The sequence below is a fragment of the Gouania willdenowi genome, chromosome 5, assembly GCF_900634775.1.
Source record: "Gouania willdenowi chromosome 5, fGouWil2.1, whole genome shotgun sequence".
Lineage (NCBI taxonomy): Eukaryota > Metazoa > Chordata > Actinopteri > Blenniiformes > Gobiesocidae > Gouania > Gouania willdenowi.
The window spans coordinates 12,189,758-12,261,846 of record NC_041048.1 but is presented as its reverse complement, the minus strand read 5'-3'; the positions used below and the strand labels follow the sequence as shown (position 1 = coordinate 12,261,846).

The 72,089-nt window shown below is 37.5% G+C and overlaps 1 protein-coding gene across 1 annotated transcript; it reads left to right on the top strand.

The window, feature by feature from the left end:
* The first annotated feature begins 13,409 nt into the window (after positions 1–13,409).
* nxph4 (neurexophilin 4) lies at positions 13,410–71,564 on the top strand. The gene is made up of 2 exons (XM_028446988.1): positions 13,410–13,822; positions 70,178–71,564. Exons 1-2 carry the CDS (start codon positions 13,769–13,771, stop codon positions 70,982–70,984), a joined length of 861 nt encoding a protein of 286 aa, XP_028302789.1. The 5' UTR covers positions 13,410–13,768; the 3' UTR covers positions 70,985–71,564.
* The last annotated feature ends 525 nt before the right edge of the window (positions 71,565–72,089 follow it).

The following is a 72,089-nucleotide window of genomic DNA, read 5'->3' as shown; positions in this document are numbered from 1 at the left end:
TTTTAATGCTGAAGTTTGACTCCAGATAAAACCTCTCCAGGATTCACGGACACTGTGGAAAATATGTCTGGTTGCATATTATGTACATTCCTGATTTGATAGACAGATGTGAACAAATCCAATTATAGCACTACTCCCAATGCCCCCACATTACTGCTCATCTCCCGTTTTCCTCTCCCATTCCCTTCGTGCAACAAAACATTTAAATAACAATGGCATCGTCCTTACACCCACAACATGCACAGTGTTCAAGCTTTTACCCTCTGCTTCTCTCACCCTCTCCACACATTCTGCTTTCTGAATCATCGTAAAAGGATAGACAAAATGACTGACTTTTAAATCCCTGCTGTGAGAACGTATAACCTACACGGGGAAATGACTATTTCCACGCACAAAAAGCTCCATTAATGACAGGTGACCTCGTGTCATTGTCTTCCGTGACCTGCTAGTTAGAAACCCTAGGATCTACAGTGTCTGTGTTAGCAGGAGTGAAGTATTGTGTGTGTGCGTGTGTGTGTGTGTGCGTGTGTGTGCGTGTGCGGGGAGCTGCAGAGCAGTGTAATTATGTTGCAAAACTAGTTAGAAATGTATCCTGTCATTCACTTTCCTGCTTTTTTTCCTCACATTTCTTCAGCTGTCGCATTTGCTACGACTGCCTGGTTCTTCTATTTTAGGCTTAAAGCTCATAGAATTTAAAACCTCAGCCTTTCCTAAATGTAGCCTTTATTCTGGCTATTTTCCACAGTCTCTAAATGAGTTCCTTACTATTGTACCTTTGTCTTAATATGAGGAGATTAACACATGAACGAGGTTAGATTTTTAACAGATTTTCTTTGACATTGAGATAATTATTGCACTCAAATGGGTTAAAACAGAGAAATATCCTATCCTGTTATTGCTCTATGCGGCAACAGCCAGTATCTCGATGCACTTTCAGCTCGTGAGGCGTCATTCTGCAATGCTACCAAACTTGTGGATTTTACAGTGACAAACCACACTCAGTTGTTTCAGGAATGATTTACATAACGTAAAACGTTCTGGGTGTTGACTTTCATTTTAAACCCTATATATATATATATATATTAAATATGCAATATGCATACAAGGCTAATACAGGACAAACAGCTTTTAGTCTGGAATGCCTGAAGTTAAAAATAAAAGGATTCATATTTTAAATGCCAATGTATTGGTGCAACATACCACAGTACAACCTTCAGAAATTTGTAAGAGGCTCTCATCAATATAATAATACAATGATGGGCAACTATCACAGTGGTGCCCAAAAAATTGTCTGATCCGAGGGCCACATTATCAACATTTATGCTAGCAATTAGAATAATGATAAATCTGAGTATTAACACAGGAAATAACAAAGGGTTTTGTTTTTTGTAGTCCTTTTGTGTGGGTTTTCTTGATGTTTTTTGAGTTTTTAGACATTTTGCGTGTTTTCGAATTCATTTTGTCTATTTTCTTGTCAATATGGCGAATTTTTGTTGCCGTTTTGTGTATTTTGAGTCATTATGTGTTTTTTGTTATCTTTTTTTGTGTTATTGTTGTCTTTTTGTATATTTTTCTGTCATTTTGTGCAATTTCGTTGGCATTTTTTGTGTCTTTGAAGTCCTTTCGTATATGTTGTTTTTGTAGTCATTTTGGGCCTATGCTATGAATCTAGATCATTATATCCTGGATTAATCTCTGTTAGCGGGCTTCAACTAACCAACTATTCCCTGTCAGAGAGAAGCTGTCCTACGACGGTCGATAACAACATGCTAATTTAAGCCAGATTTTTTCAGCCTCGGCACGTGCACGATCACATAGAAGGGGTGGAGATTGCAGCGTCTGACCAATCAATGGAGAAAACTGGCAGAGCGAGGGTCTATACAATAGAGGAACAACTTATGATCTTAAATGAATTTAAATCAATGATGACTGCAAAGAGCAGCAACAGTGCTAGTGCAGTGTACCAAGAGGCGGAGCTTTTATACTCGCTCAGATCTGATCCACTTCATAACCTGGTTATGTGTTGCTTAAGTAAAAAAATATGAATAATTAAAATCCATAATTCAGACCAAAACAACACTGTTGTTACAGAAAAGGCAGTAATGAAAGAACCCAGGCAGGAAGCTGCTGACACTGCTAATGCTTAAAAGCGTGAGATTATTTATGTGACGTGTTCACACATAACCTTTTATTGGACAGCTCGCTTTCTAAGAGAACTGATTGGTCAGGAGGCGGGGCTTTAGCACTCGCTAAGATCCTAGCCAGAGCAAAACCAACTCCCGACCAGGCAAGTCGTTGAGCCTAAGTTACCATGGTGATTTAGCTCAGTAAGACGTTAGCGAGCTTCGTAGTCGTTAGTTAGTAGTTAGCGCGAAAAGAGGTAATCTTGCTTTGTAACAAAGGCCCATAGTGTTTAAGTGGTTGTTTAGTGTGTCTTTGTTATGGTTTTGTGTACTTTAATTGTGTTGACATTTTGTGCATTTTGCTATTGTTTTCTTTGTTTCTGAAGTTTTGTGTGTTATGTTGGGCTTCATGTAAATTCCAACTTCATGAATTAAAAAAATGTTGTCGCACAAAATTAGACCAAGGACCGCATGTGGCCCCTGGGCCACCAGTTGCCTATTTCTGATCAGCTTATAGTGTATATTGGTTCTTTAATCAGTCCTGTCAAAAAACAAAGATAATATATGCGAGGGGCAATAAATTTGCACTTTTAAAAATAAAAAATATTTGAGCAAACATGATGGAAGCCAAATAGGAAAAAAAAAATCTGATGACAATAACTGGTAAAGCAGATGCCCAGAGAGTGTTCATTCATTTTCCATAACCACACAGCTACTGAAGGACTCCGAATAGGCGCGTCACTGCTAAGAGGAACATAGAATGGGAGCAGCTGGGCAAAATTCACCTGCCACTTTCAATGTGGATCAGAAATTGGACTCACACCAGCAACGCCTTTCCAGCAGTAGGGGAAATAAAGAAAGGGAAGCACAAGGACAGAACATGATGTGGCTACATAAATGACATAATCAACATAATAACAGGGCAGTGATGTAAATGGGTAATGGTCTTATTTTTTAGGACTTCCTACTTGATTTCAAAAAACGAGTGGAACAGACGATTTTACATTAAACAAGTTCAAACACTGATGAGAGACATAGGATAGTTTAGTTTGAGAATGTAAAGCATCACCCTTTTTGTGCCCAAGGTACACCAAAAGACAAGTACAAATCTGAAGGCACACCTATTGTTCAAAATAGCCTTTATAACACGTGTAATCACTCATATAATGTTCTGTACAATATCACGGGCAACCGTACACGAAATTGCTCCATTTTCCCTCTCGCTATTTCTCTGTTTTAATGTTGTCCTACAGCCTTTGTCACAGTCTTATAATTCCCGCCTGCGCCACCGCGAGAACAGTGGAATATTGGGTTCTCTCTCTCTTTTTTTTTTTTAAAGTATTGTTTTTTAAAGAATAGTTTTTAGGTATAGAGTTTGCCTCTGTATTATGAAATGAGTGCATACAAAGTGGTAAATCAAAATAAGATTATTTTTGTGTATTTGTATATTGCAATAATAATAATATATATGTCTTTATAACTTCATGGCTTCCCACACTTGAAATAGGAAGAACTCGACCAGACTCAGGATTGGGAAAAGTATATTTTAAACTTTTTTTATTAAATCAATGCAGGTAAGTAATCTGTAAAATTAGGCATTAACCAAACGTCTACTTTTATAACCTTTTTCCTTATGTTTATATCAATTATAGATGATACAATTTCAATTTTAATTTAACAATTTCTCAACAGAAATACTTTTATATTATACTATTATACTTTCATACATAAATTAAATATTTTCACTCTGATTTTTATGATTTTTTAAATTTGCTACAACTTTCTCATCAGTGCGATTGCGCACACCTGTTGAGGTGCGCCGCGGAAATTCATGCGCGCATGCGGAGCAGTATGAGCATGCGACGGCATGCGCTTGGAGCGACACATGCACCCAGCGTTAAGCCTGGTTTATGCTTGACGGGCGCGTCACCACTCAACCCGCACTCGGAGCACTCAGGCAGATCGCCGGAACAGTATGATTGTCACAAAATCCCACCGCACACCAGTGTGCCACGGAACACCGTTTGGGAACCACTGCCTTACATATACAATAGGCTTGATTTATTACTTCCAATTTTAATAAATACATTAAACCTAAAAATGTAATATATGTATTGAAATGTAGCAAATCTCTCCTATGCAGGCAAATTAAAGCTTTTGGAAAACTGATCAATGAGTCCCAGTCCATTTTAATGGGTTGGTCGTGTGTGCATTTGCATAATGGGACGAATGTAAGAAAGACAAACTGATGACCAAGAACGTTCTTTTCAGGATGAAAAATAAATAGTAATAATAAGTAAAAATAATATCTTCAGTTTTGCTTCACATGAGCAGAAAATGAGAGTCCGGCCGATTAATCGGGACAGTTTTAGCCATCACCGGTTAATCGATATGGTTCAATATCCTGACCAATTAATTGGTCAGCTTATAATATGTAACTGATGTATGCATTTTTTTGCTGCGTGCAGACTCTGTTGCTCTGCTTTCTCTATTATAAGATGCTACTTTTGAATTGGCAGTAAGGATTACAAAATTGCAATATGGGGAGAAAGGACTAATTCATTGTTTACAGTTACATTTTCCCCTTTTTGAGATTGAGATTTGAGCCACTTTATTATGTATGTATATTTTCTTAAATATTTTATTCAGGAAATACAGTTTGCACCAGTTTGCCTTTTCTTATGTATAAGTGGCTTTACAGTCCTTATGTTGACAGTGTTACTAAATAAAGTTCCCTATTCTCATTTTGTAGTGTTTTGCTTCTTTATCTTAAATCATATTTGTGGTATTATAAGAATTTGTGTTTGTATACTGTCTACATCAATGTTATTATTTAAAATACCGAGCGATACATCGGCTATCGGCTTTTTAAAGTCCCCAATTTTGGCATCAGCATCAGCCCTAAAAACCTTGTATTGTTCGAGTTCTACAGAAAACAATACATGAGTCCAAAAATTCAGCTGTACTAGTTTAAAGTTTGTAGCAAAGTTCATCGACAGGTGTATAATCAACAATTACATCTCGTACAATATCTATTACCGGGTGAATAATATAAATGGGAACTCTCACCACACACCTCCTACACAATATCATCATTATTTTAATCGCTGAGTAAATTATTTGAGAAAGATCCGTTGGGGATATTAATCCACAAGTGCTCCTAACAATACAGTTTGCAAAATATCCCATAATCAACTAGATTGGATATTTGTTCAAAAAATGTACCACAACTGAACATCTCGCTATGATATCTTATATCTTAGTAACTTACCCCATTCAGTCCTCAAAAAGTTAGCTTTCATTGTTGTTTTAAGATCAATATCTTTCAGAGTGAATGATTTACATTATTTTTTTGTATTTTGGTCATCCAGAGATTATTAGCAGTCATGCTATTCTTTGTGCCTCTTGTCTATATCCATATGACAGGTCTCCTTTCCTGGAGTTATTTTGTCCCAGTGTGCACCTTCTCTTTTTCTCACAGGGAGGCAGTGCTGTGTCGTTCACTCAGAGATAAGATTCATTTATAGACCGCAACAACTGCTCACTGATAACTAATGCACAACATAAACAATGTGGCCATAAACAAACGCAAAGCTTTTGTTTTAATATATAAACACTGTTTTATATCAGTGACAAATAAACCCCTGCACTTAATCCTTGCCGAGCAGACCAACATGATGCTCCTGTTTGCAGTCGGAGGAAATGACCTTCTCTGAGTGGAGGACAGGAGGCAGGTTGGCAGGAATGTCCTAAATCCAGAGGATACATGTAAACAAACCTGTGTTTGAGGTCAAGGCTGAAAGCAGCTCTTTTAGCTAAAATGATGCATCTACTTGCCACTGTTGACTGAAAATTATGTAGAAAACTAGCAAAGGGATTTTCAGTTACATAAAAGCACACACAATCTGAGTTTGTCCTGGCAGACGACCTGACAGGAGAGTTTATTTTTTATGTAGTTTTATATCAGCGAGTCTCAACAGGAGGTGTGCGTACTTCAAAGGGGACCTTGACCACATTTCAGAGGGTATCCATTCATTTCCAACATGAAAGAAATATTCTGTTTTTTTCCCATCTCATTAATGATTAATCGTGGCAGAAATCTTTAAAGAGCCAAAAAGCAAAAATGACCAAAACGCTGTCTGTGTTAATCAGCTTAAAGTCCAAGGTAACCTTGCTAGACATGTGTTTAGAGGCGGCAACTGACATATAAACAGCACATTCTGAGGAACTAATGGTATGATGATGCTAAAAAAATGCATGAATGTTTAGAACCACTGTTTTAAACTGTGTTGTTTTGCTTTTCACTTGTCTGTTATAGTTTTGCTGGAAGTATTAACTTGGACTGTACACGTTTGGACATTTTAACTTATATCAATAGACAGTAACTAAATATTGACAACAATTAAAACACATCTTATTGCGATTTTTAGTAACAAACACAAGATATGCTCTTACTGAAATAATTATTTTAACCAATCACTTTTCATTTTCAGGGCTTGAGAAAGTTAGTGTGAATAGGGTGGACACAATGTTGAATGAGTTCATCAGAAGTAATGTCTGTGTGGAAAGTTCGACAGGGTGTAGGGGTGTGCGGGTTGATGATATTAGATCGTGAAGGATTAAAATGTGATGATGATCTGCCAAATCACAGAGATTGTAGTGCACATTTTATCCCTTGCCATGCCGTGTCAGTCAGTGCCATATGTCTTTGTTCCCATACAGACTGTATCCAACGATTGTTGTCTCTGCCAAATCACACCATTTGCTAGTCTGGTTCACGTTAGCATGACAGACACACCAAACAACATTAGCCGGACCAATTAATACCGGGCCGGATTTGGGTCATGTGACCGGCCCTTTAAATCTAATAAAGCTCATGCCTTACGGCATATACACATAACCGCAAAAAACGGGGCTTACTAGCATTACTACATTTTTTACACACGGTTCTGCATTTTGAAGTCAATGAAATGGACATTAAGCCTAACAAACCAAAAGAACTACAAAAACATTAGGCTTCCTGGCCCCTAATAATAAAACAACACAAATTCAAAGTTCAGCACCACGGATAGCGACAACGTCACTCTGATACCCACTTGAAGTGTTTCATTTAATGAGAGCAAAGCAGGCTGTTGTATCAATTGCTATGTTTAGTAAAATTGACGCAGCGACACACATGTTCACATACAAACAAAAATAATCAACATGAAGTAATAGCGCTACTCACAACCTTTTGGAGGGCTCACATCGAGCAGTCCACAACGTGCTGTCTGTTCATTTTCTTTGCTCTGTCATTATCTGTGGACAATATCACAAGTCCACTCAGTCCCTCCTGTCCCAAGATGCTTCTTAAGTGGTTTTTAATGAGTTTTAACTTGGCGAATGAGGGCTCAGAGGTCGCCACTTTGACAGTAAAGAGTCAAAAACAAAAGAAAGGTGGTGCAAACCTCACTGAATGTAAAAGTTACTGATGGGTGGTTGACAAAGAGCATTTTTACCAGATCCACAACAGACTTTTGCTTTGGTATCTGGTCCCTGAAAGAGGATCTAAAGGAAAGCAGCTAGCCAGGGAAGTTGGGGGTGATTTCCCGACCGTAGTGCTCACTAAGCTGACGGGCAGCTTGGTGTAACTCCTCATCTTACAGTAGCGTGTTGGGGTGAATATTGCCTCAGACATGAGCGAACTGCTGCTCATGTGTAGCTAAATGCGTTAAAATGCTTGACTTAGCTTGCACTCTGTTGACAAGTGACTGATGCTGACGGTGGTGGACGATTGATTACTGTTTTACCCAAAATACACTTGGAGATAGGGCTGGGAAAAAAAAATCGATTAATCAAATTTGTAGATAAAATCGATTTCTATTTTGCAAATTTGAGTTTAAAAAAATAAATAAAATTTCCCACCACAGTTTTTTTGGACTTTTTCGCATTCCAATTTGTTTACGTTTGTTTACCCTTTGAGTAGGCTATAAGTGTGCCACAGGCATGTTCAGTTTTTTATTCGCACTATGCTGAGATGCTTAGGGAAGAGTTGATTATTTTTTTAATTGTAATGTTATATGTTATAGAATATGTAGTTATCTAATTTCTTAATCAGAAAATATGAGCTACTGTGAAAACACCTTTTGCTATGGGTTAACGCTTGAAATAGTTGAATGACAGAGCCTCATTTACCTTCTATTTTGGGATTGTTCTATTTTCACTCTTGAGGACAATCACAGCAATAAAGTTGCACTTTTGACAATATATCTGACGTCTGCAGTCATTTTAAAATGCATTAAAACATTTTTTTAAAAAATCGAACTGAAACTCAAATTTTTTTTTAGGCAAAATCGCCCAGCCCTACTTGGAGACAATGTCTGCGATCCACTTATTAAATTTGCACATGGTAAAGTTAACTCTGAGAGTGAAAATAAAGCCAGTCGCCTTCAATATTTTACACCCTACTACTGTACTCATTCTTGTAAAATGTTTGACCAACCATTACTCATCTTGACTGGGACAACCTTTATAACCTCACACATATCTAGTGCTCCTCCTAGTGCTGATTAGAAAGTCATTCAGATCAGCCCATGGAGTTTACAGCTTCCTCCTGGTCCCCTGGGCTCTTACGCCGACCCAGGCCGAGGGAGTGCCACCCCCCAAGCCCCACTGGATGCTCTGCTCCTGTCGAAGAATCAATCAGAGTAGAGGTAGGCTCCGCTCTCCACCCTCCCTCCCAGCGCACAGACACACGCAGAGTGTGAGGAGCAGTATTAGCAGCTGCCTTTCGATGGCATAGTGCATATGTCCAGTTGTTCTCTATAAAACTACCTTAGTTCTGAGTGTTGGAAGCAGGTTTGCAGAAACTGTGCATGTATTTCTCTCCTGTAACACCGTAAACGCTCTGTGAGCCTCTCTGCAAATCTCACAGAGCTCTGTTTTCACACCTCTCACGTGGCCCTTACGGCTCCGAATGTCTTAAAGGGGACACATACTGAATGGCTCAATGCTCTAAAAACTGCTTAATGCCAAAAGCAGCATAAAATGTTGGTGCTGGTGATTATAAAAGGGTGTTTGTGGCATTTTTCTCCAGTGACTTTTACCCATTATTGTTTTTCTTGTAAAACTATATTGAGGGGGGAAAAAATGTAGTTTAAATCACCTATTACCATTTTGAGGAAATTATAAGGAACATATAAATACTGGCCCATATCACCCAAGCCTAATGTAAGGAGCAGAACATGATTTCATTAAAAGACTAAAACTATAGACCTATTCGCACAGGATTAGTTTTACCTAGGGACCACATGTAATAAATAAATGACCCCCCAACATCTGCTTTTTATGTGGCGCATTTGCACGGAATAACCAAAGCCTGAGATTTTGCTGAAATGTATGCTCATCTGAAAACGTGAAAATGTGAAACAGTGTGTGAGTTGATGTTAAAACAACTTTGCAGGCGTTTGACCACGGTCGGACCACGGCTTTTGAGCTTGGTGCTGTGTTACTGCTAGCGCTAGCCAGCTGTATTAAACAGAAGGCTACGAATAGAAAAAAAAGTTCTTACCGCACAGTGCAAAGCACGACATGATCTACCATTTGCTTCTGATATTGCTCCTTCTCTTTTTGTTGCCGTACATTACGGGCCGATAAGGTTTTGCTGACCCGGGACCCAAACGGTTTTCTAAACACTCCAATGCAGCCTCTATTCATCCCCTAAAGTAAATAAACATGGGTCACGCATGCGCATATATGCTAATAATCGATCTCAGTATGAGGTAAACACAGATTGTGACCCTGGAAACAAAACAATGCGTAATCACGCATCAGATCCCGCCCAGTAGTAGGTAATTTGCGGGGGAATTTTTACTTTACAAATTACTGACATGGCCGGTACGCACGAGATTAACATCACAGACATTCTCTGCAATTATTACAAATCGCATGTGGTCCCTAGGTAAAACTAATCCTGTGCCAATAGGGCTTAAGACTTGTATATTTGTTGTCAAAATATTACTGGTGTATCAAGCTCCTTGTGTTGCCTAGTCTGAAATAAGTACAGGTAATAGCAATAAAACAACCCCACCCTGACTTTTCTAACATTTATACTTCTGTGACTGATTAGCGTCTTTTCCATGTACTCTCTTAGTGAGCTGAGTTAGGCTTTAGTAGCCAATGCAACAACACTCTTCCAGATGTGAGACAATCTTTCACCCATTTTATACAGAACAGCCCAGCAGTCAGGGAATCCAGAAGAAACTTTGGCCCAGTGAGTTTTTCACAGACAGATAAACAAAAGAGACATTCTTCATCATACACAGACAGGAAATCGAGACAGACATTATCCCAATATCGAACACTCTAACACTCAAAGAGGCAGACACACATTGATATGCTCTAAAAAAGCAGAGAGGACAAAGCAAACAGTTAGCTTCCCAGATCAGTTTATTTTAAACGTGGCGGGAGGCGGCTGGGACTGGCTGCCAGGGAAAGATGTGGAGCTACACTGCCCCAATATACTGTATCCATGCAACATTAATATTATTTCAAAAGTGTTTTTCCTCAAGATTTATAGACTGGTTAGCAAGTAACAAGGCAATTTGCTCTCAGTCACAAACAGTCACTTTAACACAAATGTTTTTTCTCTAGCCCTGGGGCTTTTGAAACCAGTATGACTCACATATTGTTTCTATCTATACAGCTATAATAAAAATAATGGCTTGAATTTATATAGCGCTTTTCATGACACTCAAAGCTCTTTACAGAAACCATTATTCATTTACACTATTCACACCGGTGGTGGTAAGATACATTGTAGCTGCATATGCCCCGGTGCATACTGACAGAAGCGTGGCTGCCAATATGTGCCTCTGACCACCACAAACATTCATGATCAATTCATACCCATTCATACGAGGCAATGTGGCTAAAGTGCCTTGCAAAGGGACGCAAAACAATGACTGGGATTAAACAGGATTTGAACCACCAGCAATATTATTGAACAACCTCTATCTATCTATCTATCTATCTATCTATCTATCTATCTATCTATCTATCTATCTATCTTTTCAGGTTTAATTGTATATCAATAAGCACAGTGAAAACATATATACTTCACACGGAAAATAGCTCAACTATTATTATACTATTACAATTAAACTATTATTTAAATTGTATGTATTAAGTTTTCCTAGAGGGGGAAAAGGCTCAAGTGGTAAAAGGGTTTGTTTTCTAATCAAGAAGTTGGTGGAAATCTTGCTTGTCCCATCATTGGGAGAAGGAGTGTGGAAGCAAGGGAGGTCTTTCACTTTGATACTGCTTCTCCCATCGGTTCTCAGAAGTGCTCAGATCGGCCAAAAAGTGGTATCAGCGGAAGGCCATGGTCCCCCCCCCCCCCCCCCCCCCCCGAGTCCGAATATGTGCACTGTTCCCAGGTAGAGTCCAAAATTCGTCCACTGGAGGCAAAAAGCACAATTTTGGGGCAGAAAATAAGTGTTCAATTTATTTAAAAGGTGGTATTAGCTGAAAGCACCGGTCCCCCCAAGTCCGAATTAGGAATCGACCGATATGGATTTTTAGGGCCGATGACGATACCAATTTTTTTTTCCATCAGCCTTAGCCGATTACTGATACAAACTGCTGATTTTCTTGAGCCGATATTTGAAGCTGATACTACTTTTGCTCCCTCAATTTACATCATAAAAATTACACAATGATGATAACAAATGGTACAAGTCTCAATTTAAAAAAAATAGAACATTTATTGAAATTAACAAAGGTGAGGTAGAACGACACCAAGTAAAAAAGATTTAACAAATAACAAAAACAGGCGATGTAGAACAAGAACAAGTAAAAAAAAAATAGTGAGACATCTCATGAAATATTATGAAAGAGAACTGTTCATCCTTGCAACAAACTGTTCAAGTTTCTGTTCTAAACTGCATCAACAGTAACAGGAATAATTATTCAAACAAATAGTAAACTGCTTCTCAAAGTTTTCTCGTATCGCTGTAATGTTGAGAAGCAGAGAGGAAGGGAGCGAGAAACAAACACACACGCCAAACCTCCAGCCAGCTGCTCGTTAAATACAACTGCGACAACAACACAGAACCACGGAACAACGTCAGCTAAGTTAAAGTTAAAAGATGCTTTGAAAGTTTAAAATTTGCCATTGGGGTTGAAGAGCTTCCTTCACGCTATGCTAGTGGGGGAGGAGCTCTGCACTGCCTGTGGCAGCCGCTTTGTATATAAAGCGAATCGGCAAACATAGCAGCGCGCATCGGCCAATGCCAATACACTTAAAACACGCATAAATCTTCAAATCAATCAATCAATCAAAGTGCTTGTGCAACATTCCCAGATAGAGTCCGAATTTCGGCCGCAGGAAGTTTGTTTTTGTCCACCAAGGGTAATCTCAGTGAATGGGAGAAGGAGTGTGGAAGCATGGGGACTGCCCTTGCTTCCACACTTTTGTTCCCATCGGTTTTCAAAAGTGCTCGGATCCAGCCGAAAGTGGTATCACCGGTGAGCCCTGGTCCCCCCCTTGAGTCCGGATATGTGTAATATGAATAATATAAACATTATTTAAACGCTAAAGAGCTCTAGACTAAAATGGCAAACGCTGTTATGTTGGCAATATCAAAAGAACGACCGATGTTGTTGACGTTTTTACAGCTCTCGACCTATGACCCTGCGGGTCGCTCTTGCGCAGTTGCAGTGTGAAAAGGCTTATTGCTCCATCACCCTTTCTACAGGTATATCCCTACGACGGAGGGGCTAAAGCAGTGTGCAAGGTAAAGTCCATTTACTCCAAACAGCTCTCCAGTCCACTGCACAGCCATCAAGCTGAGACAGCGATCATAAGTATTTACTTCTATCATCTATTTAGAAACTAGTAAGTTTGGTGTGTGTTTTAGGCTTGGAGCACCACAGTATAAAGTGATAGTGCTGTTCTCATTGATCCAACATCAGTCAACACTGGAGCAATTATATTAACTATCTATTTGTATTAAAAGTTTACTTCTGCTTCATATAGGCATCGTGTTCTATTGAACGTCAAAGTGTTTTACATGGTCTCGTGACAATTTCCAGCCTTACATTCCCGCGTGTAATGTTCAAGGAGAATAGAATAGCAACACCTTTTAAACATGTGGACATGCCTACACGTGCACGGCTTTGATCCGCGTGGTTTTGCAGCTGATTGTGGTGACGCGCGCTTGGAGAGAAAGAGAGAGAGGTGTGAGAGAGTGTGATGGCACAGTGTGTGTGTGCGTGTGTGTGTGTTTGTGGCATTTCCCACCTCTCTAGTCTAAATCCACCAGTGTAGATCACAGAGTGAGAGAAGCGCTGTTGGTCCTCCGAGAGATCCGCTCCTCGCTCCCTCCTTCCGCGCAAACTTCCAGCAGACGTCCGGCATGAGCGGAGGCAAACACCGCGGAGGTGCCACATGAGGCGGACCCGGAACACTCAGAACACGGCTCAAACTTTTCAATCAGACTCCATCCTGACTTCTGAGCAAACAAACGCAACTTTGCCTCTGTCTCACTTACACTCTGCTCCCTGGTCTCCTGCTGGGATTGCTTGGATTGCGCACCCGCGTCTTTATATGATCAGTCGGGGAGACGTGTAGCCTTTTCTGGGTGGTCCGGTTCAAGGAAGGTGACATGCAGGTTCTCCGGTGGACCATAGTATTCCTCAGCCAATGGATCCTACGGATGGTGAGTTTAGTCCAAGTGTAAAATGCTTTATTGGTGCATGACGCGCTGCTTTACTCCTTTGATAAAGTCCATTTTGTAATAAAAACCGACACAACAATATTAAAACTGCTTTTTTAAATTGTGTCAATATTTGAACTGTGAATTGCTTGTGCATTCCATCGCCATTAGTGATATATTTGCCACAACATCCATCTCCCTTGTATTTATTTTAAAGTTTCTACAGCTGCACATCAAACTGTTTGCTGCAGGTTGTTTTTTTTTTTTTTTTTTTTTTTTTTGTGTGTGCAGAAAAACGCACAGATGACTCCCCCCCCCCCCCCCCGCAGTTTCTAAACACTCCTGCTGCCTGTGCGTTTCCCCCTTTGCTCCAATTTAAACAGCCCTCCTTATCTATTTATCCATTTTGCGCTTGCAGCCACTTCCTCTAATTTTTGACTTCAGAAGTTGTACCTGCCCCTGGCTAGTTTTATTTATTATCTCGACATCACGGTATAGTTTAAGAGTTCTGCAGCTGCTGATTTGTGTGTATGCGCGTGTGTGCGTCCTGGCGTGCATGCCTGTGCGTTCCCCCTGTTTTGAGCAAATAGTGCATTTATTCCCAGAATAGAGCACAACTGACCACATATAACTATTTACAGTACCAAAAGATGGACAGAAATATGGAAATGGAATAAAAGCATTGCAGTTCTATTTTTTCCTCTCCTCACCTATGACTCCATAATGTTGTTTTATTATTGCCTCATTTTTATACAGACTTTTTTTTTTTTTTTTTGCACACACTGTGTGGAAGAATGGCCTGGTTTTGCAAAGACAAGGTGAAATTTTAGCAAGGATTCTAAATGGATTTTCTATTTGACTTTTTTTTTTTTTTTTTTTTTTAAGAAAGGAAGTTCAGAAGTGTCTCTATTAGTAAACAAATATCACTTGATGTGAGCAACAAAAGTGTGCTATTATTGACTGAAAAATGCATTTCGAGGAGGCTGAAGAGTGCTGGGATCTTCACTGCCAGCAGATGTGGTTGACACTACCCATAGTAGAATTCTCTCTCTCTTAACAAAAGAAAATGGTGACTGAGGTGTTTTATATTATTTTTTTAAAAAGAAACACAAAAAAACCCCCACTGTTGCCCGCTGGCAGATTGGGGTTAGGTTGTATTGTGACAGGAAATACCATCTGTGCTGCTTTTTTGAAGATTGAATGCAAATCTTTGCCTTTCGATGTGGCACTGTTATACGCCTCGTCTGCATCAGAGTGCAACGCGGGTTCAAGTGTCAGGATCGACTCAGGATTAGATTATATCTGCCATGCTTTTCAGCAATGTGCCATTGGAGATCACGTTGAGGTTCTGAAAAGAGTCGTGGGCTTGTTTGTTTTTCGCCGACTGCGTGGCGTATAGATGACACAGTGATTTGTCTGACAGATCATGACGTGTTGCATCCTTGGGAGCACTATTAGCTTGACGGATTAGAAGTGAAGAGGTAAAGGAGGCAGTCAAAAAGTAAAGGTGTGAGACAAATTGGGTAAAACAAAATAAAAAAAAAAGACACAGGAGGAAAGAGAGAAGTCAGCAGATATAGTCCAAAGGTGATACAGGAATCATTAACAGCATTTATATGTTATTTTGCTTTTTTTTTTTTTTTTTTTTTTTTACAGTTTTACACAGCTAGGTAAGTGGTAAAATCCTTATTTGTCTTTAAAAGAAAAACATTTTTTAGAATCATTTTGAACTTGGATAGAAATCATTTCTCGGGGAGGGTTCACACACACACACACATACACACACACACACACACACACTTGTGAATGAAGAAGAATAATTGAGAAAGATTTGGGCCTTTGTGGCTGAGGATATCCTCTGCTGCCATATAATTATTTTCTTTTTCTCATGCTTTCTGTGTTGAAATGATATCTATACAGTAACAGCCCAACAAAAGAAGAAAAGATGTGCTTTGCTGTCCTTTGCTGTTTTATGCTCTCAGTATAAAACAATAGCATTAGCCAGCATCTCAACCTGACAAAATCCTCTTATCTCCACTCATAAAACAAATACCTCGGGGACATTACAGTAATTTTATTATATTTAGTCCTACTTCCTTCGCTGTCATGTCTGATGCATTCTGCACAGCTTTGCATTTCTGGGGGTTTTCTGTGCACCTCTATAAGGATGTGCCAGAGAAACAGAGTCCCGTTTGTTCCTATATGCTTCCTGTTTGTATGTTGTTTACCGCCCATCCTGGATTAAACATGGTGGTTGGTGGTTTTTCCTCCCACTCGCTGTCTGGATGTCCATCATCCTATAACTGTCCCTGGATCATCCAAACCATCAAACGGCCCGGTTTCAACACGCAGGAGGCAGCAGCTCCGACCTGTAATCTGTGCAAATTATATTCTCTGTTCACAAACCGATTAGATGTGTAATCTGGTGAATCATGATGACAGAAACAATCACATTACTGCTATATCTGTTGCCTCTGAAATTGTTCCTGCAGATCAAAGGGATGCCTTAACATATAAATATGAAGAAAAAAAAACGGCACATTTTCACACAGTGTTTTAATGAATTCCAATGTGGCTGTGCTTAAGGTTGCGCAATGATCCATTTTATTTAATTTGTTTTTTCCCCTCTCGTAGCCCTCTGCCCCATTTTTGACAAACCATTACTTGTGAAATGAGTCATCTCCTTGTGCTGTGAAAACTTCCACCTCACGCTTTGTATTAGCCTGTGGAAGAGAATTTTAATTTAAGTGGGTCAAGATGCCACATATTCGATCCCTTTATGGAAGGAAATATTGGTTCTGATTTTAAACAAACATTAAAATTTTTATGTGAGTTTCTAAACCAAATGCAAAATAAATGTAATCATTATTTATTTATTTATTGTTAAATGTGAAAAATAGCGGGTAAAGAAGAGGTGAATGATTTGGTTTTAATATTGCGCCCCAACCAGATTGGTTTTAATTCAGTGGCTGTGCACCCTGCTGTTGTATGACAGCTCAACTATGCCTGAAGTGCCGAGAAAGAAAACCTCATGTCTGAAAAAATAATAATAAGGCAGCAACAATTTCTTCTTCTTCTTCTTTTTTTTTTTTTTTTTTTCAAGGAAAGTGTGAGTTTGGATGTGAGCGGCTGTCGCTGCTCCCACTGCTGAGCTGGCCTGAAGCACATATTTGTCCCTTCTCCTTCCTTTGCCACCTGTTCAAGTCTCACCTGCAGATGTTAAAGGTGTTCCAGGGTCACAGACTCACTTACGGTTTATGCATTTAAATTTATTATTCAGTCTCAACCAGGATCATCAGCTGCAGTGTAGGACACCTTTGGATGCCTTTAGGAGAAATTGTATGCTTTGACTCCTGAACTGACAATATGTCTAATGGAGCAATTTTGCATTTCTAGCAATGTAATATATTTAATAAGTTGTTTTTAACTTTCATAATAAATCCAGGTGGCGCAGTCATTTGATGTAGAGATATAGTATATTGTGAATAATAATTATTATTATTAACAATACTACATACTACTACTTAGGGCTGGGCCAAATGAACCGAAACTCATATCTCAACATTTTTTCTCAAAATGGCATTATACGATATAAATCTCGATAAATTCAATTCAATTTAACTCTTACCAGAAAGACAATTTTGGGTTAAATGCCAAACAGGAACATTTTTCAAACAGCTGCACAATATGGGCCACTTTTGGCTTTTTCTCCTAAAGGGACAGCACATGTGAGTGAGTGAGTTATGTTGTGTGGCTTGTTTAGGGCAAGGTCTGGGTTAGGACACACTCGGAAATCCATCTAACTGTGCTTTTAGAAGTAGTGAAAGCAGCAACTCTGAAAAGAAGTATTTTGATACAAAATGAGCTTTACAAATTATGTATAACGATATAGGCAATATTTTAATCCTCGATATAGCTTGAATATTGATATATCACCCAGCCCTACTACTACCATTGTGTGTGTGTGTGTGTCTGCGTTCTATAACGTGTTAAAGTGAAGAGGCTTTATTTTTATTTGACAAACATTTTATTTCTAAGTGCGTTCGTCACTGTTTCATCATCACTTCTTTGCAGTATTTTATATTTACCCATTATGCTTCGACACTTACACTTTAGCAAATTTGTGGCAATGCTTACTCAGTGACTTATGCAATTACTTAATTTGATGTTTTGATTTATCCACAAAGTTGTTTTAATGTCCTTAAAAAAACAATGAAGGTTTCAAGAGAAATGTTGTGAGGAATAAAATCATAAAACAACCTGCTATTTTTCATAAAGATCATCAAGACTTCCATGTTTCATATGACTTTCATGGTCATACGGTTCCTCTGTTGCCTTTGCTGGCTTTTCAACTCACCCATTTGCATTACAGGTATTGATTAAAGCAGCGCGTCAGACTTTTGTGAGTAAATATCAGAAAAGGTTATTTAATTTGTTTTTATATTAAATGTCAAGTGCAACATGGTTGTTTTCGTCCAACTGTTTTCCGTAGCTGACAGGTTTAATTTCATCACATCAACTTAAAATAACGAACGGGAAGAAGAGCCTTTTATCATTGCTGCAGTTTTATGACAAAGAAAAGCAACATAAAAAGTCAAAACAATGAAAATCCTAATACTATACACTAGGGGTGGGAACCTCGCGATACGATACGATACACAATACAAAGCTCACAGTAACGATTATCTCACGATATGACGATACTGCGATTATCGATATATTGGTCAGAAATCAATCTACGATAATCTGACATAAGAAAAAAAAAAGATTAAGTGAAAAAATACATTTTTTATTTTATATCTCTGAAAGACAATAAATTGAAAAAGTGTCCTATGAACGGTGACACTATTTTAGTGCAACATTTCTGTAAGTGTCAACATACTAATGTAAACGAACAAGTGTCTCCAATAGTGCTTTCTGTAAACAAAAAATAGGGTCTTTCTTACCAGTGACACCATTATAGTGCAATATTCCAATAAACAATATATTGGTTCCTTCAACAAACAGTTACAAAATTTCTGTGAAGACCTACCTGCACATTTTAGTGAAATGTGCGAGCATATCGATTATCGATCGTGCGAAAAAATATCTCCGATACATTGCAGTATCAAGATATCGTCACACTCCTACTATACATTCTACTTAAGGACGTGGCTGAACTTAAAATTTTACTTATTCTTATATTCAAACTGATTTTACAAAAGCTACAATTATATAACACCAAAGAAAAGTTATTTATGATAGAAAAGAGTTAGGTTTATTGTAAGGTGGACCTAGAAGGAGTTCAATCTTAATGACTAAGTATGTATCATCGAGACCTCTGCCGTTTCTGGCTATAGGCGGACCATGCCGAGCACTTGGCCTCACTACTTGTCTTTATCCATAATATTCTCACAAATAAATGTGGGTAAGAATAACAAAAATCACTAATATAAGCTGTGGCTGGTGCTTTTAAGGAGTAATTAAGTCAATATAGTTGAACTCCAAATGTGTGCATGGTGTGACGTCAGTCGACAAGAATTATGGGATTGATTGACGGGAATCGGTCATTCACCAGTTGTTGCAGCACTTTGTGGATTAGGACTTTCTCAATTTAGCTGCGCAAACTAAGGCTGAACGATTAGGCTGCAATTTTTTATTTAATTTTTTTTTTTAGTAATGTATTTTAAGTTTGTTGGAAGTTTGATTTACCTAAAAAAACGTCCAATTGGTTAAAGCAGATAATAGTTCTCCTTACTTTTCCTGCACTTTAGTATGTGTGATGTCATAGACTGGATGTTAGTAAGCTTTATTATTATTTTTTATATCTGTTTATTTTATTTATAGACTGTCCTGTTAAGTTCAGAGAGTATTTAAGAAGTACACATGTTTACATGTTTCATGAAGCCAGTTAGATATGTTGAAGAGGTAAAGCCACAGTTTTGTTTGCTTTATTGTTGTAATCTGTGCTTTGAAATGTATATTTTATTTTGATTTCAAGTTGAAATATATCTGAAATTGTGTATTATGAAACAGATTGATTTATTGCTTGCGTTAATTGAAAAATACATGACAAAAGGCCCTTGATAAAATAATTGCAAATTCAAGCGCAATCGCAATATTGAGGAAAAAAAAAATCGCAATTAGATTATTTTCCAAAATTGTTCAGCCCTAGCCCAACTGGGGACCCCAAACAGCACTTTGCGTAAGGCTAGGGCTGCAAGGTTTATTGATATTGAATCGCAATCAAGGTTTTGACTACTGCAATAATGTAATGTTATTGCATATTTTACTAACCAATCGCTGTGAGAGAAAAAAGCAAAACACCACCGTGGTAAACCCCAACACCAATTTAGTAACATGCAAATACAAGTTAAGCCAATATTTGTGGCCTGGGGCTCCTTGGCTTCCGTTGGTATTGCCGGTCCTTCGGGCTTAGGGAGGGGCCTAGGTTCACAGACATGGCTCTTACACGCACATCGGTCGTGGATGCACTGGCATGCCTTGGGCTGTGGGATAATCTCGTATTGAGCTTTACCTGAGATACATTGATCCCAAATATCAGTTTTAGGTACAAGCACTCACTCCTTCCCTCTGTTCACGGTCACCACCATTATACTTAAGCTGGGTGCTGTGTCACCCCCTTCAATTTCTCCACATTTGTCACCAGATTGGCTTAACTGATTACACAACACAATATGCACAACTGTAGCGTCACATTGCACTCTCAGCTCAAAATAGTTGATCCTTACCAACCTCTTCCATTATCCTACCCAGACTCCCTCTTCCCTGTTCCTTTCCCCCTCACCTAGATTTATATTCTCCCTTTAAAAAAGTGTTTTTGTAACACTTTACTTGAAGTTTTATACATAAGGCTGACATTACGCTGTCATTATCATGACATGACACCTGTGATTAGCATGAATGAGGTGTCATTAAAGGGCCCATGTTACGCTAAATAGACTTTTCTGTGTTTTAAACATCATAAAAGTGTTATATGGGCTTCATACACATGCCCAAAGTGTTTTTTCCATTGATTCCCTCAATTATTAGTTAGAGGGTGATTTGCTCCTTTCTTACTGCAGGGTGAGCACAAATACCTCTCTCCAATTTGATGACGCGTTCCCACTTTGATGACGAATTTGACGCAGCACTGAGCTGGAGAAGCCACGCCTCCAGGAAGCTCTCTGCCGTGATTGACATGTAAACAGACACGCCCACGAAGGTGAGCGTTTCAGCGTCCTTCGGGCAGTGCTATGTATGTATTTTCTATAATCTATGTATGTACCGGCGAACGCCCCGCTCCCACACTCTGTCTCATGTTTAAAAATCAGCATAAGCTCAGCTACGGAGTGTGTGGGAGGCGGGTGGGCATGACATGGGACCTTTAAGTATTGTTTGTTACCCTAACCCTTCGTTACCCTAACCCTAACCGAAGAATGCCAACATAGTTCCAAAAGTGTCATAATTTAGCGAAAGGTATCATAATTCCGTGAACAACACCTAATGCCAGCCTTCATGACACCTTATTCACACTAATGACGGATAATAATGACAGCGTAATGTCAGCCATATGTATAAAACTTTAAGTAAAATGTTAACAGTTTTTCTTACGGAGGGCTGGTGATGGTCACAACTATGCAATTAAATTAATGTATTTCTTTCATTGCAATAATAAAACATGTACAGATGTCGTGAAAAGATTGCACTACGTATAGTGTTGACCTTAGACAGTGTGCAGGTAAAAAAAAAAAAAAAAAAAGCCAATATTTGTGAAGATGAGGATATGATTAAACCACATTTTTAGACATTGTCAGCTGACTCTAAGCTTTGCAGTCCGCAGCTGTCTGTCAGCCACACATTTGTTATTTGTGCTGTGTTTGTCTTTCCTTGATAGACACCAAGAAATTGTCAGAAACTTTAGCTGCATGGTTCTGGGTGCCTTTTTGAGGGAATGAAACAAAGTGAAGCCACCCGTCAACCTGGGAGACAGTTGGTCACGTGGGACGAATTAGACAATTGAGCAAACCAAAGGAGAGATGATGGGATTTTTCCCTGACTCTCCTACAGGCTTGTGTTGGTCCATTAAAAATGATTGGTTTAAAACATTTATTTATACTCTAAAAAATACTAGTGACAATAAGTTGAGTAAAATTATACCTTTGGGTTTTTTTAGTTCCTGTTCATCTTTGTTTTAATAGCTTTTCATAGTTACTTTGAGAACAAACAGTACAAGCTGCTTCAAGTTAGAAAAAAAAGAAGATTTATGATGGAATGAAGCAAAATTTTTCTGTTTAATTTGACAAAGTAGCCTCCAGCTGTCAAGAGAGTCATGCTTTGGTTTGGATCGACTGGGTTGTGAAAGCCAGATGGTAGGCTCTCACATAACTGCAAATAACATTGGCAATCGTTTGAAACTCTTTTTTAATTGGAAACAAAAGCAGATTTCTGAAAAGCAGAAGCCCATCACTTGAATAAACACCCTGCCTTGTTTTGACTTGAACCCCAGCGTTCAGAATGTAGCAGTTTATGGTGTCAGAGCAGCAAGAATGTCAGCAAAACGTGTTTCCATAACCTCTGCGGACTCCATCAATAAACAGCTAATTGTGTTTTATGTCTTTGAAAGTGAATTAAATGAGAAAGAAAGGTGATGCATCAACAACAAACTATTATAGCAAATAACTATATTATTTTTTTAAAAAAAAGAATAGATTGAAGAAGAAAAATGTCTTTAAAAACACAAGATGTACATTTTTTGTTTACAATTTAGTATCATTTTTAATAGATCCTGTTATTATGTTTATAGTGTCAGGGTTTATATTGCTATTTTGTGTCTGAAATTAATTTACATTCAGCAAAGGTGTTCTGTTATTAGTGTCTTATTCAATAAAATGCTAAAGCAGCTGGAGATGAAAATATTTGATCAGATATTGAAGACGGCGTATGCCTTATAGATCAATAAAATGAAGATCAAGATTTTCGAAGAAAAGATGTAAAAGGTGGAATTGCAGCTCAAAAGTTCTTTTGGTCTCCACTGTAAACACAAAACAAAACCGGTGTCAAGAGAATCACTGTCCTCCTTGTCTGTCACGGTAAGAAAGAAGTAAAAATACTTCTACGGGACTCCACATCCCACAATGCAATGCACAAAACCTGTCTGACAATGACAATAAACCGTGTGTTCACATTGGAGCTCAAAATAAATTTTCAAGCGGCAATTTCATCCTTTTTTTTTACACCTTTATTGATCTACCTAGCCTATTCTATGTATTAATCTGATTTAAACCTTCATCTCCAGCAGCTTTAACTGACAGACTTTACAAAATAATACACCGTTTTTAAATCAAATGTTCAATTCTCTCAGTAAAAAGCCTGCTTTTGTTTTGTTTTTTTTATATTACATTTGTGTAGTCAGTGATCATCTTATTTTAGACTGTGATAGGAAACTAAAGCTACACAGAGAAAACCTATTTACTTTGAGGAAAAACATGTCTTTTGATAAAAAGAACTTGACTCAAAACCACAGTATTATGTGTTGGGCACAGAGCAGCTCCTCATCGTTGAACAATAAATTGCATAAACGTTGTTGCCACGGCTATGGGAGCGCATCTTTATTACTTTTTTCACACTTGTATAATTCACTCAACTCATTGTTCATCAATATTTAATGTTTATGAGCTTTGCAAAGTGCAAATTTAGCACGGTAAATCATTTTTAATTTAAAAAAAAAAAAGGAGGTTTAGATTACACATACTGGATTCTTCTCACATAGCCTTTACATGAATGAAGGTTTTGACTAAAAGCCAACATTTCCTGAACTGTTGCTGCACTTAATCATTGGAATGAAAAGTTTAGACATAAAGTGTTTGAAGAGTTGCAAGTTTAGTTTTAGTTTATCAGCTAATACTAACAGATCACTTTGTCTTACTGTCAGAAAAGAGTTTTTTGACTTGTTTTGAAATCATGTCCAGACATAAACCTAGTGCTGGGCTTCACATCAGATCAAGCTACCCTGCCAAGATCAACTAGAGATGATGGATTGTTGACAGCAGCTGCCTCAGCCTCACAAGGGTGAAGTTCTCCTGGTCTCAGATTTTGCACCAACTTTGACAAACAGCCTGTGTGAGCTGTGTAGCAGGACGTATGCATGACGGGCACAGACTCCGATCAATAAATCTAGAGCAAAGATTTTTTCTTACACCATTGTTTACCATTGGCTTCATTTTTTCACTCAGTTTGTTTGTCTGTTAGCTGGATTTTGACAACATTTGAACAAAAGATAGACCGTACGCCATGGAAGATACCATTACATTTTGATGGGGATCCAGAATAATTGATTCTGGATCAAAAAAATCAAAGATTCCAAAAAATCTCTAACCATTGGAAAAATTTCTAAAATGTATGTCTCGGTTCGTAATTGATCGACCTTTTTTAAATTTGACTGAGTTATGTCGGGTTGGTTCTTAAAAAACCAATACTCGTTTCATCCAGATCAGAATCAGATTGCTCTATTTATCACAATTATTTAAAAAAAATAATAATAATTGGGGTGACTTCTGACTTCTTCCAAGCCTTTAAAGCAGGGGTGTCAAACTAATTTTAGTTCAGGGGCCAAATACGGACTATTTGGATGTCAAGTGGGCCACAGATTTTAAGTGGGGGAAAAAAGAACAATTTTAACATCGTTGTACCCTAGTTTTCAATATCAGTTCAATTCACTGAAAAAAATCTAAAGATGTTGTGGAGTTTCATTAACATGGTGAACTTAAGATATCTACAAGGGGATTATTTGGTAATTTACACAATAATTCATGTTTTATCTGTCATTTTTACTTTCTCCTGTGGGCCAAATTGGATGGTCTAAAGGGCCGGATTTGCCCCCAGGCCTTGAGTTTGACACATGTGCTTTAAAGTGTCAGCGATCATGCTACCATGATCAGGTTCAATGATCCAGATAACTTCCAATATCTCGCAAAGAGGATTTTTGGTGCTTGGTGGAGGTTTGTGCTCAGTACTTTTGTTTTGGGATGTTTTTACTGAACTTTCTATTTATTGACTACAGTTTGTTTTTTCTTTCTTTCTCACCCGCTGCCCAAGTGAAGAGAGAGGATGAGGGCATGGGGTCCAGGGCAAGATATCCGCACCTGGATATGAGCTCTACCACACTACAAAACACACACTGCATTTTAATGCACCTTTTCCTACCTGAATGGATGGACAACCATTATTACAATAGCATCCTTTATGACTCACCTAATCGTATGTAGTGACTATTGAAAATTGCCTCCTAAGAGCAGTAGGTGTGATTATAAAGGTGGAGTGATGAGCCCTGAAACAGGAATCATCCCCTGAATATTACTTGTGATGTGTTTGGTATTAAAACAATGTCACACGTGCATGCAAAAAAAGGAAGCATCGCTAAAATGTAATATTTCCGAGCCTTCGCGTAAACAAGTTTACAGTCGGGAGATAAAATTAAAGAATGCTGAGAAAATGACTTTCTGATTGTAGCGAGTTGTCATGACAAGGGTGAGCAAATCAAAGAGCTCATATATCACGCAGCAATTACCACTGAGGTATTACAGCTGCAACAGTAAAAGAAGAGAAGATGCACATTTCGCCCAAGCTGATAAACTGAAGCTTTACCTTAGTGTTTTTTGGTTTTGTAATTTGTCTGCAGAGATAGTGAAGAAGCACAAGAACACTTTAATTATGTTGCCATCCACTCCCTTTTTCAATATTGACTTTAGTTCACAGCAGTATAAAAGTGTTGGACTACAATGTTTTTTTTGTCTTTAATTGTAATCTAGAAAGAAATTTAAAAAGTTATGCTCAGTTGTATCAACTTACTTTCTTTCTTTCAGGCAGTTAAAAATAAATCAAACCCCCACATTTGCATGAATTGTTCACTTTGGGTTGCATTTTGAATTCCATAAAAAGGTTTTCAATGACAAGAAACTGTGTTCCTTCATACAATGGAGAAAAAAGCTAAGGCCCAAAGCATTGGATCAGATTTATAGTCCTTGCTGTGTTCAGACATCAAAGTAAACCACAACTCTTGGAAATGGATCAAGATCAAGTCCTCAATGGCCTGCTTGTTTGGTGCACATAACAATTGAGACAGCAATGCTCTGTATATCTGCACTATCAGTCAAAGGTTTGGACATCCTTCTCATTGAATCCCAATGAGACAGAGGCTGTGTTCGAAATGACACTCCGTACTATACACTACAAACTCAATGAGTATCTACTGTCTACTATATACTATTAGTGTGATTAGGATGATGACCGTTTTCACTGAAGTATAATTCCAAGTTTCCCAAGATGCATTTCGAACCTACAACAATAAAAACTGGAAGCACACTGAGGTTAAATATCTCCATTGATTCACCACCTTTGAACGTTCTGAAAACATTTTAAGTGAGAAAGTGACCAAGTAGAATATAAACATGTGGTCATTTGACCCATAAAACTCACCAAAACACATTTGATGCCGACAGTTTGGAGATTTTCGGAGACCTGTCATTGTGCTACTGACAAAACTTTTAGTTAACTTCAAAACAAGAGTCCTATTTACAAAAGTATTAAAAAAAAAAAAACTAATGGAAGACAAGATGAGATGCTTTTGTTTTGAAAAGATGATATTTGATTTTTAGCTTGAAGCCGGTTCCAAGGGGGATTTTACATTCCGCTCGCAATGCGTCATGGGGCTACATACTCATTTTTACTTCAGACTTAGTATGAGTAGTACGTTATTATGCGATTTCAAACACAGTCAGTGTGTCCAAGCTTTTGACTAGTAGCGTACTGTTTATGAATCAAAATATTGCGTGTGTATTGCAATCTGTTGGATTCACAGTAAACATGCTACTGAACCCTAACCCTGTACCCTGAAAACCACAGGGATCCAGAATCAAACTCTCTAAGTAGTTGCTAAAAACTACAAAATATGACTTTTGGTTTTTGAATTTTTTCCCTTGGTAGGATCGGGTGTTGTGTCGTTGTTTGTTAGTTTTTTTGCATCCTAGTTTTCTTGGTGTTGTCTATTCCGTTGCTTGATGGTCTAAAGCAGCAGAGAGAGTTTCTCAGTGAAGGGGTCAGGCCTACTTTGAATGGGTCTACGGGTGTTGCTCCACTTTGAGAGGTCCCTCGTCAATTTAATGTTGTGAGTGCTCGACTAATCTGTTCCTCCTCAACTCAGTCTCTCTTTTTCCTGGCTGCGAGGCACAGATTCGAGCTATGGAAATAGATCACATCAAAAGGGACGCTTGGCTCCTGATGATTGGCACCATGTTTGTTGGTGATGCGTGATGCGCCGCTCGGTTCCCGTTTGGGGTCAGTGAAACGTGGCTTCCTGTGGTCCAACACGTTGCCGAATCGCCGCTCCCTCTGGGGGGAAAAAAGCCCCTGCTGAGATCATATTTTTGTTCTTTGATACATACCCTGTAATGTTCATGAATGTTTAGCTTTACAAGAGACAAGTGAAACGAAGACGAGCGCATGCAGAGCACTGAGATGCTTGTTTTGAATCCTAAACTGCTGCTGTGTTCACATACCTTTTAGTGTGTGAAAGTATCTGTTGGTAAAAGCAATACAAACTCTGTAAAGTGGAAAGCAAAGATTGATGGTGAACATTTTCTGATAGAAAATGTCAGAGTTAAAGAGTGAGAGTTGCTTTCAGAAAATGTATTTTCCCAAACAAATTCATTAATATATTTTTGTAGTAACTTGCAAAGGCAATGAAGAAAGTTGCAATGACTTGCAATAGTGACTTCTTGAGTAAGGTGAAATCTAAATAGATGATTAGCTTATAGACTTTTTATGTCTTATGTATGTTTACAGAGTTTTTACTTTAATAAGAAAAACATTTTCAGCGGTTGTCAAATGAAAGTGTACATGTCCTTGGTGTATTTGAAAGCTGCTTTTGTTCTGAAAATGCATTGTGTTTTCTAAGGATCTACATCTATCTATAAAGCAAGAAAAGTCTGCGTGCGTGCATGTGTGTTTGTGGACTTGTCGACTTCACTCTTTGGGTAGCAGGGCAGAGGGTGTCCGGCCGGTGGCAGCCAGGCAGTGTGTGTGTGTGTCTTTAATTTAGAATTAAATTTGCATTAGGAATTAAGTGTTTACAAGGTCAGTTTAAAGAGGATTTAACATTTATTCTAAATTAAAGAGGAATAAAAGCTCCCATGTAAACGTGAGTATCTCCAAGTGTTTCTCCAGGCATAACTTTATGCTGGTGCGTTTGTTTTTCCCCAATTTATTCATTTAAATATACGAAAACACAATAGTTACACTCTACACGTCTCATAACAAACTTAAATGTCCCTGACGTCCCACCTTCAAACACAACCTCTTTTGGCCATCCATGAAAAAGCTACTTAATAACCTCCCGATTTTCTATAGCAATACATACTTCCTCCATGCACTGCACTAGTATATACAGTAAGACAGAGTAAGATTATTACTGTTACTGATGCACCATTTGATCATGTTAGTGCATATGAAACACCTGTTGCAACGTTTAATCACTTAATCTGAAGTTATGTCATCGTCCTGTATGTGATCGACTTTCAGGAGACTACCAATCAATTTGTTTTAAAGTGATTTCCTAATTATGATGGGTTCCTAATCTAACAGATAATCTTTGGAGAAAACTACTGTAGAGCAGCCCTGCCCATTGTTACTCCAAAGACAAAAGAGATTCAAAAAAGTCTAATGAACGAACGGATCCCCCTCTAATAAAAGAGGATAAGAAACGACATTAGGCTGACAATCCTAAATGTAGACTAACTTATTTGGAATTAATGTAATGTCCCCTCCACTATTGCAGATGTGTTGTATTGTTAACAGGTAGAAAATTGATAATCCTTCAAAGTATCCAGAGATGATTCTGCATTGATTTAATAATAGGCCACAATTAAACAATATCTCCATGAATGACACAAAAAAGAATTTTGTTATTCTGCCAGTGGCTTCCGTAGCTCACTCGTGTACATTCATATTCATTTCCTTGTTAAAAATGCTTTTGATATTATTTAATAATTAACAAACTAACATTTTCAATACATACAACAAGCCATTTGAAGGTTTTTTTTTTTGTTTTGTTTGTGTTTTAGTCCTTTTTCATTTATATGAGCAACGTAACAGGTTTTTAATGCTGCTTTTGGTTTTGTAATGGGCTTAGTGTTAATAGCTGTCTTAACATAACATTCTTTATTCAATGTTTGTGACGCAAGACAACCAAGAGTGTTCCAACCCTGAAGGGAATCTTGTGTCACATTCACTTTTACAGGTTTTGAAAATACAAAATATAGAAAATAAGTGTATTGTATTGTGATTGCAGCTTTCACCCTTGTGTGGGTATTTTTTTTTTTTTTTTGGATCGATAGCGTAACTGTCATTGTAAGGAGGTATTATCCATATCCTCTACTATTCACAACATCTTGTGATTAATAGTAAGACACCTGGGAGAGATATATGGTAGAGGACTTTGTGCATGTAATGAAATATTAAAGTGTAATCCGTGGGACACAGAATATCATAACTCATGTTGCAGATGGCAGAGAAGGCTCAGGGTCAGCTCAGTGTGAGGACCACGGCTCACGCGGGACCGTGGAGGAGGGATTAGTTTGTATAATTTTTTTTTAATATCTCGAGTACAGATTGTGATGCATTAATTCAGACAAGCATTGGATTTATTGAATTACTGAGGCTGGGTGAGACGGGGTGGGGGTGGTGGAAGATTCTGGCGACTCTTCTAGATTGGTGACCTCTTTGGTGAGCTCGGGTTTGCAGCAGAGCTTGGCAATCACTCCTTCCTAATAAATAAATGATGGAAATTCTTCACACACAGAATCTCAGGGATTTGATGTTGTATAATGATGGAGTGTTTGGCATTATTTTTTTTATTGTAACATAGAATTTCAGGAGCAGCACAGGATGCATCTTTGAGATGAAATGCACCTATATGTTTAGTATATATGTTTCAGTGTGCTTTTCATTGATTTGTGTCACGCTGAAAGCATTCTCCATGTCGACACGTCTTCATACGTTGTTTCCTGGACTCCAGTGAAAGATGAAGAGTGCTATGGATGTTTTTAGTGGAAAACCAAACCAATTGGCCACATCACTTTGCCTGTTTCTCCATTTTTCTCTCTTGCTGGCTTTCATCTTACACCTTGGTCACCCACCACCCACCTGCCTGATAAAAACCTCAACAATTGAACCTCTATCTTTCACTCTATCACTCAAGTCCTACTTTTTCTGGCTCTTGCCACATCCCCCACCTCCCTTCTTTTCCACCTTGATACTAATGCTGTCAATGGCAGAGCTATTCAACCTGTTTGTTGAAATAAAATCTAGCCCATAACGGAAATAAATGCACATACAAGTGGAATTTAAAGGGCTCATGTTACGCTAAATCAACTTTTCTGTGCTTTAAACATCATAAAGTGCTATTAGGGCTTCATACACATGGCCAAAGTGTTTTTTTCATTGATTCCCTCAATCGTTAGTTAGAGGGTGATTTGCTCCTTTCTTACTGCAGGGTGAGCCCAAACACCTCGCTCCAATTTGATGACACGTTCCCACTTTGATGATGAATTTAACACGGCACTGAGCTAGAGAAGCCGCGCCTCCAGGAAGCTCTCTGCCGTAATCGAAATGTAAACAGACACGCCCACAAAGGTGAGCATTTCAGCGTCCTTTGTGCAGTGCAATGTATGTATTTTCTACAGTCTATGTATGTACCGGCGAACGCCCATAAAGCAGCATGTGCTCGGCTATGGAGTGGGTGGGAGGAGGGCGGGCCGTCCTCTGGCCCTACGTCACCGAACTGTGAGGAGGAAGTCAGTGTCCCGTCTATAGACACGCCCACTCATGAGTATGCATAAGTAGACCGCAAATCAGCGTGTTTGTGTTGAGTTGCTCAGAAAGTGACTAAAGCTCTGGAAAACAGGCGAGTTTGGGAAAATAAACCTCAAATACTATGTTTTTGGAGTTCTTAGAACAAATGGAGATGGGTGAAAAATGGTGAAAAATATCATGACATGAGATCTTTAAAGAGTTTTACCTTTCTGAATTCTCCACACCAGGATGATGTACTCATAAACTCTCCTTCCATTTTTGTTTTGCTAAGTTTTTTTTTTTAGCTTGATCTACTTTATTTGTTCTCTCTTTCAGGGATTCTTGAAGTTTTTACCACTGAAGTCTAAAAAGTCTGCTTAGTATTCATACAGTACAATGAAGAAGCAAGGGAAAAGATATTTGATGATAGTGTAACCAATATTGGTTGTTGACGGTGGACTTTTCTCCTTTGACTGGATTGAAAAGAGGCTGTTAGGCAGTGAGTCTAGGTCATGTATAACTATTTTGGGTCAGGAGCGTACTAATTTCAGAGCTAATACAAACTCTAATACCTCAGTGATGAGACTCGCTGTGTGTTTTTATGCTAATTGGCTGCTTTTTTATGACCTCAGTGTATGGGATTCCATCGCTCTGTAGAAGCCGTTATTTTTCTAAATGGTTATATGCAAGATTAGTATTAACCCTCCTATTAACCTCATATATTACAAACACATTTTACTTGACAGCTAAAACAGCTTGGGGTCAAATTGACCCCACAGAAACACTAATGTGTGCAAAAAAAAAAAAAAAAGAATAATCATGATAATTTTATGCTTTTTATGCTGTTTTTTTTTTTTTAATGATAAACATTGAATTGAGTCAAATTGAGCCCAAGGACATAAGAAGGGTTGAATGAAAGGATTTGATAATATTTAACCCTTTCTACACTGTTGTCATTGATGAGGCTACACTAAGGCATCAAAAATGACACATTTCAACTTTTTACATCTTCTTTTCAAGCAAATAATCTTCAATTAATTGATATATAATGCCTACAATATTGATTTATCTACAAAAAAATGTCAGTCTCCAGCAGGGAGAATATCTACGGCAATCATGATAAACACTAAAATTGAGGTCAGGCAGCAGTAAGGCAGAAAAAATTATGAAAATCCAACAAACACCCAAATTTGACGATAAGGCTATATAGTAAGATATATAGTATATAAATATGGCAAAAATGTGTGGGGAAGGGCTATAGTCAGCTCATCAATACTACTACAATTATGTTGAACATTAAAAATCTCTCAGGAATTGATGTGCGGATTATTTTTGTTGTCTAACATATACTGTATGTTAAATATCGTAAACAGTTCCATTAAAAAATATAGAAATTAATGATTATTTCCTTCAGAGACACCCCTATAGATTTTAACATACTCATGTGGCCATGCTTGATAATGTAATATCCATAAGAAAATGAGATATCAAATTTTGAGATTTGAGATTTATTAATATTAAATAAAAATAAAAACGTTTTCCTGTAAATTCATGGAATTGTAGCAAGTGGGCTAATTTCCATCCCCTTTCCTATTAGCAGGTTGGCGTAAACATAAAACAAATGTCAGTAATGGATTAAAACACAGTGGATAATGAAAAGACAGGTAACATAGAACAACTGTGAACAAGTAATATCAATTTTCTTTATTTTTTTTTTTTACTATTTATTTATTTTAACTTTTATTTTCCCAGGAAAGTCTTTTCCACTGTAGGAGACATTGTAACTTCACAAAGAAGTGCACTGAAACCTGTGCATGTTGACCAGCTTGTGTTTTTTCAATCAAATCTAGAAATAAAGTACTAACTTTCTGCATTATTTGTTGTTCTATACATATACCTCAGTTAAGTTGCACTAAAGTCATGTTGCACTAAAGCCAAAGTTGGTTTAAAAGCCACAGGCAGATTGTATGTTATTTTTTTTTATTTTAAGTTGTTGGCACATGGCATGTTAAAGCCAATGTTATGAGTGTAAAATATGCCAATAAAATATATTTCATACATAATGTTCTCATGAAGGTGTACACATTTACAGATTAGTTGTTTCTTAAGATTGTGGTGGATATATATATATAGATAAAAAAAATTTGCAATTATAGCCTTATGCTTTAATATCGGGATATATCGTATTGTATCGTATCGTGACCTATGTATCGGGATATAAATTGTATCGCCAGATGCCAGGCAATACACACCTCTACTAATGATTAATTAAAACAAATTCCTTTAACATTAGCTGCATCTTTTTTTTTCTTTAGGTCTCAGAGACTAATTTACAAGCAGCGGGCTGTGCTTCATAGTGGGAAAGTTCCCCCCAAACCCTCAGTTCACTTCGCTCAGCAGATGTCACCCTCCCCTCAGCCAACACTTGGACCAGACTCTAGTGTGCATGTAGCAACATGACCAGTCAGTGACAGTGACATAATGTGGCACCTGGAGAGGCAGCCAGACAGAGTGAGAGCTGCAAAGTGAAAGACGAAGAGGCTGATGAGACCAACACGCTTCTTAATGCAAGGGGCCACAGATCTGTACAGGGAGGCATGAACAATGTAATGCGGTGGAAACGAGAAGGGCAGCAATGGGTGTTTTACTGATTAAACACTTCATTCTCATCCTTAGATTTAAAAAAAAAAATGCTGTCAGCACAAACATAGACTTAAATGTCTACTGCAGCAGTGGCTCGCGTCCTTTTGTCTTGTGTATATACGTTTTTCATGTTTTCATTTCAGCAGGCAACTTATTCATCTCAGTAAATATCTTCATTAAGTTTTCTACTCGTAAGTCTTGACGAGAATAAATGAAGATGGATCATCATTCTTTTAAATACAGCGTATTTGAGTGACACCCTGAGGTTTTTTTTTTCTTTTTCTTATAAATACATTTTGTGTCCATCAGCTTGGTAAAAAGGCTGACAAGCATCCAATGCAGAGAATGTGCTGGCATCCAGCCGCCGTGCAGTGTATATTGTTCATTAGCTAATTAGCTACAACTCACTGGACTAGTGTAGGAATGTTGCAAATGTCAACATCGACTTATAGCTGTGCTGGTTTTTTTACCAAGACTCTTCTGTCTTGCATTTATTGTATTTATCCCCTCGCCTCTTAGTCATGGGGCCACAAAATGGAATTCAATGATCCAGGATGACAGGATGTTTCCCAGCTTAGCTAAACCTTATTTTCCCCTTTCTATATATATATATATATATATATATATAAGTATTCCATCTTCTATCTATCAATTCATTCATTCATCCATCCATGTATTATTATAATCAGACTCAAAGCAATGATATTCAGTAAGTTTCTCTTGTACAAGTGAATTATTTGATTTGTGGTGATGCAGAAAGTAAATGCGGTAGTTATTTTGCTTATCAAAATAAAGGCAGTAGAGAAACAATAAATACGATTAAGAAAACGTCCTGACATAAGATTAAATCTCTGGATATCATTTAAATAAAATCATAGCTATTTTTTCCAAACCTGTGACTTAAAAATATCTTCTTTTTTTTTGTTAGAAGATAAAATTGTTTTTTTTATAGAGACACACGTATACTGCTCCCATAGTAATTTGGGATGTGAATCTTTGGGTGTCTCACGATTCGATTCCGATTCTTCGGGTCACGAATCGATTCAAAATTGATTCTCATTTTAACCAATTCTCAATTCAAAAAATGGTACAATGCATAGTGTGTTTAGGCAAACTAAAACAATACAGTTTGTATTAGATCATTTTAAATAAACGTATTCCAATTATGCAATCACACAAAGGCAAACTTAAGACAAAAGGTAACATTTATTCAAGCTAAACAAATAAAAAAAAATGTCTCCTCAGCTCTGGTGCACACACTCCTCCTTTTGTTTTATATATATATATATATATATATATATATATATATATATATATATATATATATGCATAAATGCTTTCGTCCTGTGCTTTGTCTGTTTTTTGTTGTTGTTTTCTTTTTGTGTTTCTGCTTGTATTGTTTGACTTCCAATAAAATTAAAAAAATTGAAAAAAATATCAATTTTTGAATTTTATGAATCTATTCAGAATTGTGTATGATTAGCTTCTTATGTGAATCGTATACAGTGTGAGTAGTAATGACACACTGTATAGATGTGAACAGTCCTAGATTTGTCAACAAGTCTTTTATTGGGGAATTAATAATACAAATTTGCTGCTGTGGTCCGAGCAAAATATGAGATTTTTGGGTTTTAGTATTGTGTCGTTTTTCTTGTTTTTTTGTATTCATTGTGAAACATTTCAATTATACAGCATAAATGTGGTACATAGTTTAAAAATATGTGTATATGTTTGAAGCACGTTTCAGCAACATGGCCTTCAAATAAGTAAATAAATAAATGTTTTAAAGTGATTTCTAACCAAAATGACCTGTAAATATTACCTTTGGTACTTTTTGCCACTCTATTCAAACATAAATAACATTTTCTTCAGTGGTGGGCAGTCACAAGGTAAATTTACTTAGGTTCTATTTTTGAGTATCTTTACTTTTAGTCTACTACATTTGAAAAACAAATATTGTACGTATTACTCTATTACTTTACTTTATTATTACACCACTTTTCTATAGACGCCCTCCTTTTTAACTACTTTTTCTCCGCTGTCATCTTAGGTTTTTTCATTGCTTCAGTTTTAATAAAAAAAGTTTCTATTGATCCTTGTATAGATTGACCCAGTCCTGCCATATCTTTAATACACCATGCTCGTCAGTGCAAGAGTAACTACAGATAATAAGAGAGTTGTTTCTTGGACAATCGCTTCACAAAAATAAACCCTGAGGATGAAAAAAACTCCCTCAGAGCAATCGTGGCCATTTCTTAGGCTCATGTTTCAGATTTTTGAAGCAAAAAGTTACATAAAATGTCATTAACAGCATTAAGATATTATGAAAACAACTAAACAAAAGACACACTGAACAGTCCATCATTAGTTGTTTAGTTTTTGTTAAACATACGTTGTGATGCTAAAATGTTACTACAAGTAATCAAAATGTGTTTTTGTAATGATAATGCCATTGTTGGTTAGATTTGTTTTCTTATATAAAACAGTTAAATTAAATGCAGCTGAGTTAGTCACTCAGACTTATTTTATTTTTTATTTTTTAGGTTATTGAACAGTTATGTGTTCATCTAGGGGTCTATTCTCTCATCTGAGGGGGCGCTTTTTTGCACACCTGCAGCTAGGTGCTTTTGTCCTACGCATATTCTCCAGTCCAGGTTCCTGACATGCCCACCGCGCGTAAGTAGAGCAAAACCGCGTAGTCTGTGAATCAAGGCGGGCTGATCATCAACGCTGTAAAGCGTGACTGAGTTAGATAGACTGGCGATACGAGGAAATAACCCAGCCGCAGAGCGTCCTGCTTTAATACAGAGGGATGTTTGCAGGGAAACAGAACTATTGGCTTCCGTAATACACAGTTTTAAATATAAATTGTTTAAAGCGACCTGAGCAGAGCCTCATTGGTCCATCCTCATCTGCATATGACAGCTTGTTTCACTCTGTAGTGGATCAAACTGTGACTTTACGTTGGACATATTATGAAAATAGTTGAATTACTGTGACCAACGTGGACAGAAGCCTGCGTCTGTCAGAGTTTTAATTACACTAATCCGTGTGGCTTCAAATGTAACTAAGTCCATATTTCTAGTGCAATATAATGTTTCACCATATGGGGCGCTGCACGTATTCCAGGGTTAGAAGCACGTAAGAGGAAAAGGCCTTACACACACCGGAGAATGTGCATAAAGCCAGATTTGAATGGGAACACCGACATTTCAGGGCTGCTCCACCCACAGTGCGTAACTGGGATGAAGGTGCGTAGCGGCTGACTTAAGTACAGAGGGGAGAATAGCGTACAGTTTAATTGATGTAGTTTTATAAACACAAACCTAAATGTTTTGGTCGGTAATGAAATAACACAAAATTGTCATTCAGTTGTATGACTATAAACGTAATTGATTGTGCAGCTGTGTTTTCGTATTGCAGTTATGATGCTGAAGATCATGTTGAAGATTTGTAATTACTTTCAATACCCAAGTAATTATTTATGCAATTGCTTCAGTACTTTCATTTTGACTAAGAACTTTTACCTGTATTAGAATACGTTTTGACAAGGACTATTTGTACTTTCACTCAAGAAATGAAGTTAAGTACTTTGTCCACCTCTAATTGTCTTCTTGGTAGTCATTCCATTCTCATTTCCCCCAGTTTCAGTGTTGCACCTGGGTGTTTACGTGCAGTTGAGATAAGAGGCGACGGTACTCTCATGTCCTGTTAAACTAGACGTTTTTGTGCTGAGAAGCCAGCAGCGCGTCCTGAATGCCTGCATGGTGGGCAACATAAATCAAACACATCCACACACAAGGACAGAAAGAAAGAGATTAGAAAGATTGACTACTTTGTCGCCCTGTAAAACAGAATAACCCCACCCCCCAAAAAAATAAAAAAATTAAAACCAGGCTGCATCCTGGTATCAAAAACTGCAATGCGAGACCTTGACTTAGAAAACCCTTGTAGGAGATCAACACGCAGCCACGATTTATGGAGCAGTTTTGCTGTTCGGCATCGTTCTTGTGATTGGGTTGAGGAAGTCAACTTAAAGTCACAACAAAAATGGTGCAACCACACATTACGTTGCTACATAATTGCGTGCCTCAAGGTTTATGCCGGATCATTCCATGTCATTTCAAGAAATTTCATGACATCCCACACACATCCCACAAAATTCAGAATTTTTTTCTCAATTGTTCCATGATTATTCAATAGGCACAGAGACAAGCTACAATGGCATCATGTAAAAGATTTTTAATATTTGCGAGTGGTGAAATAACTCAAAGTTGGAGACTCATAAAGAAAATGTGTTTTATCCCAAGAAAGATTATTCTTTATATAATGAATAAAAACAGAGAGCCAATGCATATACTGTATTTGACTAATCATTAGTGATTTGAACAGTCTCTGTACATAGCTCAAAGCTAATCAAATTACAGTGAGCTGAGGCATATGCAAAGTTGTTTACTGAAGGCCCTAACATGTTTGAGCCCAAAACCTCAAAAAACATTTTTCCAATTTTTAGGGGCTGGCATGTTCACCTGATAGAATGTATAGCAGATCGTTTTGTATATTCTGAGAGAGTAGATGGAGCTGTATTACTGTACCAAATTTTAGTTTCCTATATGATGCATTACCTGAGATATGGAAGATGAAAATGAATGAAAAATAAGGACCCACGAAAATCGACACATACCCTCTTCACTAAATTGGCCATATCTAAAAAATTCTTCATCCAGTCAAACTAAAAATTTCCAGTGTGCCTATTGAATAATCACACTACAATTGGTAAAAATGCGTGGGCCATTTGTTGAAATGACATGGAATGACCCTCCCCTCAAACAGAATCACATCATGCAAAGCCATTCCTGTTCAGCTTTCAGAGAATAGAGATTAACAGAAGAACGTGGTCGCTAAATGTTTTCTATGATTGTCTCTGATTTTTAATCCACTGGTCCAAAGCACCGATATTTACCTCTCAATCTCAATTCATTATTTCAATTGTGTAATTCGTGTTCCTCTTTAAAAACGGTTGTTTTGTATTTTTTGATATCTAAAAGCTAAAGCTTTACGGGGTCTGATAATCTTTTCCAGACCGTAGAATATGGGAGAATCCTAAATTAAGATGTGATTGAATATTTCTGTGTCGTAGATTATGTTAACATGTCGCTGCTCTCCCTAAACACCTCTCTTGTCTTCATGTGCATTGTCTCCTCAATGATTTCTATTTTAGCAATTTCAATTGATTTTCATCCGAGATAACAAATGTTCTGCATCGGTGTATCAACCTACCCTCCCATTTTCATTTACTACATCTGATGTAGAAAAAGATTAGATTCTGGTGCCAAATGGTTTCGTTAATGATTTCATTCTTGCGCTATCAGACCCGACCATGTCCTCACTGTTCACATCTTTAGTGCTGTTGAGATTGCTTTCTGTTGCCAAACAGTTTTACACTTGCTCTGTAGATCAGTCTGAATGTCAGCAAAGATAAAGAGATGGTGATTTTTCTTTCTGTTTGTTGTCAGCAATATTTACATTTTTATATTTTAGTGAGTCTTTAATCCAAAAACGAGAGAGAAAGAAACAAACCTGAGAGAGGACTTGGATTAGTTTTTGAGCAGCTCATTAAATGATGCAAAGTCGATGTAAAATGGGGGGGAAAGTGTATTTGAGGTTAAAATTAGACCAGAGAAGGGGTGTCCTTTTTCATATTGTAGATATGAATGAGGGAACAACTTCCTGTGTGACAGGAAGCATACTATTAATCATACAAAAGTGGCTCGTTCCACAGTGATTTAGTTCGTGATTATGCAGGTTTTGTCAAATATTTAATAAAATTATTTACAGCAACACCATCTAACTTTTGGCCACTAGGGGCGCTAGACCTGTAACTTTCACGTCAAGCGCCCCTAGTGGCCACAAGCGCCGCAGCACTGTCGCAAAAATCAACAAACAGTCAGTTGGGCCCAGCCTCCCTTCTTTTGATTGTGTATGCAGACAGTAGTTGACCTGTTGGTTGAAGAGCGATCATCGACTCACTATATATGTACGTAGGAATCTGTCGCTTGCGCAAGATGCCTGAAGATGCGTTCACACCGACCGCAGCTGCAGTGACTGAAGTGATTCGATTACATTCAAATCAATGTAAATGACGCCACCTCAAGTTACCACCCCTCAAACGACGTGACTTGCGTGATTTGAGCGACTTGGTCAATTGCGACCCTGCCACTCAAAGTTGAAAAATTTTTAACTTTTTAAGCAACTTCAAGCGACAACCCTCCCATCCTTCACTGTCTGTAGAGCCGAGACAGCAGCCCCTTCCTGCTCCCTCCCACTACATTGCAGACGGCTGCAGCAGAGGACTGTACTACACTTCCTCAATTTATCAGGTCAAAATAACAGCGGTTAACTTCTACAGACACACACTGTTCCCTGGTCATTGCGTCAGTGGAGCAATGAAGTGATAGAGTGACCAAAAAGCACCACTTAGTGAAAAATAGTAGCAAAAGCCTTTGCTCCATGAGTTTATCAGAGCCTGTGGTCACGTGACTGTCGTAAAGTGAAGTGTTCTGCAGGCATTCTCCAAATATATCGACATAAAACATTAATACTGAAATTCATTTTCTGCGTAGCTATTTTTATTGTTTTTATTTTTTTAACCTTTCACACTCTAACCTGACACTTACACTTTATTATTGTTAAGTGTGACAGTGTTGGTGTCTCATTATCAAAATCTAAAATAAAAAAAATCACCATCTGTCTCTCTTGGGATCAGGACCCGACCTCGTGAATTAAACAGTGTTGCACAGGAGCACTGGCAGTACTGGAAGTAATTCGGTAAAAATTAATTGTGTTGCCCTCCTGACAGAAATATTTCACAGAGTGCTTCACAGGAAAATTAGAGAAAAAGAAGAAAGATACAGAGCATGATGAATATCTTCATACTAGGGCTGGGCGATATAGACCATATCTCAATATTTCTTCTCAAAATGGCGATATACGATATTAACCTTTATTTTTAACTCAAAAGAGTATAACCAGAAAGATATATTTTGGGTTAAATTTGCTCATGCATAATGCCACACAGGCACATTTATTAACAAATAACTGCACAATATGTGCCACTTTAGTCTTTTTCTCCTCTAAGGGACAGCATGTGTGAGTGAGTTCTGTAGTGTGGCTTGTTTTGGGGAAGATCTGGGTTAGGAGAAGCTGTAGACTCCTATACAAAATAAGCTATAAAAATAAATGTATATATATCAATATAGGTGACTTTGTAATCTTCTATATTGCCAAAATAGAAAACTCGATATAATCTTGAATCTCGATATATCGCCCTGCCCTACTTCATACACAGGTAGACAATTTGTCATAAAATTTACTCCTGTTTAAATTCATGTACAAACATGATGGGAAGAAAGCAGCAAAGGTGGCAATGCAAATTCATAGCCACAGGTTGTAAGGAAAACCTGCTAATATCTGTTGACTCCCTATAAAATATATGTAAAAAAAACAAATAAACTACTATTTGTTCACCTGAGATGTGTTAGTGCAGCAGATACATGTACAGCTAAGTTTCTCCTTTAAATCAACACTAAAGTTAGGCTCCATCAGCACAGGTCACATTGGTTTTTTATGTGGGTTAATCATCTCCTTGACATCACACCACAACTGCCCTTGACCAGACTGACAGTGGCCTTCCTGCCAATATGTGCATTAACAGCTACTTCACACCCGTTGATGCATTCATAGTTCCAAGTGATAACTGCTCAGCTGTTTTGAATGACATGGAGAAGCAGAGCACAACAGAGTGACTATTTACATCAATGTGAATTCAAAAGAATTATCTTCTACAGTTGGAGCATTCAGCTATTGATGCATAATATATGTGGAAATATCTCTTTTTACACCTGAAACGTGTCCAATTGAATTAATATAATAGCTAACTCAATAGCTCAAACTTGAATGTATAGCAGTTAGCTATAATGACCTAATTTCTACAAATGTGATCATGTTTTAAATTGTACATGAAATTTCTCTCTACGATACCAAGAAGTGCAATCAGCGGGGAGCATATATTAATATATGAAATATTTTACAGCTCAAAGGTCAAAGGGGTACAACAGAGAAAGACAAAGATGCCCTAACTTGGAGATATTTTATTTTTACAAATTTAGTTTAAGCTTTTTTTTCTCACAAGGTAAATAATGTTCTTCAATGTAGGAAAGTAAAGAAAAACTTGTAGAATAGATGTCCATGTGACTTTTTATCTGAAAGACAATTGGACACTTCTGGTTTAATGAACAATTAAATGATTGAAACTAAATACACCACTTAGAATATCCATCCATCCATTCATTTTCTGACACGCTTGTTGGCAGGGGTACACCCTGGACAGGGTGCCAGTCCATCGCAGGGTAACGCCAGTGGGCGTGCACTGTAGCTGTTCCCACTCAATGTTCTTGAAGCCAAAATACGGCGCTCAGGGGTGCCTCCATCTTGCAAATTTGACCTCATTTGGAGCCAGAGTCTGCGTAGTAGGGTCCAACAGGAGGAGCCCTGGTAACACGCCCCGCCCACTTAGCGTACTGCCCTGATGAGTTACGCAGACCAGCTACACCACAAACACCACATCTTTCTCAATGGAAATTCTCCCAACGTCTTGTTCAGATGATCAGATCCTAAAGGTTAGTACTAGTACTAGTAGCTCAAAAAAATGAAAAAAACTAAATGGAAAAGTTGAATGGTGTCTTGGCTTTCCTTCACGACGTAACTGCTAAAGAGAGCCACGCAAGATCCGCGGCTGTAAGTCATCATCATATATGACTTTTTTAAAACAAACTTCACAGAAACATGAGCACTAGAACACAATGTAGGGTGATAATAACTAATGATCACAGCAGGGTTTAGGTTTGAAAAAAAAATTATGTGACGAGTATTTTAACTTTACAGTTTGACCGAAATCCCATTTTTTATCATTGAGGAGGCGGGGTTTATGACCTATACTGCAGCCAGTCAGCAGGGGGAGCTCTAAAAAAAAGCTTCACTTCCCCGTGAGCGTGCGTCGTTTATTCTTTTTACGGTTTATGGGCAACACACACACACAACCACTCCTACGGGCAATTTAGAAACTCCAATTAACCTAAAAGTAATGCTTGTAATGTTTTTGGGTTGTGGGAGGAAGCGGAGTACCACAGGAAACCCACACAGCACGGGGAGAACATGCAAACTCCACATAGAAAGGACCCAAGTGTGCACCGCAATAACTTTATGACAAAAATAATAGCAAAACCCTGGGTTTTTTTCAAGCATGAGGTAGATTTCAAGTTTCTAGAAGACTGTATTTGCTTTACTGAAAGCTTCAGAGAACAAAATGTGTGATGTGATATCACAGATTCAGTCGGTTTTCGGCAAAGGATAAATAAAAACAGCTAAAATTCAGAAGTGCTACAAAATGAAATAAAGATGAGTCCTGTGCTCTGCTTCAGACGGCGCGCCAAAAGACATTCCTGTGAAATATACATCAGCAGTGGGAGGGCTGTGCTGAATGCTAAGCTCTAAAGTCTACCTGTAACTCACAGCACTGGCACTGATCCTGAACCTGATCTCTGCTAAACATTTGAGGATCACGCTGAAGGCTGTAATCTGTCCAATAAAAAATGCTTCCTGATCAGTTAGGCGACCAGAGACAGGGAAATATGGAAGGGAAGAGACTATTCCCATATTTAATAAGATTTGATGTTATTTTTTCCCGTCTGTAATGCCTTTATTATTGAAGATTTGCTTAGCCGTAAAAGGTATTGATTCTGAGATGGTGCTGCAAGTGGGATGGAGAGAAGAAAAAAAAAAAGCCGAGTGGGCTGTTACCTGTGGATGACTTGTGTGTGGCTTCAAAACAACACTCTGAAGAGGTGGTTTTCTTTTCAAATGCATTACTTAAAAAAGCACGTTCCTTTGAAAAAAAAGAAGAAAAAAAAAGAGCCAGACGTCATTCTGTAAAAGTATCTTAAAATGAGTTTAAACAGTCTTAAACGGAAATGAGGATTTAATGCTGCATGTAGCAACATAACTGATAAATTACACCTACACGTCCTGAAATTGGTTTAAACATATGGAGAAGAATTGGGTGTGATTTAAGTGTAAAAGCTTTATGGCTTGACTGTGCATTAATGTGTAATAGTGAGCCGTCTGCTGTGCAGCTCATCTAATCCCACTTACATCCACTTGAAGATTACCAATTGTTTTTGTCTTTCCTTGAACATTGTGGAGGACTACGGAAAGCAGCAAGTATCTGCCCAAAAAGCAGACATATGGAGATGATGTGTGTGTGCGGTCCTATTCTTAGCCTAGCAGAAGAAAAACAAGACTAATGATGTTTCCTGACCTTAATACCGAGCAGTCAAGGTTAGCCGTCTGCCGATGCAGCAGTGGCGAGGTGTCCTGTATGCAGGGGAGCACAAGAACAAAGACTTTGGTGTCATCAATTTCCGTGACTTTGCTTTAGAATTGTTTCCTGAAGGAGAATAATTGAACAACTCCTTTATTAAGAGGTGTAGCTCAGGATTGAAACAGTGCATCTTTTTCCATGTGTGTTTGTCTCTGGGGACATTTTTACCAGCGACAGGTTAAATCTCTCCCTCCGTTCCACTGTAACCTCTTTTCTTCTTCGTAGTAAGATTAGGTAAAGCCTGTTCCTTCAGGCTTGGAGAACACAAATTAGCCCTACACTTGAACAGGTCACCTCAGGGGTAGCACATACTGTATCAGTATTGTAAATACAGGCACACACACGTTCCGCCCCTAGGGACACACTTAAGATTCCAGTTTACTTAACATGCCGTTTTTAAGAGCGTGGGCAGAGGAATGGAGTACAAAGAGAAAACCAAATAAACCCAGGGAGAATTGTGAGAAATGTGTTAGAATTTTTAATTTATCTAATTTGTATTTAATTTATTTATGTTCTTATTGATTTTAAGCGTTTGAATGTTTTCTGTTGCACTTTTTGATCATGTAAAGCACATTGAATTGCCTTGTGTATGAAATGCGTTATACAAATACATTTGCCTTGCCTTGCCAAGAACAGAGGCTGTTAGGAAGCCAGAAAGCTAAATTTACAAGTAAAGAGAAGAAACTAGAAATGTATATATAACAAATCATCCTCATAGAAGATAAACGCAGCAATATTTATTTATTTTATTTTCATTTGTTTGCACATCCAATATATTTTTAAAAATCAAACTTTGATAACATAACTGCGCTGGTAGAGGTTGAGATAACCAGAGGGTCTTCTAAAACCACCTCACCAATTCCAACTACAAGTAAGCATTTTACATATACAGTACAAAGATGAATTAAAAACATCTGCAAATGTTTATTAAAAGACTTCAAAGTGGATATAGATTTCAGAGTCTGAGGTACATTTTTCCAAAGTGATGGGCCTCGTTATTTCAAAGCCTGTTGGCTAATTAAAGTTCTGAAACATACCAGATGAAGATCCCTGTAATGCCTTGTTGAATAATTGTGAAAATAGGAAGAATATTTAAAGAAATTACAGAATACATTTGGTACCTCAGTGTACATACAATACCTATACATGACAAAATCCTTTCTGTAACTCTTCACATTGAAAATGGACACAATTTTGTATTTTCTAAACAGGAGGACCAGATGAAGACGATCTATCCAAGATATCCAACAGTCTTAGAAATATCTTTTGAATTAGCAAACCCTTGTTTAGATAAATTGAACATGTATTGTCACAAGCCACATTACAATAGATAAGGTATGGGAAAATGAAACTATAATATAGGGTCATCATACAAGAAGGATAAACAAATGGATGTACTTTACCCAGAATACCTATGGATTTAATTATTTTCCAACATACATACTTGGAGTGAGGTTTCCAAGTGAGTTTTTGGTGAACACTGACATCTAAAAATGATGTTTTATCTACTATGTTAATCTTGAGTCCATCAATTAGCAAATTCACATCATTTTCACAATAGAGAGTGAAAGAAAAACATTTTTTTATTTTGCTCAAATGCCAAACTATATTTACTTTATGCCGTAGAAGTTTCTTTAAAATCCAACAAAATCTTCCTGATATGTTCACGTCAAACTTGCTTATTATTAACATACTGCAGAATCAATTGACGTACGCAGCTTTTTAAATCATGACACAAGATTACAACATTACCAGGCACCTCTCGATGCCTGGAGTTGGATATTTATATCTAATCCAAAGGCTGGAAGTGACGTACGTACACCAAGTTCATAGAAAGAAAACATTATTTTGGGATCTGGAAGAAAATCTGTAAAAATAGAAAGAATCATATGCACAACTCTCGATACCCATTTTTCACTCACCTGTTTGCATTTTTCACTTTCACGATTGTTCTGTTCTTCTGTTCATCCACGATCACCCTTTACGAGTCTGTGCACAAATAGTGGTTGGTTCAGCTTCCTGTGTCTAGTGTTTTCTTCAAAGCACAGTAAATGTCATGAGTGCAACGTTAAAGGATCTACGCATACAACTGTAAACTGTATTCACCTCCAACTGATGCGCTTGATGATACGTCACGATATAGAAAAGTAATGCTGGAACTGAGAGCCATAGCGGCCGATAAGTTAGCATCTGATATAAACTGGAAGCTGACAAAAACACATATTTTAGGCTTAAATGCTTCAAATACATTGTGTTCTTATCCACAGGTTAAAATAAAGTGTTTTTTAGGGATGTTTGTTTGACTTTAAACTTTTATATCTGAGCTGCTTCTATAGTGGCCTTATTGTACAACTGTGATACCAAGAAAACATTACATATAAGAGTGTTGGTTGTTCTTGAAAGGATTATGATACTTCAAATTCACAAATTCATTTGTAATGTAAATAAAGTATAAATGAGCCTTGAAACCTAGTGCAACATACTTAAACGTGCGTCACCACCTGACCACTTCTTTACCTATATTTTCTTTACCTTTTTAATTTAGATATAAAAATAGCTTCAGTCTTCTGAGGTGTGATAACCATGGATTGTTTGAGGAAAGATCTTCTGAGGGTGTAACCATGTGGGTTCTCAACTCATCAACAGATTTGGAAGGGTCACGAGAGTTTGCAGAGGCAAAAAAACAACACATTACAGATCTTTAATTTTCATTTTGAAGGAGACTAATTAATGCAGGAGAGCGAGATCACACGTCTAATAATAGGTTGCAAGAATCCGTTACTCATCTTATTCAGAAAACAAAGTTTGCAGTATTTACACACCGATCATGTTATGAGAACAAAATGATCTAACTTTTGTTGATTTTAAAAATGCACCATTTTAAAGTTGGTGATTTCCATGATTTGGAATGACACAAGTCAGTCCAAACTTTGCTGAAGGGTTACGTATGTGTGCATCTGCAGGTTTTCTGCAGCAAGTTAAAAACTGTGGTTTAGTAAAAAACTATAGGTTACAAGATAAGCACCAGTGCCATTATAAACCATCTGCTCTATTTTGATGCAACATGTGATTGTGCCTCTAATGCCTGCTTTTCTAACTTCACAAATTAGGAGCAGGTTGTGTCTTAATGACATATCTAGATAGGCTTGCTCACACATGTTTTGATGTTATTCGAATAATAAAAAGTGTCAAACATAGATTTTATTTATTTTTTTAAATACAAGAAAACACTGTTAATAATGATGTGCAGGGGACGGAGGCGAAATGTTAACTGGAGGAATGGTTTACCTCACTTTGCTTGGATCATTAATTTGTCTTCTAATTAGCAAATTTGCCACAGTCGGAATGTGATGCCAGCTAAAGGACATGTGTGTTTGAGCGTGGGTGAATATTTGTGTGTGTGTGTGTGTGTGTGTGTGTGTGTGTGTGTGTGACCTGCCTTGGCTCTGAGTCGCCTGGCTTGTTAAGAAATGACAGATTGACTCTCTCCTACAGTGCCCTCCACCCGCCAGGCGCCTCCACAACCCTTTTACCCAACCCTTCCATCTGCTCTGGAAGGATGCCAGATCTTTAGACCTGCCTTGTGTTTGCACTGCGTAGGTGTTTGTGTGGGCACTGGTGTCGCTCTGTTCAGTTTTGTCATTGTCTGACTGGGTGAACTGATGGAGGAGCCTGAGAAAAATTTTGAATGCCTATGTAGCACCCATCAGTAATTGTTGCTGTGAATGCCAGACATGTGTGTGAAGGCCATGTTGGCTTTTAAAGCTGATTGGCAATTTTTCACTAAGCATGGAAGGACTTAAAAGAAAAAGAAAAAGTGCAGGCTACTGCTTTTTCCTTGAATTTTGTTTTTTGAGTGAATTAACTGTTAAGGTTGTTGTTTTTAACCTGCAGTATCCAGAGGTGAAAGTAACTGATTACAAGTACTCACGTTACAGTAATTGAGTTGCTTTTATGGGTATTTATACTTCATTGAGTATATCTATGTATCAGTCATTTTACTCAGAGTTTCTGAGAAACGTCTTGATGTCCCGCCCTCAATAGCTCCACTTCCTCCCACTGCCTCTCCCAATCTACCACAAGCCACACTCTACTTTTCTGCACACGCATCGCGAAACATAACAAGGTCACATTGATATAGGTTTATGGGTCAGGTAAGAGCCAAAATCATATTTACCTGTTTGCTGTTGTGACGCGCGGCCTGGTTTCCGTGTACAGTTTCACATTCACTTTGATTGACAGTCTGAAAAACAGGAAGTCAAAGCCTATTGGCTGGGCGCCCTCAGCGATCGTTTACATTTGTATAGATGTCTATTGGACGAAGGAGGGACTTATATTCATTAATGTATATGAATGACCACCTGTAGTAAAAGACAAGTTAGGTATTTTTATGAATTTCAAAAGAATCATACATAAACATAGATTTCTCAGAAACTCCGGATATCAGCTTTAAGTACGTTTTAAACGAAGTAAAGTAATTAATTACATTTTTACATTCGTTACTGAGTAAATTATTTTTGGTTTTAAAATGATCAACAGACATTGTGAAACATAAAAACATTAAATGACCAGACAACAATCAAATGCATAACATCATAGCTGACCAAGCAGATTCATCCTAATGCACGGTGCCTAAACAGCATTGATTGGAGGTTATTTTCTTAGTTTTGGAATTCATAGCTACACTTAAATTTTGAATTGAATTAATTAGTGTAATTTTATATACATGAAAAAAAAACCTTTTATTTCATACAGATGCCTTTGTGGAAAATAAATTAAGTTGTGCAATATTTGGTCTTTTCCTTTTAAGTTTATACATGAGATGTTCACTGTATGCAAGGGACTGTGGCAAGATTTATTACCAAAAATAAACTTGGGGGGCTGAAAGTAACTAGTAACTTTTACTTTGAGTACTATTTAAATGAGTTACTTTTTACTTGTACCTAAGTATTTTATGTATGACTTACTTGTACTTGTTCTTGAGTAGAATTTCAATCAAGTAACAGTACTTCTACTTGAGTAGGATATATTAGTACTCTTTACACCTCTGGCTGTATCCTGTTTTATAATATTAATTTAATATATACTTTTTCATCCCTGTAGTCAAGACACATTAATTTATTTTGTGCCAGTCTTCACTCTTCACATATTGAGAAATACTTCAGTGTTTCATCGGTAACTTCCCTTTTGTAAAGAAGGTTGTGTGTGTGTTTGGTGGGTACTATTTACACAGTCACTCAGTTACCCAGCTCAGACAGTTATTGTGTGTGTGTGTGTGTGTGTGTGTGTGTGTGTGTGTGTGTGTGTGTGTGTGTGTGTGTGTGTGTGTGTGTGTGTGTGTGTGTGTGTGTGTGTGTGTGTGTGTGCTTGTATGTATGTGTAACGTGTCTTGCCCAGGTGCAGACGAAAGCTATGCCTCCTCACAGTAATGAAAGCACAGATCCTGTCCGACTATTAGTCACATTGGTGTGTCTGCAAGCGTTTTATCGCTGTTGCATCAACACAGAGCTACTGCAGGCCAGCAATACAAATGTAGCTATCATAGATAGCAATCCATTTCATTTCCTATATACAAATGTTTCACCACAATAAAGTGTCTGAGATGCAAAAAGTCATGGGAAGAATACATTTGTTTTAATGTCTCAAATGAAATAAATAAACAAACAAACAAATGTAGTGCAACAAAGCACCTTAATTCTACATGATGTAAAACATATTACACTCACTTTTTGGTTTTGGTTTTATTCTCATTTGTTTTACCAGCTCTGCTTTTTTTGCAGATTTCACTAGGTCATGAAATTTGATCTTTTATTTTGTGTTGAAATACAACTGAAATGATTAACCAAGGGCTTTAATGTTTTAAAATATAATATTAACCCACACCTTTTGGTTTTTGAATTTCCAAAATACCAATTGTTTACTTCATCATATAATTTTACCCATTTTACTATCTTTAAAGCTCGTGGAATAAAAATATCATGGCCTTGTGTTCATGAATGTTTTTGCCTCTTATAGGTTGCACCCATACCTGCTGTGCTGCTTTTTTCCACAAACATATTAACTGTGACAAATTGCTGAGGCAGTTTGCATCACGCTACACATGTGCTGACTTAAGTTGTATCAGTCTTATCTTGTATTCTGTGATAAAAGTACTCAATTAGAGCCGTACGCTGTATTACTTTGACTCTGATGGGTAGTCAGCAAACAGCACGACACTAATAACCGCTCTTCTAACATTTGCCTGTGGAAAGGCAATCCATTGTTTCTTTTTTCTTCATATCTATTGAGTGTGAGACTAAGCTGAATGATAGAATAATGTAGTCTCGAGAAAGGGGGAAAGTGTGAGTCTGCAAATGAACACAGTCAGTTGTTTTGAATTTACTGAGATCAGTTTATTATTATTTTTAAGGGTTTTGCCTTTAATTCAACTGCTGCTTATCTCCACAGCATTTTATTCTTCATAGTCCAGCTCACAGCAGTTGTTGGATTGATTCCCTTTCTATCTACAGTGTAGTGCCCCCACCTCTCCCTCATCCTGCAGCTCATCTTTAGGAACAGAATGAGAGCAGGGCCGCTGGTCAGCACTCTGGTTCTCTGCATCCAGATGGTGGATGTGAAAGATCCCAGTAAGGGGTCCCAACACTGTGTCCTTGAAACTGGGTGATTTATGCTTAGGCAAAGGCATCCAAAAGGCATTTAAAAGGAAAACAGTGATTGTCATAGTCCATGTTTGCAGGCTCATTTCTTACCATTTGTCTTTACTGAACCGGTAGTTTCCACAAAATGATTTGAATCTGTATCCAGTCAGGACTGTTTGTGTTAATAATTATGCACGATGGAGGGATCTTGTCTCGTGGCAGGTGTGTGTGCTTTAATGTGTATAACCTTGAGGTGAACAGGGGACTCTTGTGCAGCCCTGCTGCCAGCCTCTCTGAGGGTTTTTACTCACTGGCACCTCCCACTGTTTTCTCTCCAATTATTTCAACCATCAACCTTAGTGAAGACAGTGTGTTCCATGTCACTGAGCCTTCCAGATCCTTACATATTTGATCTAGGCCCCCAAAGTGTCCCGGTCGACCGTGGCCCCTGAGTGCACAGAGTACCCTCACAGCAGGGTAGAGTCAGTAACTTTGTCTATTCATCTTCATCTAATGATCCTATTATTACCCTAAAAACCCAATTGTCTCCTTGATCAGGAACCAGATATGAAGATGCTCTGGGCCATGGCAATGACATGAAAGGAAAGAAAGTGTTACCAAGGAAATGCCACATCTGATATTGATATTAGTAATCAGTGAGGGGAAGTTTTATTTCAATAAGCAGAGTTTTCTTAATAATAGTCTTGAATTTTTCAGGCGTTAAAGTCAGTAGGTTTCAACAAAGTTTGCTAAAGTTTCAATTTTTTACTTAATGAAACAATCATATTCAGAACTGTATCTGTTTGTCAGTTAAGACCCAGAAGCAGAAATTTCTTCCCCTGTCTTGAGATTATATTTATATATCTATTAAACACATTTGACGTGCTGTTTTTATTTATTTTTTGCCAACAGCATTTTTGATATCTGTAAGACATATTACAGTTGATAGACCATAGAAGACGAGTGTTTAAGCATAAAGATAAAGATTTATGTTATTGAAGGAACAATATATTTGAAAAGCTAAACTTGGTAATCACTTTACCAAGTTAAGGGAGGATTTAGGGAGGAGAGAATGAACTATAAAAATGAAAGTGATGAGGATGATATATGTGATATTATATTGCAGCAAGCAGGAGACCAGAATTATTACAGGGACAAAGTAAAAGGTGCAGTCCGCAATATTGGAAAGTTAGCATGATTTCAGCTAGCAGGACCTCCTCTAAGCTCCACCCCCTCTTCCCCCAATGCCAGTGCTTTGTCCAAAGCCACTCCCCCACAAGCTTGAACGTGCATCTGATATAAAAAAAAATTGCAAATTCCCTGAAGCAAAACAAACACTGACCTATCCAACAGAAAGATAGCAACTTCTGCATCACTTTTCAGCCCCTTCAGATCATTTGTGCTCGATATATCTGAGAACCGTGTGTGATTGGTTCTTTCCATTTGGACCGAAAGGCAATGATTGGTCAGAGATTTTAGTGGATTCCAGCTGCTACAGAGGTCTGTTTTTTTTTTTTTAATGATTATTATTGAAGGAATATTTCACCCAGATTAACAGAAACAGAAACAGTTTCTAAATGGGATTGCAGACTTGACTTTTAAAATGCTAAAACAGCATGATGTCAAGAAAAAAAACGGAAGCAGACAGGAATGTGACAAGAGTACGAATAAAAGTGAGATGAATGAAATTGTTGGCAAAGAATGAAGGTGTAATGGTTGGCATTTTTGCTTCTTAAGACTCCTGAACCTGTGACCCTGTGGGGCGGAGTTTGTATGTTATTGGGTATACGAGTTTTCTCTGTCAGAAAAATAGGTTTAAACAACTGTCTGTTGGCCCTGTGATAGACTAGTATTGTGCCTGTGAGCTGGGATTGAAACCAGCATGCCTTGCCCTTAGATAAATCAGGTAGCTGAATAAATGAAATATTGAATTATGAGAAAAAGGAAAAACTACTTCTGTTTCTACAAATATATAAAGACAGGGTAAACTAGGAAATTTAACAGTGCAAAATCTGTAACTGACAGCTTAGTGATAAAGGCTTGTTTTGAGCAAAGCATTTGTCATGCTTTTGTCACAGATGGAAAAATGGAAGGAGTAGGAGGCTGAGACGAAGCCTACAAAGAAACAGGAAATTACATGAGAGGCACGTAGAAAGAATGGAACTATAATCTTTAGGAGGATTGATTAATGAATGAAAATAGAGGAATAGATTAAGCCTGAATGAGAGCGATGAAAGAAAACAAATACTAAAGTGATGTTTTTGGTAGCAAGTGCAAAAGTGTATCAGTGTAAAAGCATTTGGAACAAGTAGGAGTTCGCAATGAAAACAGCTGGAAATGAAATTGGTTGAAGGCAGTAAGGCTGCAGGTGTCGCCAAAAAGGTGGTTGATGCAAAGCAAGAAATATGAGCAGGTCTTTATTCTGGTGAGTAACTTTGACACGCCTGCGATGCACCCAGTGCCGGTCCATCCGTCATCCAGCTCTCCTACTGATGAGCACTGGAAACAAATCTGAGAAAACCTGGATTTATTTTGCCGCGTGGGTGACTTGTCTTAATCGTCACAAGCCCCTGCACCCACCATCCTCCCCATTGTCGTTTTCCAGGCTTAGATTTACCCACTGGGAGTCTCTGCTTGTCCTCTCTGTACTTCCCCCCCCCCATCTCTTCTTTTCATTATGCAGGCGTAATTTTTGTTTTTCTTTGGCAGTCTTTGTGTTCCTTGCTCTTCTGAAATGTTTTTTGCTGTTTATCTGTTTATAGACTTTGTGTGCTTGATAAGCTGCGAGGCACACAGGGCATCAATCACTGTCACTTAGCTGTTCAACATGTCGCTCATGTCGACAGAAACCTTCTCCAAAGCCTTCCTGCTTAACCTCCATGAATCTCAAACTATTTTAATACATAAATCTCTGAGGCGGAGACAGAGTTTGCGAGTGTTGTGGGTGGGGGGGGGCACACATTTGTGCTTGTGCAATTTAGGTTAAATTTATGTTTATACGTTCACAAATGAGAAATCCAAGAGTACGACCAGTTTTGATTTTCCACACGCTAGCGGCAGCCTGCCCATTGCGGCGGCTCTTCCTGTGGCTGACTTCTGCGACAGTTATTTAGATGAATGATTAAAGTTAAGGCTCAGCCAGCAAGAGTCTCACCATCCTTATTTAAGGAAGAATGGGCAAGCTGTCATCTTTTGATTCATTGCCCACCACCCTGCATGCAAACAAGCCTCCCCTATCCTCGGTCCCTCCTTCTCTTCTCAGATGTGTTCCCAAGAGTTGACTCGGCTGATTAATCAGGAACTGCCGTGGCATCACTGAAGACACATCACAGGGTCGCCCACCCCAAGAGTCGGGCAACAACACCGTGGCATGCTGATCTGATGTTATCAGTGCCATAGAAGGAATGAGGGAGGACTTCTACACACAATTGATCAATGGCCACCAAAGTCTGGCACCACATAGAGAAGTCTTCTAATGGCTTTGTAGATAAAGTATTTTTCAGTTTTTTTTATTAACTTCCCTTTTGTTTACCTCTGAGCCATGAGAATAATGCAGCACATGGGCTTCAGCATTGTTTTTACTGACTTGTTTTGTCAGAGAAGTTTGGATCCTCAATTCTAACACGAATAAGATAGCAGGAGTGCAAGATTTTCTTGAACTTCATGATTTAAATATCCACTTCTATCAGTGTTTCGTTAATGCTAGTTGGTGCTATGTCTGTGATGATTGATGGGCATTAAGTTGAAATTTGTAAGAAAATAAAAACAATAAAAATGAAATTGAATTCTTTAATCAATAGCTAAAGATGACAACTCTTTTAACCAACTTATTAAAGATGAACACAGGAAATCTAGAGCAGAGTTTCTCAATCTTGGACCTCATTTGGGGTCGTGAGACACTGGGAGGGGGTCACCAGATGCCTTCAAGAAACTAAGAATATTTTTTGCACAATTTGAGGCCATTTTGGCAAATTTTTATCCTTTCTCTGAATTTTTCCACTTTCAAGACACTTTCAGCACTTATAAATCCTCTCCACCACTTCTCCACCTAATGTCACATATGTTGACCTATTTTTGTCACTTTTAACCTCTTTTCATGCTTATGTTGGCCAATTTAGCCACATTCACGATTTGTCATGCACATTATTTGCCAGTTTACACTAATTGTTCCCAAACTGATTGTTTTTTCTGCCACTTTTATGCCAGTATTGATGACACTCTTTAATATGACTATATACTATGGTGCAAATAACGGTGAATAATATTCCTATATATAATATATTAAATAAATAAATGTGGGGGTACAGTTGTGGTCCCCAATGTCTGGCACCTTTATTTTGGGGGTCGCAGGCTTAAAAGGTTGAGAACCACTGATCTAGAGGAAGGCCTGTAAATGCTATCTATAGAAGATGTATGGAGGCTTAACGTTATTGAAATATGTTCAAATAATTTGAAATATTTGATAATCAACAAATCACTGTCCACCCTAGACTTCCTGTCCTGTGCCATGCTTCAAGTTAGAGGATAAACTGTTTGATGAAATGACAAAACAAAGTTGGAGCTCCTTAAAACACGACACAAAGTAATACCTTAAATAAACACTACCCTGCCCTTTTTAATAAATGCATTTCACTGTGTTCAATACAGTACGTAAGGGTCAGACAAAAACTCTGATTATGTTTATGGGTTTTTGATATTCATTCTTTCTCCATATGGTATTCATAGAGGTTGCTAAGGAACTCATTGCATTACATTGAATACAACTTTGTCCTCCTTCATGTCCTTCAGTCTTACGTCATCTTTTTTCTACACCCCTCTAATGCACACATGGTAGCCTGGACTTACCGGTAGTAGTTGCATATTCCACTTTTCTAACAAGGTACAGAGATGAACTTGTGGTTGGTAACATGCATGCATGCAAACACACACACGTGCATGCGCCCACACACACACACACACACACACACACACACAATGGATTTAGAGGCAGGAGTACAGTGTAACTTCTCAAGATCCAAAACAAAGAAACAAAAAAAAAAATCAACAAGAAACAAACAAATAAAGATCTCAAAGAAACAGTTAATAATATACTGGGAACAGGCACACAAGGAATAACTTAGAGCACAAAGAGTTGAACATCAAAGGAAAATCCACAACAAACATTGAGTAAACAAAGCACTTATTTAAAAGCAAAGGAAGGTAATCAGGGTGATAAACTTCACCTCTTTGGAAACAATAAGGAATTCGGCACAATGTCTTTACTCTTACACACTAACAAGACTGCGGTGCATTACACAAGAGAGACCCTTTGAACCACAGACTTTGAGTGACTGAATGATTAGAAATACATAAAACTGAGACTGAAAGTGCATTGTTTTAGGCATTAAAGTGGAATAACAGCAACAAGAAAACCAAAACAGGCAGCAAAGTTTTGCAAACATTAGACATCTTTGAATCTGCAAACTTTTTTTTACACTTAAAATATAATTTCATTTTGATACCATAAACTCACAATCATTATAAATGATACTCTACATAAAGCACATATTTAAATTATTTAGTAATTTCATTTTTTATTTATTTATTAACTTCAATTGTCACTTCCAGAGAAATATCAGTTCCAAAGGTTGATACTCAAATATAACAGGATACATTTACAAGCTCAAAAGTTACAGTTTAAATGGGTTTCAATTAGAGCTGGGTGATATATCAAGTTTCAAGATGTATCGACTTTTCTATTTTGGTGATATAGAAAATTACACTATCGCTTATATTGATATATATATATATATATACATTTTTCTAGCTTATTTTGTATTTTGCTTTCTCTAGAACAGCATTAATAGTACAGTTAGATGATCACTGAGTGCGTCCTAACCCAGACCTTCCACTAAACAAGCCACACTACAGAACTCACTCACATGCTGTCCCTTTGAAGAGAAAAAGCCTAAAGTGGCACATATTGTTCATCTGTTAATAAATGTGTCTGTGTGGCATTTTGTATTAACAATTGTAACCCTGAATTGTCTTTCTGGTAAGATTTTATTTGAATTAAGATTATCAAAATTTATATTTGATCGTATATGGCCATTTTGAGAAAAAATATTGAGATATGAGGTTTGCTAGCCTTAATGAATGAGTTAGTGAACTCATAATAATGAGGTTAGTGTGGGTCACAGTCACAGCAGTTTACCTTTGGAACAAAAAAAAGACAACTAAATACTCTACTTTCGAAAGACGTTTGACCTTTTTGTCTTTGGTAGAAGAAGCTGTCTTGGCCTCAATGGCTCGCTGCGGACATATGGTGAGCTCGACGGACTCATCAAGGACGAATTAACCAATGAAGCTTAACTCTTTGACAATCCGTAAACCCGGTCTTTCTGATTTCATTTTTAATTTACAAGGGCAATCACTTCCTGAATCAAATCTAAGTAATATTAACAGTAAGATACACAGATGTCGTTCTTCAAATAATATGAACGACATATGGCAGTGTAATTGCATTCATGTAGGCTTCTGTAAATTGGTTTGTTAGGTTCAGACCTTAGCCTCAGAAACAGATTGCTGTTAATATTTCAGTTGGTCACAAAGCCAGTTTGGATCGTTTTATGCTGCTCTTGGATTGCTGCATGATTTTGTTTCCCTCTTAGGCTCCATTCACACCGATTTCTTAACCAAATATTTTCAAGTTGTATAGTGAAAAGTCTTTGTCCTCCTCTAAAATGGCTTTTTTTGCCTCTCGCTATAGAAGAAAGGTTAAATGTGTTTGTTTGAGCATTTGAGCTGTTTACCCCACGCACACGCACACACACACACACACACACACACACACACACACACACACACACACACACACACTTCCTTTTGTTTCATTAAACACTATTGGCTTTTGAAACAAAATTGGTTTTGTTACTTGTAGGGCATCGCAATATATCAAGATTCAAGACATTATGTGTTTTCTATTTTGGTGATATAGAAAATTACAATATCGTCTATACAGTATATATATATATATATATTATTTTTTTATTTATTTTTTTTATTTTATAGCTTATTTTGTATTGAAATACAGCATGAAAAGCAAAGTTAGATGGATGTCTGAATGCGTCCTAACCAAGACCTTCCCCATATCAAGCCACATGACAAAAATCACTCACAGGTGCTGTCTCTTATAGGAGAAAACTAAAAAAAATGGGGCACATATTGTGCATCTATTTGTTAATTAATGTTCCAGTTCCGTTGTGTATTTTTTCCCCCTCCTTTTATGGATTTTGTTGTCCTATGTATTGTTGTTGTTTTGTGTATCTTTAGCAAATTTTGATGTCTTTTTGAGTTGCTTTGTGTATTTTTTGTATGTATATTGTTCTTTGTATGATTTTTGTTGTCCCATTGTGTATTTTTTCTTCTTTTGTGACCTTTTAATTATTTTTGTGTATTTTTCAGTTTATTTGTATGTTTTTTTAATTTTTTTGTGTGTTTTGTTCTCATCCCATTGTGTATTTTTTTCTCCTTTTGTCTGTTTTGTTCTTGTCCTATTACCGTATTTTTCGGACCACAAGGCGCACTTAAAATCCTTTAGTTTTTTCAAAAATTGACAGTGCGCCTTATAATCAGGTGCGCCTTATGTATGAATTGATATGTCAAAATGTTTTAGTACAACTTTGGTAAACTATGAAGCTGCACTGCTTGATGGATTTTTGGCGCTTCAGGGCTACCGTAGTCAGGCGCCTCGTGGAGTGATGTGTACCAGTACTGTGCTTCAACATACTGAACTGAAAAAGTGAGTGTATTGTTCTGTATTTTATGTGTTAAACCTGAACAATGTTGACAGTTATTGATAATGAGTTGAATAAAGTTTGACTTATCAGGCTCTTTTGTTTCGCTTAACGCGTCTTAATAATAATAATAAGAAGAAGAATAATAAGAATAATAATAATAACAAACTGGTGCGCCTTATGTATGAAAATAGACCCAGTCAGACCCATTTATTGGTAGTGCACCTTATAGTCCGACGAAAAATACGGTAAGTATTTGCGTTGTTATTTTGTGTATACCCCTGTTTTTGTTGTAATTTTGTGTATTTTTTGCAGTCATTTTGTACATTTACTTTTGGGGCCTCTAGTTACCCATGTTGGTGATACACGCACAAGTTTATTTTTTTTATTTTTTACCAATCTTATAGCACCGTGATGTTATTTTAGCCTAGTGTCACATTTTGCATCACCAAATTTTACCCTGAATTGTCTTTCTGCTAAGACTTTATGTGGATAAAAATTATATCGAGATTTATATCGTATATTGCCATTTTGAGGAAAAAATATCGAGACATGAATTTTGGTCCATATCGCTCAGCCCTAGTTACAAGTCTTTGATGCTTATGGGAAATATAGTGCAATAAAAGCATTATGGTATTGAATTGAAATGTTCAAATATGTAGCTTAGCTTTTACTTTGTAACTATACATTTCTGAATAATACGAATAATAATTAATTTTCTATTAGTACCTTAACTTACAGTTGAATGTATTTGAATAGATATTTAAATTAGTGTAAGTAGTTATCTTTCTAAGGAGAATTAAAAAGATATAAAACTAAGTAAAACTGACTTTCCTAGAGTACTAACTTTTGCGTTTTGTTTAAACCATTTCCTTTAAGAGTTACTCACTGAATAAAATTGAATGTGCACATAAATAAAAGCCCTTGTTCTCTATGTTGGCTCTGATGTGTTATTAGCACACCGTGCTCATTTATCAGCCCAAGATACTTGTGTTTGTGCATTGTCTAGGAGGGTTAATATCCTACATAGTAATATAATCCCACGACAGAAGACTGATTACCATGTCACCATAAGCACTGTTGTTTCAGGGCTAATAATATCTCTAAATTCAGAGCTTTATAAGAGTCCCTCTATTTTGGAAGCGCTTCACAAATTTTAATAAAATGTGTCTGCAAACTATCAGTGGGTAAAACAATTTCCTGCTTTAATAACGGTGATTATTGATGTGAAGGATTTCCAGCTCAATGTAACCACTTGTTCACCTGATATGAAAGCGACTTTAATCTTCTGTTAGTGTTTTATTCATGTCTAATTATTGGCAAATGTCTATATTATTAACTTTTAATATAAAAGAGTGTTCAACCCTCTATACTATTATTTTGTGAAGAAATATCACATGCAACCGCTAGACAATGCTGTCAGAACATATTATAAAACAATAAAATGCCTTAGAATAAATTCAAACATCTAGAAAGCACTAAGAGAGTGCAGACCTCCGCCAAGCCATAGCAGTCCCCCATATTACATTGTCTCTTAAATGTCATCTCCAAAATCTAATCACTTTTTCCTTAGCTCAGATATTTTCCTAAAAAAATCATCAAAATCCATTCGTTTTTAAGTTAGACTGTTCACAGACAAATAAACGACAGCATAAACATAACCTCCTTGGTGGACGTCACAAGCAAAACCGCTGAATGCATCAACCACAAGTATTATTCAATGAGCTACTTCGCAGGTGATGCTGCTGTCACACAGGAAGTTGTACACAAAGGAATCACCAAATTCATCCCATGGAAAAAAGGTGGCTACCTGGATGTCTAGATTGGTGTTGTTTAATATAATAAGTTGATACATGCAATAGTGCACACCCTGAACGTCATTACCAACACTGACTATAAAGAAAATAAAAAAACAAGCACACACACACAAACTATAGAGAAGCATAAACAGTATACACTGAAAAAAACCTGTTGAATTTACAATAAAAAAAACATGTACATTAAAATTATGCTTACTAAAAATGATTTATCTATGTTCAACAGAAAAAAATTCTGTATGTTAAACCAACATGACTTTTTTATTTACAGTGCATCAAATTACCCTATTTTAAATTAACTAAACTTTTTAATGTAAAGTATATTTATTTACCTTATATTAAACTAACATGTTTTTTTTTTTTTTATGTGCAATATATTAAATTACCTGTGTTACCAAAAATGGCTCTAATGTACTTATGAATATATTCAAATACTCTTTGTCAAACTAAAGTAAGTTTTATATATTCAGTCACTTCATAATATAACAATGCATGTGTTCTATGTTTAGTACATGCAGTGTTCTAGCAAATTAAACTATAATGCTCAGGTCTCATATGGAGACCATTCCAAAAGTGGCTGCATCGTAATGTCATTTATCATCAATATCAAAACTTCTTTAGTGTATTTGATTATTAAAAACAAATAAAAATAAAAAAAAATATTGCAATTTCTCTTATTATACATGTATGATTTTTTTTTTTATTGGATTTATACCCTTTTGTTTTAGTTTAATCTTTGCAGTGTCTGCAATGTTTTGCAATAATGCTTGCAGTATTGCTCATAAACCAGCCAACAATGTACTCTTAAATCCTCTTATGTAGACATCAAATGGCTGAGTAATCTTACATGTATTCTTTCTTTCTTTCTTTCTTTCTTTCTTTCTTTCTTTCTTTCTTTCTTTCTTTTCTCACATTCTTTCATTATATTCTTACTGGACTGACGGTGTGAAGTGAGACTTGTTTACACTCAAACTGAGTTTATTAGATTTTGTCAAATATATGAAAGACAGAGCTCGCCCCTTCTGTGAGTTACATTATTTCAGAACTCAACTGGTCTGCATGAAACAATATTACAGATATTACCTCGCAAGAAACCTCTGATTATTCTTTTGGGGGTGAAGTGATTCTCATTTTTGTCTTATTGCACTCATAATCTTCAGTATATATATTGTCTTTTTACTTGTTCTCTTATTCTTTGCACTTTTTGCCTTAAATTGTGTTACAGACCTCTCTGCTTTCTTTACACTTGTTCTCTTATTCATGTTCTTTTTCCTTCTCCCTTACGGTGTTATCTGTCTTGGCTCCATTTCCCGGCTCTCTGATAGTCCCTGACTCAGTAGCTTTCATTTTCATGATAATCCAAAGACACCACTGGACTGCGAAATCGCTTTTACTGCCTTTTCTTTCCATTCCTTTCGCCCCTCTCTCACTGTGTCTGTATGTCTATCTCTCACACTCCCACCACATTTTCCCAACTGGTTTATCTTCTTTCCTTCTGGCTTTATTTTGTTTTTTTAATTAAATGTCATATCAAACTTTCTCATTTTTCCCTGTTTGATGGTAGCTGTAACAGGGGGTTAAAAGTTCCAAAACAGTTTTTTTTTTTTCTTCAGATTTTCGTTTTTTGTTCTTATTTTATTATTTGTTTACTTTTACCCAAAAGTTGCAAAGCTGTTAAAAGGTGTTTAAATCCACGTACCAGTGTTGAAACAGAGAACCGTTCAGTTCATTTCAGGTCTTTTTCAATATAAATCATCTGTTCTCAGTAGGTATTTCTTAAAGTGGTTTAAGATCCTAGTTGATAAATGCCTTGCTTATTGGTATTTTTGTGTTCTGTCCACATTTTTTTCCATTTATTCATTTGTTTGTTTGTTAGCAGCATTATGTACAAAAGTGTTTACACATTTTTACAAAGTTTTAACCAAAGATAGACCTTACGCCATTTAAGAATCAATTACATTTTGGAGGTGATCCAGATCAATATAGTAGCGCGTTAGATTACTCGTTGCTGAAAAAAAGTGGTCATATTAGAGTAACATGTTACTAAGTACCGTAACTAAATCACTGGCCTGTTTGGGACCCCTGTGATATTCTGACGACCATTTACAAATATTGCTACAAAAAAATTTCAAAAACCTCAGGCTCTGAAGAGCTTACTTTGGCTCAAATAGTTTTAATACATAACTATATTCTAAGTTAATAGTCGTCTATTCTTTCAGCATGTTAAAGGCAGTATATCCGTACGGTTACCCTATCAATATACCAACATTCTATCCATACGCAGTGCCCCTATTTGGCCAGTTTAGGTCATGTGATAGGTCAGTTATTGGCTAGTTTAGTTCGCGTGACCAAGACTAAACCTTACTCTAAATCTAACCCTAACCCGAAAAATTGTTACGCTACGTACTTTTACTTCGGTAACCATAGCAGCGGGGTTGACCTCCTCCTCTTTTTGCTAATGCACGGTGTCAGGTAAAAAGCTTTGAGTATTTGTCATCACGTATGTGTCGGATGTGTCAGAAGCAGAGCTACGAGAGCAGGTGTATGACAGATATGTTAACCTTGAAAACCTGTGATCTATTTCTCACCCAGCTGTTTTGCTCCCTGCACGGCATCACCTCTGAAACTAAGCAGCAGCTGCGCTTGCAGCTGCCAACAGTGAACACACATCTAGGAGGAATCACCATTTTTTTTCCCCTAGTGACATAAATCAGGTCCTAAAATGCTAATTATGGAGTGTATTTGTAAAAATGACATTGTCAGCAATCTGAACGGACAAGGTGTAGAATGGGGTTTAGCTTCTCCCCAAACATAAAACATGATTGAAATACATGTTGTTTATACATTCAACGATAACTCATGATAACAAGACATTCACTGTTGGACCTCAGACAAAATGGTTGTAGTGTTTGTGTTGAAACTTTAATTGATAAGTAATATTAGTATATTAACTGAAGGGGCACTGTAGAGCAGATCTTTAGTTGATACAATACACAGAATACAATAACCAGGACTATTTTCTATGCATTGATTTACATGTCCCTCTATCTCACTCTGCTTTCTGCTTCCTCCTTGTTATGGTAGCAACTTCCTTTTCATGAAAATACAAAATGCAAAGAAAACAATATTGTTCAAAAGATCACAAACTCCTACTTTACATCATAACTCCTGCTTGCTGTTATATTGTTTTAATAAACTGGAGTTATTTTATTTAAATGTGCATTCTACCGAGTTAGCAAAAAAATTGAATTTTGTGTTTGTTTTTGTTATTCTTAATTTATTTTTCATCTGCTGATAAAGTGATCCTACGTGAAACAATGACAAACACTTTTAGATATTTGTAACAATAATTCTGAGGTGTCCTTTGGCTTCTCATAAATCAATAGCTGCGTTTCCAATACCCTTGGAAATGCGCAAAATCTAAATAGCGCAATAAAAACTGGTAATGGAAACACCTGAAATCAAAAAAAAAAGTTTTTACACTTTCATGAGCAGGAGCACCATGGCAACACAGGACGTGACGGACCTGGTCACATGACCACTTCGATTAAACATGACACGCTACGTGTAAACAGAAGAGGAGACCAGATAATTTTTTAGCAATATACTTCAAAATCATTACTGTCATATTAGGCGGGAAACAACAAAGGAATACGGAGTGTTATAAGGAGGTTTGGACCGTCCGTCTTTCTGCGGCAAAGCCTCGCGGGATGAGATTTCATCATCATGTTTCATGTTTCAATGTTCGTGGACATTTAGGAATATTGCTTTTATTTTGCGAAAATCTGTAATAGAAACCCAGCTAATGACTGCTCAGGGGTACAGTATAGGCTCTGATTTTTTTTATTATTATTGACAATTTTTTTTTAGTGCATTTCCTTTTTAAAATCCTTTCATGATTGAAATTATGTTTTTTTCTTTTACTTTGAGATTTTTTACATCTTTCCTGGACCATTTAACCAAACAAATGTTACTTCAAAGTGAAAATTGGTAACCTGCCCACCTAACAGTATATGCTCCATAATGTATTTACTTTTTGGTCTCACGGAGAAAAATAAAAAAAAAAACGGTTTTTCATCACAGTTTGAGACGCTCGAAACATTGGGGGAAAAAAAATGAGTGCATGGTATCAGTTTCTGTAGTTGGCGTAGGTCAGTGGGAGTGAGTGGAACCGTACATCTGACTCTTCTGTGTGACAGCAGATCAATGCTGCCTGCAGCACTGATGGAAATGAATTGATTGGTACCAATAAAACTCCAATTAAACAAAGAAACAAGCCCTGGAGAGAATTTAGAGACAAGCAGCTCTCATCTTCACATCAGTCCTCAGGGGTGAGGAGGAGGAGGAGGAGGAGGAGGTGTGGGGAGGGAAGGCAGGAGGCAGACGAGGAAGGTGGACGTGAGGAATGGAGCCGATGATTGCGGTTCATTTCCTCTGAATACTTCTGCTATCAACAATGTACGGGGGAATGGATGTGAGGCTCAAGTTGCTGGTAAACACAGACTGAGAGAGAAAGTAAAACAGCTACCTGTACTTGCTTTGTTTTTCTTTCAATGTACTGCTATTGATCTAAATCTTCCGACTAATCGGAAGAGATTTGATTTTTGGTGAGATGCAATGTGTCAATGGGTCCATTGGAGAGTCTCATTTAATAAGTTAGCTTGAAGTCCTTTGGTCTTTCCATTTTTCCCACCTTACAGCCGTCCATATGTGTTTTTTTTTGTTTCTCTCTCCTGTCTGTACTCGCCATTTCTTTGTTTAACAGTCTTGACTTTTCATTCCTAATAATGCTTTCAGGTGGGTTGGAGGTCTTCTCTGTAAGCAGCACCTAAGGATGCTTTTTGTCTATAAGAAGCTCCAAATGATATTAGAGATGATTAATGGTACCCATTCCTAGAAAATGCTCAAGATCTTTTTACTTCCTCTTCTCCACGTCTTCCTAATAACATTTTCCTCACTTTCGCCCTTCATCTCCCAGGCTCTGTAATTAGATTGTTCTTTCCATGATTGTGCTTTTATTGAGTTGTCGGAATCATACATATGTATAGATTCACCACGAGACATAATTTATTTTTCACACCCATTTTCTCTGGCATCCGACCAGACAAGAGTCTTGTTCCTAAATAAAGGAAACACTAATAACTTGTTGCCACATGTAGACCATTACTTGGTCTTTGATCCTGTGTGCATCCAGGATACCACTTATGCTTAAAGGTCTCATGTCATGCTATTTTTCACCCATCTCCATTTGTTCCAAGAACCCCAAAAACATAGTAGTTGAGGTTTATTTTCCCAAACTCGCCTGTTTTCCAGAGTTTCAGCCTCTGAAAAGTCACTTTCTGAGCAACTCTACACAAACAGGCTGATTTGCGTCCTACTTATGCATATTCATGAGTGGGCTTGTCTATAGACAGGACACTGACTTCCTCCTCCCCGCACGGTGACGTACGGCCAGAGGACGGCCCACTCTCCTCCCACCCACTCCGTAGCCGAGCTCATGCTGCTTTATAAACATGAGACAGAGCGTGAGGGCGGGGCGTTCGCCGGTACATACATAAACTGTAGATAATACATACATAGCACTGCACGAAGGACGCTTCCATGCTCACCTTTGTGGGCATGTCCGTTTACATGTCAATCACAGCAGAGAGCTTCCTGGAGGCGTGGCTTCTCCAGCTCAAATTCGTCATCAAAGTGGGAACGCGTCATCAAATTGGAGCGAGTTGTTTGGGCTCACCCTGCAGTAAGAAAGAAGCAAATCACCCTCTAACTAATGATTGAGGGAATCAATGAAAAAAACACTTTGGGCATGTGTATGAAGCCCAAATAGCACTTTTATGATGTTTAAAGCACAGAAAAGTCAATTTAGCGTAATATGGGCCCTTTAATTCTGACTATCTCAGTGTTACAGTAAAAATCAATTACTTTTTCAACCATGTGGGTATTTCATCAAAGTGCATTTAAGAGAACCGGGCTTGCTCGTTGCTGACTGGTTTAACTAAGCCCTCTCTGACCACGCTGGCTTTAGCTAATTATTCAAACTCTTCTCAGCTTGAAGAGCAGTCATTCAGCCAAGCCAGCTGTCACTGTTTAAGTTGAAGGTGGGTCTGCAGAAATCCTGTGAGGTCGGTCACAGAGTTACTGATCAGAGAAATGAGGAAGCATGTGCTGCAGATTTTAGTTTGAGTGAAGAGCCAATAGAAACCAGAGCTGGGATGAAGAAGACATGGCGTTAGTTGTTACTGAGCAGAGAGCGAGGGAGAAAAAGGAGGGACACATTTAAGAAGTTTCTTGTAGTTTCAAGATTTTAAAAGTAGTACACCATTCAAGTTATTTAGGTCATTTATCACAGAGAACAACTGAAGCATGTATGATCAGACACATATCTGTGAGTTTCCTAAATATTTTCTGTCACCTGTCAGCGTTTTAAAAAAATGATGATGCAATAATTTCACAATTAAATAATATGTAATTTATGAGACTTGTGAGTTTTCTGATGATTAGTTTCCTAGAACTCAGTCAGCGCTGAACATTAAATTCAAACGCACAGAGGGTACGGCTGCGCTGCGTGCACTGTTGGGGATCTTTAGGGGTCTGCCCTGCGTAAAGTAAGAGCTTCCTCATAATGAATTGTTGATCCTCAATATAAGGACACACCGTGGCAAACGGAGGTTGATGTTTACACACTAATCCTTATATAAGCAGTTCAATTCTGTAGTCATGTATCATTTAAAATCAAAAATTTACAATGATATTCTGTTTAATTTCCTTTTAAAAGACACATTAAAACCATAGATGGTGAGAAAATGTATGGAGAACAGTTTGTATACAAGTCTTTTTGATTCATTTTACCATTCATAGATCTTTGCAGAGTGTTTTAAAGCACCGTGAATTAGGATTGTATTACTGTACTTCGAGATGACGATTTCATATGAGTGCATCTGCAGCCTAAGCAGGAGGTAAACTAAGCCTTTTTCCTAAACCTGGTCGGGAGCAGGTTTGCAGCACAGACTTCATCACCATGGCAACTGAGGTGTTTATGCTTTGATGAAAATGTCCCAGTTAGATCCCAGTTTACCTGAGCCGGACGTTCAAGTTGAACCTGACTAAAAAACTGAGCCACGTTTGATGAAATACCCCCAAGTTTCACCGATTTGTTTTTGACCAGTTTTAACATAACACATACATTTTCCATTTAAATATGTACATTTTATTTGGAGGAGAGACGGGGCTAAAATGCAACAAAGCTCACTTAAGAAGGCGTCATGTTGCATTAGTCGAGTTGCTGTGAAAGCCAGTCTATGATGAATCTTTCCTAATAGTATCTGCACTATTTTATTAGTGTAGCATTTTTATCTAGAGTTGAATAGTGTGGAAAATAATGTACAATACAGTCCAATATCTTTTCAGCAAGATCGAATTTGTAGTTTTTTAGACTTGTAATTATTCAACATTTGCATTATTCATCCTTTTCATCATCTCATCCATAACCCTCTGGCTGTTCTGAATGTAAGCCATCGTACCTCATCACTGCACATACCCGAGAGGAAGAAAACCATGATACCTAGCATTAAAAAAAGGGGGGGAAAAGCTTCAGTCTCTCTCTGAATACTGCAGTCTGATCTGACCTTATACCAAACAATCTCTGTCTCACAAAGTCTATACCATATAGATTTCACGTCAAAACGAAAATATCTCATATTTCTTGTAACATATCTTCAACCTTTAAATGGATTTACTGTCAAGAACAAATAATGTATTTTCATGCTATCCAAATCTCCTTTTTGCATTTTATGACTGTTGTGCTGCATATATATATATATATATATATATATATATATATATCGATTTAATTGATTTAATCGATTAATCGAATTTGTAGATAAAACATTTCCTACCACAGTTTTTTCCGGACTTTCCCGCATTCCAATGTGAGCTAGCCCCCTCTTTGTTTACATGTGTTTACCCTTTGAGTAGGCTATATGTGTGCCACAGCCATGTTCAATTTTTTATTCGCATTACGCTGAGATGCTAAGGGAAGAGTTTATTATTTTTTTAATTGTAATGTTATATGTTATAGAATATGTAGTTATCTGTTTTCGTAATCAGAAAATTTAAGTTACTGTGAAGTTGCTGTTGCACTTTTGCTTAAACTTGGGTTAAAGCTTTTTATTTTGGGATTGTTCTATGCATTTTAACTCTTGAGGATATTCACAGCAATAAAGTTGCACTTTTAACAATATATCTGAGGTCTGCTGTCATTTTTCAGTGAATTTTTAAAAAATCGCATATAGATTAGGCAAAACCGCCTAGCCCTATGTTAGAGCCCTATATTAGGGCTGGGCGGTTTTGCCTATAAAAAAAAATCGATTTTTGTACTCAATGTCCACAAAGTTGTTTTCACCCCTTCAGAAAGGCTTGTGTTAACCGTTAATCTCAGAGTCCCGACATGAAATTATTTGAGCCTCTACACTGTTGACCCTGAAGGTTGGGTTGGAGGTTCATAGTGTGATGTTGCTGCTGAAGATGCTCCTAGATTATGATGATTGTGCTACTTCCAGCTCTACGCCACAAGCTAGAGAAGTGATTACAGCTGCACCGACCGAGTGTTAGCCTGACAGATGGCAAAACATAGCGCTAGCTGACAGCACTGCTGACTGCGCATCCACAGAAAGTTCCCATGCTGCATGAACTCTACACACTGTTCGTTACTTCCACATATTGGAATATACGCTTCAGCTTATTACTCACCTTCCATAAGGGAGTCAGCTTACATCATCTATTCAACAACATCGGCCCACTGTCACCAAGAATGAATATTCATCTAAAAGTGGGTCATTACCAATAGTTATCGGCCTTTTATCAAATGCATCCTTTGTTTTTGGTTTTTTTTTTAACATTATTATTCCATTGGTTAATAAACTCCTGATTTATTTTCACCCAAATCACTGCATAGATATCAGCACTGATGGCTGAGTAATGAATAGACTGCAGAAATAGATGAATTCATTAAAATAGGGCAACGGGATCAGTGCAGCACTTTTGATTCTATGGACCAAAGTTTAGAATCATTGATTGTTGAAAACTGAGAATAGCTCATATTTTGTCCAAAAATATGACAGATATGTAAATTATTCCCACTATAATATCCTTCACTTTATTTGCTTTTATTTTTTTTGTAATAGATTTGTATATTCATTGGAAGATCAAACGCATCTTTGTATGAACCACACGTAACCTCTTAGAGTAGCTCACACGTACTCTTTCATGTCAGCTTCAACCTGGAAGGCTACATATGTGCAAAAGCCTCTTCGCGTGTGAATTAACACATGCCAGTGACGTGATTGATGAGACATGAAAGAGTGCAGAGTAAGATTTCCAGTCAATCATTGTAAATAACCACAGGCAGGAAGCTGTATGAACAGGCACAGTCACATCCTTAATCTTGTCTGGAGAGGTGTTTTAATTTCTCAAGTGACATTGACAACAATATTTAATAATAATAGGCGAAATAGATTTGAAATAAATTAATAAAAAAAAGATTACCATATTCCTGCCAGCAGAACAAGATATTTGTTAGTATTCTGACTCTTGGGTAGATTTGATAGTTTATCCTGTGGTTCCCCTCAAGTACCCCCTTTCTCTTGTTTTAAATCCAAGTACCCCCATTACCGACTACAACATTTCGCTCAGAAAACTATTTAAAAAACAACTATAGAGCATAGTGATGGAATGAACGAGTGATAACACACATTTTAAAGAATCTAATTTGGCAAATACAGTAAGTTGAAAGAAACAGTATTTAGTGCAGTGGTTTCCAACCTTTTTTGGATTGTGACTTAATTTTGATATCAAGAATTTTTGGCAACCCGAAAGACATTTTTTTCTAAAATTAGTTTTTGATCATATTTGAGCTCATTTTATTTTATTTATTTTATTTTTTAATACATTTTAGATGAATGAGATTTACATTTCACAAAGTGAAAGTATGAACCATAGTAACCATAATTTGAAGAAAAGAAGAACTTCACTGTACAAACAGTAAGAATTTGGCTCACATGAATCTCTAATGGACGAATGAGATAATACATTCATTCTGCACATTCCCTTCATAGCTCTAAAATATTTTTAAGATGTCAAGTTATTTTTCTTTAAATGAAAAACACTTTAAAGACCAAATGATTGAACTCATGTGAATATTTTCTTTTGTGTCTTGCCAGGTCCAATGCCTGGAGAAGAGAGTAGACTTCTCAGATCTTGGTCCAGTGGGGTCTGTGATGAAGACTCTTCCATATGGCATAGGTGGAGGTACACTTGGAGGTGTGGTTAAGCCTCCCTATCAAACTCGCATCTTCTCTACATCCATTGACCAGACACCGATGAAATCCAAACCACCAACGTACAGTTTCTTCAACCCGTACGACTCAGCTCGAAACCAATCCCTGCTACTGGATCAGACAGGGTACCGCTCAAAGCGCAAGCCCTCGCTAAAGACAGCCATGAAGACCAAGAAGATCTTTGGCTGGGGAGATTTCTACTTCAACGTTAAGACTGTAAAGTTCAGCCTGTTGGTTACAGGAAAGATAGTGGACCACATCAATGGGACTTTCACGGTTTATTTCCGCCACAACTCATCCAGCTTGGGTAACGTGTCTGTCAGTATCGTGCCACCAACAAAAGTGGTTGAATTCGAGGTCCTTCAGCAGCAGCCACTGAACCCTCACACCCAGCAGGATGTGCAAATCCAGGAGATACAGCAGACTACCATAAACCCAAAGGAGTCAAAGACCCTTAACTGTCGAGTCGAGTATGAGAAAACCAACAGGTCCAAGAAGTCCAAACCCTGCCTGTATGATCCATCTCAGACCTGCTTCACAGAGCACACCCAGTCACATGCTGCTTGGCTCTGTGCTAAACCCTTCAAAGTGATCTGTATCTTCATTTCTTTTTTTAGCATCGACTACAAGCTGGTGCAAAAAGTGTGTCCAGACTACAACTTCCAAAGTGAGCACCCTTACTTTGGATAAATCTGTAAGACTGTACTAAATGAAGACTATGTTAAAGACAACCCCCAAGAAGTACAGTGTTGGATATGGATATGATAGTCATATTGATTATGATGAATAAGCAGGGGACAGTTTATTTCCCCTACACTGCTGTGAATTGTGGATTTAAATTATGTATAACCAGAGTTTATGAATGGTTAGAATATGGCTGATATCACTTATTTTCCAACTTTATATTTGCTAAACTTTTGTTTTGATTTTGTGTTTTCCCTGTAAATAATGTATTCAACTGCAGCAGACTTATTGTTTTATGATATTTGTTTCACTGTTTTATTACTTTCTGCAGTCTCAGAATTTGGTTTAAAAAGCGGGGATGTGTATGATGCCCTTTGAGCGCAGACAGAGTGAGCCTCTGAAGCAGCTGTGCTGTGCAATCCCTGTGGACAGCAGACGTAATGTTATGGTAGACTAACTGTTAATGAATCTCAGCTCTACATTTCAAACCCCGGATATAAGAAAGTTATATGTATGAGAAATGCTATGCTGGAAACGCATACGATATACTGTATGAAAAAGTCTATTAAAATCTCTTTAAACCATCCGTCTTCCACTGAGTGAATATTCTTATTCAGAGCTTGAAGCACAATTGCTGTCACTAGTGCCGCGGCATATTCATGTTATCAGCAAGAACACTATTATGAGCCAAACTAACATTGTCATTGGATTAATGGATCTGTGCTCAAGCTTCGGGTGATAATATGCCATTTTAATTTTCACACAAATTACGAAAGAAAGTTTGTCGTGAAGGGAAATTTCACATTAAAAAACAAGTGGAAATCTTATTTTGGAGATAAAGTGAAACGTCATATTTTTTTTTATTCCTACACCCAAATTTAGAGAAGAGATAGGGTGTTGGAGGCTACAAATATAGCTCTCGCGTTGACAGATTTCAGTGTGTTTAAAAGAGCAGTGAAAGTACCACACACCTAGATAATGCACTACAATCGAGTGTAAACATTCGGTGGAGTTTCTGACACATATTGATGACTAATTAGAGCTGGCAGGACTGTAGGATCATAACAGCCTAATGATATTTATGTCATCAACTCATCTTCTGTACCCACTT

Bases quoted from the DNA above. Each gene is read 5' to 3' on its own strand.
- nxph4 (XM_028446988.1), top strand. From the start codon at position 13,769: ATGCAGGTTCTCCGGTGGACCATAGTATTCCTCAGCCAATGGATCCTA. The intron at 13,823-70,177 runs GTGAGTTTAGTC...GTGTCTTGCCAG, and splicing joins GCCAATGGATCCTACGGATG to GTCCAATGCCTGGAGAAGAG.